The sequence below is a fragment of the Aplidium turbinatum genome, chromosome 5 (assembly GCF_918807975.1).
Source record: "Aplidium turbinatum chromosome 5, kaAplTurb1.1, whole genome shotgun sequence".
Taxonomy (NCBI): Eukaryota; Metazoa; Chordata; class Ascidiacea; order Aplousobranchia; family Polyclinidae; genus Aplidium; species Aplidium turbinatum.
This window is the reverse complement of record NC_137476.1, coordinates 32,619,679-32,691,398: the sequence shown is the minus strand read 5'-3', so window position 1 is coordinate 32,691,398 and position 71,720 is coordinate 32,619,679. Positions and strand designations below refer to the sequence as shown.

The 71,720-nt window shown below is 36.2% G+C and overlaps 5 protein-coding genes across 5 annotated transcripts in view; all 5 read right to left on the bottom strand.

Moving 5' to 3' along the window:
- LOC145771146 (microfibril-associated glycoprotein 4-like) overlaps positions 1-2,241 on the bottom strand; it is a 14,401-nt gene extending 12,160 nt beyond the window's left edge. The window contains exons 1-3 of the mRNA XM_082582884.1: positions 2,061-2,241; positions 1,220-1,366; positions 369-505 (exon numbers count right to left, since the gene is read on the bottom strand). Of these exons, the coding sequence (XP_082439010.1) occupies positions 369-505; positions 1,220-1,366; positions 2,061-2,241 (465 nt within the window). The remainder of the gene's footprint in view (positions 1-368; positions 506-1,219; positions 1,367-2,060) is intronic.
- Positions 2,242-15,983: 13,742 nt separating this feature from the next.
- On the bottom strand, positions 15,984-23,027 carry LOC145771145 (ficolin-2-like). The gene is made up of 7 exons (XM_082582883.1): positions 22,874-23,027; positions 22,255-22,356; positions 21,446-21,567; positions 21,043-21,139; positions 20,416-20,512; positions 19,887-19,954; positions 15,984-16,681 (listed from the first exon to the last, which is right to left on the bottom strand). The coding sequence occupies exons 1-7, from the start codon at positions 23,025-23,027 to the stop codon at positions 16,452-16,454; spliced, it is 870 nt and encodes a 289-aa protein (XP_082439009.1). The 3' UTR covers positions 15,984-16,451.
- A 3,034-nt stretch (positions 23,028-26,061) lies between these two features.
- On the bottom strand, positions 26,062-44,385 carry LOC145770617 (ficolin-2-like). The gene is made up of 7 exons (XM_082582308.1): positions 44,246-44,385; positions 36,287-36,412; positions 35,338-35,480; positions 33,477-33,573; positions 31,652-31,748; positions 28,174-28,241; positions 26,062-27,363 (listed from the first exon to the last, which is right to left on the bottom strand). Exons 2-7 carry the CDS (start codon positions 36,399-36,401, stop codon positions 27,116-27,118), a joined length of 768 nt encoding a protein of 255 aa, XP_082438434.1. The 5' UTR covers positions 36,402-36,412; positions 44,246-44,385; the 3' UTR covers positions 26,062-27,115.
- Positions 44,386-44,683: 298 nt separating this feature from the next.
- Positions 44,684-49,779, bottom strand: LOC145770618 (uncharacterized). The gene is made up of 2 exons (XM_082582309.1): positions 49,360-49,779; positions 44,684-44,808 (listed from the first exon to the last, which is right to left on the bottom strand). The coding sequence occupies exons 1-2, from the start codon at positions 49,616-49,618 to the stop codon at positions 44,684-44,686; spliced, it is 384 nt and encodes a 127-aa protein (XP_082438435.1). The 5' UTR covers positions 49,619-49,779.
- A 15,413-nt stretch (positions 49,780-65,192) lies between these two features.
- Positions 65,193-71,720, bottom strand: part of LOC145771144 (microfibril-associated glycoprotein 4-like) — a 10,925-nt gene continuing 4,397 nt past the window's right edge. The window contains exon 6 of the mRNA XM_082582881.1: positions 65,193-65,679. Coding sequence (XP_082439007.1) covers positions 65,432-65,679 — 248 coding nt within the window. The 3' untranslated portion in view covers positions 65,193-65,431. The remainder of the gene's footprint in view (positions 65,680-71,720) is intronic.

Genomic DNA, 71,720 nt, shown 5'->3' with positions numbered 1-71,720 from the left:
CTAGACGCAATACATCACAATGTACACATGTCGCACCTAAAAAAAGAACCTTTTACTGCCCCATTGTATTTGAAACAAATAGTGGATTAATAAAAAAAAAGTGAATGGAGAAATTGAAGATTAAGGAAACAAACTTATTGTATAAGATAATTTTGGAATTATTCATCAAGAATGGGATGCAAAACTTTAGCCATTGCCTCTAACCCAAAGTCTATCTCATGCGATCCTAGATGCCTAGATCAAAATTTAGCTTCGTACTCTTATTGTAGACCATACAAAAGTTACTGAACATGAAATACGCGTCTGAAATATAACACAAAGAAAGTAAAATCGAAGAAAAGATGAAATTGGGTTAATGATTGACTTACCAACCAGCTTCCTTCATCAGATTGTAAATCGCAGTACACATCTAAAAACTTTCCTTTCACTAAAATTGTGTAGACTCCATTAGCGGTGTGTCCTTGCTTGGCTACATCATTGCAGTCATGTCTTTGAAAGGAAGTCGCTTTCAATTAAAAACAACATAATTAAACTCATAAATAATAATTAAGTTTTGAGCAAACAACATGTTTGAACTAACTTGAGTTAACCATGTAGTTAACTTGTTTTGCCTTTAACTTATATTCATTTTGCAAAACCAAGATTAGGGAAGTGGTAATAGGGGATGTCCGGTGACCCTGATATTTCTTCGGTTAAATATGACCTGGAATGGTCACCGTGTTTCAATGGCACAAGTTGAATTTTCAAAATGAATAGAAAATGAGGCACCACAGTGCAAATCGTATGTCGAATCTGTGTGTTCTACTTGCTTGCTATTGCATGATTCTAAGTTTTAAGTTTCAAGATCAAATTAGTGTCGGAAAAATATTTTCGTGTAAGGATTGAAACTTTTAACACATCTGTAGTATACATGGTGTATAGAGGCTTTTTATCTTTACGAACAAAATATGTAACAAACTCAAATGACGGTTCTTTTATACCTTTTCTTTCTTTTGTGTTGATAATGCCATTTACAAGAAAAATTTGCTCTTATTACCATGTACCAGTCAACTGACCGTTGTGGTAATTCTGGGAATCTAGGTATATTTATTACTTTTGCGAATTTTTTAATATAAAGCGATTACCTTGATTGAGCTCGTAGTTCATATATAAGGATTAGACAAAATACCAGCTGAATGCGGTCGTTTATAGAAAATATTGCTAAAAGAAAATGCCCTACCGGTTAATTGACTGGTATGATAGTTGTTAAAAAAAACTGCATAATTTTCTACTTTCCCCTCCAGTGCAAGTAACTTGTTTTGCAACCTCTCCAACTCAGCGCTGGTGTCATCAGCTTGTCCTCTTTCACCCTTCATACCTTGGTCACCTGCATTAGAAAAAAGTTTAATTTGTCACAAGTGAAGTGACAGATCCAGTCCCTATGCAACATAATGAGCAATTTATGATGGATTCTCAATATACAATGCTTTGCAGAGCAACAAATTTCTTGTACAATGTACATGCCGTGCTGATAGTAGGCCTACCGATGCGTGTACATAGGCTACTTGTATTTAACGCTGCTTTGATTGGGTATCTTTTTCAACTTGTAAACCCTGGTCATTTATAAGCAAAAATAGGTAAAAAAAGGATATTTGAACAAACAGAAAAACTGGTCATAATGGATCAGACCACAAAACCTGAGCATGAAGCAACTTTGTCTCCTATTTTACATTTTAGTTGAAATACGAATAGGCTAGCTCAAACAATCTCTAAAAGAATAAATTTTGAAGGATCTCCTGAGAATCTGGATGCGTTTATGTACTTCATAAAAATTTCAAGGCAGAAACTTACCAAGCAGCTCAATCTTTTCATTAAATCAGCGTCTACAGACGTTAAACCAATGTAAAAAGAACTGATTTGCCGGCTTCAAATAGATGTCATGAATATGGTCCGAGTTATGAAGCCAGGCCAAGTTAAATGCCCCATTTTATATCTATTAAGATGCACCAATGCATGCACTTGTCAAGAAATAACAAACTTATATCTTAGTAAGCTTACTCAAAGGAAGAGAATAAACTTACCTTTCAAGCCTGGTAAGCCCATTGGACCTTTCTTGCCAGGGGGCCCGGACAATACCCTTTCATCTCCACAACTGTCGTCCGGTCCAACTCCGCAGGAACAAGTCACTTCTCGCGTAGCCTTGACAACCAGCCAACAAACGGTCAAGATGTTCACGGTGATGAACAATTTTGTTATTTTCATTTTTTTTGGAAATCCAATGGCAGTGAAAAGAATGTTGGTGCAATTATTAAAACAAATCTATTTATCTTTTTAACAATAACGATAGCTACAGAAGAATATTAATTATATCATTATAAAAAACACATTACAAACGAAGCAATTAGAAAAAGAATTATAGTACAAGATAGATGGGCAAACGACAATTCTTTTTATCTTTTTTAACAATAACAATAGCTACAGAACAATATTAAAAATATCATATATTATAAAAGCACATTGTAAAAGAAGCAATTAGGAAAAGAAATGCCTAGATGGGCTAACGACTTAACAAAACAAACCATCAAATTTGCGGGATATATTTTGAAAGGATCGGCAGGACAGCCACATCAATTGGTTATTGAAGGTATGGTGGAAGAAAAGAAGTACAGGGGAAGGAGACGAACATGGAGAGATGACGTAATACAGTGGGATGATTTGTCAAGCATGGGAATAATAAAAAGAGTAGCAGAAGAGTGTGACTTGTGGAAAAAAATGACAGCCAACCTACGGATCGGAGACGGCACGTGATGATGAATAGCTTTGCTTTGAACCCTTTGTAATAAGTAAAGACCCTATGCCGCAGATAGAAAAGAAGATCAGAAGTGCTGAAATTTGGTTCATACGGTGAATGCTGGGAATTAACTGCATGGATAAGATCTCTAACGAAGAAGTGTGGAGACACTCTGGCTGTATTCCTGGCGTTCTCATCACAACTTTCAAAAAAAGGCAAATGACAGTTATCGGGCATGCCTATCGCCAACGCAAAATTCAACATTCAGCAATGATGGGGCAAATTCCTGGTCAGAGGCACTGGGGGCGTCCACGTTTGAAAATCCTCAAAAATCTTTCAACATGGACATGGACAAACCAAGATTTTGTAAACTCAATCAGAACTATAGACAATCGATCGTTCTGGAGACTCACGGTAGCCAACGCATTATTCAGGCATGGCCGAAGATGATGATGATGAGCCTATTGCTATAGCAGCTAGGCCTGTTCGACAGTTATCGAATCATTGTGTACAAAGAAATTAGATGCCTTTTTGATTTGAATTATATTTTGTAAAAACTATGCCGCTTATATGCAAAATTACATTTTATGCCATACTTGACACATCGATAATTCTTAGTCTTTCCAACCCGAAGTCCCATATTTCTATGAATGTTAATTTTGGGGCTTCCTTTGATGTAGAACACACAAAGAAGGCATGTGATAAAAGTGTAACTAATACTAAATTTGAAGGCCACTCGACGTTTTTCAAACCATTCAGAACGACTGTAGTAGACGAAAATATTTTAAATGTCACATCAACCCCACTTTGAAAATTAATTTTAATATTGCTGATATTTTTTAATATCACTTGTCGCAGACTAATGGTTTTTATAATATAATTACACATTCCAATGCACATATGTAATATTTTACATTCTCTGGCATTACATTCTCTGCTTTTTGCTGTAATGAAGTTTTGCCAAGACTAAAATTTTGCCAAGTTGCCACTCATATTTTGTCGAGGTTTTTTTCCTATTCGATGTACTTTAATCACAGCTATAACTGAAAACTTTCAACTGAAATTCAAAGCCCTGGGCGATTGATTTGGAACTACATCGCACAATCAATCCAATGCGTCATGTCATCAAAAATTTTCTGACCGCTTCACTCCATCGTTCTTGGTGCGTAGTTTTAATTTTTCAAGGGCGTCACACAATGATTCCGCTTCGTATCTAAACTCAATTGCATAATAAAGCGCTCACAGTTATTGTCATCCCCTGACATGTGCATGAGAACTCATCATTGCAAAACTGTAGCAATGCTTATGGTTTAACACTTTGATCCTCAAAGGGAGGCCAGATCTGCCCCCCTCACATTTTTTTTAATTTCTTGAAGCACAGTAACGCCATGCACTTGGTTTTTCTTGACTTTTCCTAAAATTGCAATGCGGATCTGATGATGTAAAGTTGATAGCAAAAGGTGTGTAGTTTGCTTGTAAATTCAAGATTTTGGTGAATTTTTGCTGATTTTGGCCGACGTTTGGCAAAGCATGAAATCGATTTCTTTTCGCTTACAAACGATAAGCTCATAATTGCTTCGTGAATCAACATGCGCAAGCAGAGAGACTATCGCGGAGTTATGCATTGTTTTGTTTGACCTAAATTTGTCCCGAGCTGATGGCTGGAGCAGTTCAGTCAGAAAATCACTTCTTCTTTATGTTGATTCAACGTCTCCAGACTACCAATATAGGTAGTCTTGAGAAACCAATATGAAACAGAAACAATTTTCTTATTGGGTTGGTTCCAAGGATTAGGTGCTCACTGCCTACCTACAATCCCTCCTCGGTCTGCCTGAATCATACTTGCAATTGTTTCTTGTTGTTTTTTGATTTATTGAGCGCGAGTTGGGATAAAAACTTGATTTTGTATAAACTTACAATGGCTTTAACACGACAACTTAAATCCGTGGTACACATTCATTTCTCTAGCTTGCTTTTTTCGATAATGAAATGAAACTCAACACAATGGCAAATACTCTCCAGAAACCACGGCTCCCGGCACGCGGCAAATGCGACAATCAGAAATTAAACGTCTTGGTCAGAAGGCGGGCCACGTCACGTATAACAGTGAAAGAACGCAAATTCAACGTTGCTTAATTCAACCAGCCAAGTTACAAATTCATCACAATTTCAATTCTAATCAAGAGGGCAATCGACCCGCCGGAACATTGCGGCCCCTAATTATGGCACATAATTAAATAAAGGTTGAAGTAGAAGGGTCGATTCCCGACATGCAATACACAGAAAGTATGTACATTAAAACTACACAAAAACGGTGATTATCTTTTGATAGCAGTGCAAGGCACTTGGACACCCTGGCCACAATGGCCTGGCGAATACTTACACGATTAACGATTAATATCTACGTTAGCTTCATGAGACACACATAGTAGCAAACAACTCAGACGCACTACACAGTACCTAACTAGCTACTTATAATGACGCAAATTACTGAGATTGCTTGCGAATACTTACACGGTTAGCATTTACATCATTTGCATGAAACACACAATAGCAAACAAATCAAATGCATTACACAGTAGGCCTAACTAACTAGCTACTTATAACGAGGCCGATGACTGAGATTGCTGTAGAGCATACGTTACTAAGACATGTTGTTGAGTTACGCATATTGGAGTCCTGCGGATGACACATAGAAATACGCAGGTTAATAACAGATTTGCGTGGTACATATCTACAATACACTACAAATTTAAATGAAAGGCAAGGGTGGTACAGATGCCTCGACGACACCAGCTAACAACAGACCAGGGCGTGGCCGGGTCCTGAACGCAGTCAAGCATTCCCCACAGGAGCAACGCACGATATATCCCTTAGGACCAGGTCCACTTTGACCTCACCCGATGCCTCATCCACCACTGAGACTGCCACCCTGACGCGCCTGACAATCGGTTTTCCTTTTCTAATTTGGGGGATGATCTCATGGACTCTCCCCAGACGGTACCTTCCTCTCTTAGTTATATCTTCTGGAGAACCAACCACCACTAATTGGCCAGGCTGTAGGTTTTCCACCAAACTGGCCCACTTTTTTCTACCCTGCAGGGAAGGTAAATAGAAAGAGATCCATTTTTCCCAGAAACTGTGAGATAGAGCCAGGTTATACCTATATTCTCTCCGTAACTCATCTCGGTCATGAGGATTTCCTACTGATGAAAATGGGCTCAAGAATGGGTTAAGGAGGGCGGCTGGGGTGATAACAGTAGAATCCTTAAGGTCATCACAAACAAGGACTAAAGGTCTTTCGTTGACTATTCTTGTGGCACTACCAGTAAATGTAAGAAGTTCAACAAAGTTGGGTTTCCGTGATGAGTTCCCAATAACGTGGGAAAAGGCAATTTTGAATTGCTTGACCATTGCTTCCCAGGCCCCTCCCTGGGCCGGGGCATACGGAAGGTTGGAGAGAGGCACTTAATGAAGAATGAATCTGACTCGGTTTGCCACACACAACCTAGAGTTTTTGCTACTGGTAAGTCTGTGTCGTCTTTTTCGAGGTCGACATCGCGAAAGGAGGAAGCCAGCATCTCTTTTTTAAAGTCCGACAAAACATCCAACGCCCCTTTGTTGGCACTCCATTTCACCAAACTAAAGCCTCGGCTATCGAACAAGTCAATGGCTTGTTTAGCAATCTCACTGACCTCATCAAGGCTATTTCCAGAGAATATCAGATCGTCCATATACATATTTTTTCGAATGGTACTCAGGGTCAGGTCACTGGCTCCAGTGGGGTTTTGTTCAATCATTTTTTGAATAGCTAAGCAGGCGATGTATGGACTGCTTTTAATTCCCCAAGGGTGTACACAAAATCTAAACGGAATTACTTTGCCCTTTTCGATATCATTATTCTCAAACCACAGCAAACGGAACAAGTCGCGTTGTTCCATTGGTAATTGAATCTGGAAGAAGCACTTGGTTAGGTCTGCCATTAGGCCAAACTTTCCCAATCTAAAGCGAGCCAGAACTTGTGTTAAAGGGTTTAATATGTCTGGGCCCGACAAAATCACATCATTAACACACCTACCCTTAAACTCAGATTTGCCGTCATATACCACTCGCTTTTTTGCTTGGGATGTCACAAAATATGGTAAGTACCACACACATGCTGATGAGTCATCGTCTTTTACGGGCTCAATGTACTCACTGGACTGCATTTCAGTCATCGTTTCTACTAAGAATATTCGAACATCAGATTGCTTTAAAGCCTTTCGTCGTAAGCTCAGAACACGGTCAAAAGCCAAAGAGTGGTTATCCGGTAATTCAAAGTCGGTTTTTAAAGGTACGGGCATTTCAAATCTCCCATCTTCAACTTTCCTTTGCGTCTCAACAAATTTTTGTGCTATGACATCATTGCGGGACAGTTCTATCGTTTCATCTGTTAGGGTTAAATCCTTTATTACATGTTTTAAACGACTGATTTCAATCTCCTGCGCATCAAAACTGTCAAGACTAAGTGACTCCTCAGCGACGTTACCATTAATGGCAACACGACGTACTTTAGAATCACCAGAGATCATAGAACCTCGACCTCCACTAGCCAGCCAGCCCAGTGGGGTTAAAATAGCATGGGGCTCTTCCCGAGTCATGCCAACACGTTCTTCTAATACTCGCATCAAGTAAGCATGGTCATTCCCGATTAGAATATCGACCGACATTTTGTTAGGTAACGAAATCAATTCAACATTATCGAAATGTGAAAACCTATTTAAGTCTTGATGCTGCGGCAATGTTTCGACATGGTCACTCCAAGGTGCATTTACCACTGCTTCCACATCACCATACAGTTCGTCAATAACTAAGGATTGGATATTAAATTTAACCAGATCAGAGTGTATTTCTTGTTTGCCTGCTAGAGTGTCCATGCGGAAGGATACATTATCCGTGGCTTTTAGATACAATTCTTTAGCCAATCGGCTTGAAACAAATGTGAGCTGAGAGCCTGGGTCGTGTTGACAGTAAACCAGAGTGGTCTCTCCATTAGATGGGTTTATGACCCGCGCAGCCGTGACACAATTAAACACTGCCCTCTTATGAGCGATGCTTACGCTACGATTAGTGACGGCAGGTGCCGTTCTAAGATCATTGCCATTGCCCGATGTTCCTTGAGGATTCACATAGGCGTCGTGCAGTAGATAATAGTGCTTAAATCGGAAATGTTCGCCGCAGCGCCTACAATTACATGATTGGGTGCAGTTTTTTGCTTCGTGTCCTAGACGTAGGCAGTTTAGACAACGGCCAGTCGTGGCGATGACATCTCGGCGTCGCGACGGCGTCAAGTTTAGGAACTCAGGACAATTGGGTAGTCTGTGACGCTCTTGCTTATTCCTACTCTCACAATAGATACAAAGTATGTCCTTCCTCGTACCCTCAAAAGAGCGGCTACCAAACGTTTCTTCTCGGCTCCCAGAACTAAAGCCAGACCCGCGACTGCTACCTTGGGTGACATTTCTGACAGGCTGTGCTGAGGTTTGACGAATACGCATAATGTGATTATCACTTGCCGACCGTTTTGTATCTTTTCTAGCAACGACTTCCTCCATTAAGCGTATGGCGAAGTCCGTAGAGCGACACGTCTCTTCGCAATTTACGAAATCCATTAGGCTTTGGAAGCTTGGTTCCTCGGTGCTACCATATTGCTCTTTCAGATAGTACAAAAAGTCTTTCTTCGCATATCCAGGTAATCGACCTGCTAAGTCTAGTACAAAACGTCCTTCTAGCTGATGACGCTGGTTATACGCTCTAGCGAAGAGGGTACACTGAGCCAGCTCGTCTTTGAATTCCTTTATTGAGGATGATGACATCCCAGATAATTTATTGCCATGCCGTATCCGCCGAATCTCCGGCTCCGCGAGAAATCCGCCTCTAACACCAAAGCGCTGGGACAAGCGATCCAGCGACATATCGATCCTTTCCTTTTCGCTCCAACCAGAAGTATCCGATGCTAAGTTTGAGATGGTTTGCGCGGCGCTACGTACGCAGGCTGCCTGTAGCAAAGTCAGCCGATTTCCCTCAAATGGGCAACTCTCCATTAGTGATTCAATACGGTTTTTAAAAAATATAAATGGCATGTTGTTGCCGTCATAGTTGATCAATGCGGCCCTGTCATAGAAAGTGCGACAATTATGATATTTATAGAACCAGTTTTGTTGATCCTCACCACCTCTGTTTGCATTAAGCCCTGGCGGGGATGTCATAACATGTCTAGTTTCACGGCCATCATCTTTAACTAGTGGTGAATTACATCTCTCACCTTTAAGATCTTTCCTTACAGTTAAGGGGCATGTTTGTGACGGTTTCACAACCTTCTCTCTATAAAAATCACGTTGATAATCATAATGAGGTTCTCTTTCAGCGGCCCCATGGGTCCCCCCGGGCGGTTTTGCCAAAAAATTATCTTTAGTCCACGTTCTATACTTGTTTGTGAGGGCGTTTCCTGGAAAGAGCTTTCTTAGGGGAGTTTCTCTATGTGGCGGTTCCATTAAATTCTCCTGTTTAGCCTGGCTCTGTTTAGGTTGGGCATCTATGCTAGCGGCCCCATGAATGTCATGGGATCTCCCAGGCGGATTGATAATGTCAGCGTCCCACCTCTGGACCTTTTCTATCGCTGTAGGGATGTAGTTGGTGACTCCGAGACTACTGGCCGTAGGCCGTCGTTGCCCGCGCTCCGATCCACATTGTGAAAACAAGTCAAGCTTACTTTGCCTTGCTCTCAGTTCGGCTGCCTTGATCTGCATTTCAATTTCGGCTCTGGCTTCGGCTTCCTCTGCTTCGGCTTTGGCTCTGGCTTCCTCTGCTTTGGCTTTGGCTTCCTCTGCTTTGGCTTTTGCTCTGGCTTCCTCTGCTTTGGCTTTGTTCACCCGCATCTGTTTTTCCCACCGCAACTTCTCCATTTCGAGCCGGATTTCAATCTCTTCTTCTTTTGAACGGCGCGAGCGACTACTCGAGGCACTGGTGGTTGATTTTCCTTTCATTGTACCTAATTTTGTATCTACCTTGGAGATTTGCTTCTGTCTTATAGTACGTCTCAATTCCTCAATCTCTGACCTGACCTGTTCTGTAGCTTCAGATATCATAGTGCTATCCTTTAGTTTATTCGCAAGTTCTAACAGTTCTCCAAAGTTGCCCTCTAACTCCGCCATATCAACCAAGGCCCGCTCTAGCAACGCTTCATCATGTACCATGGGGAGACCTCTCCTTAATTCTCCAACCCCCTGCAGCACCTCTCTTTTTTTGTGTCTGACGTCCCTGAGCACAGCTTCTGCACTGGAATCAGCATGGGTAAGGCTGCCATGAACCCCCTGAGGATACACCTGCCCAACGCCCGGGTGTTCCGCCGCACCACCCCCAGACGCAGCGCCCCCTGTCCCACTGCCAACGGGAAGCGTACGAGACACCGGATGGCCACCGTCACCTTCCATTTATCAATTTAAGAAATTACACTACTGTATACTACAGCCTACACACAGTAATATCGACACACGTAACGTAATGGACAGCGTAACCAACATTAATTAGTAACTTACCGCTCTCTGAGTTACGGTGGAGCAAGCCTTTTGACAAACAATACAGTATTTTACACAAGTTATTATACACAATTAGGCTCCGGTACAATAGAGTTCCAGTTTACAACACAATTAAAGTACGGTTATATTAAAGTCCTTTCGTTGCAGGGATGTGCTGACCACCCCTTCAGAAGTCTTCCTTGGTTGAAATTTAAATTTGTTAGTCTTTAAGTTAGTCCTTTAGTTCTTGTTCTTTCAATTCTGTCAATTTTGTTAGTTCTTTTAATTCTTTTATTTCGTTATTTAGATACTTTATAGTTCTTTACTTCAGTTGTCCAAAAATCAGGTTTTTATTTTTGGTTACATGAGTAGGTGCTCACTGCCTACCTACAATCCCTCCTCGGTCTGCCTGAATCATACTTGCAATTGTTTCTTGTTGTTTTTTGATTTATTGAGCGCGAGTTGGGATAAAAACTTGATTTTGTATAAACTTACAATGGCTTTAACACGACAACTTAAATCCGTGGTACACATTCATTTCTCTAGCTTGCTTTTTTCGATAATGAAATGAAACTCAACACAATGGCAAATACTCTCCAGAAACCACGGCTCCCGGCACGCGGCAAATGCGACAATCAGAAATTAAACGTCTTGGTCAGAAGGCGGGCCACGTCACGTATAACAGTGAAAGAACGCAAATTCAACGTTGCTTAATTCAACCAGCCAAGTTACAAATTCATCACAATTTCAATTCTAATCAAGAGGGCAATCGACCCGCCGGAACATGGGTGAACAATAGATCATTTTACTCCTTTTCCACAGCATTCCATTGAAAAATCGCACAAAGCCCAAGCATTTCTTGTGCTATAATATACTAGCCAGTGAGCACGCAGTTGTTCATAAAACAAATACGCTCTATCTTTTATTTTTAGCGATTCGAGAAATAGTAATCCACCACCAAATCGCGGAGTTTTCCATAATTGTTTTGTTTGACCTAAATTTGTCCCGAGCTGATGGCTAGAGCAGTCCAGTCAGAAAATCACTTTTTCCTTATATTGATTCAACGTCTCAAGACGTGAAACCAATATAAAACAAAAACGATTTTCTTATTGGGTGGACAATAAACCATTTTACTCCTTTTTCCCAGCATTGCATCGAAAAATCGCACAATGCCCAAACATTTCTTGTGCTATAATATACCAGCCAGTGAGCACGCAGTTGTTCATCAAAAAGAATATGTTCTATCTTTTATTTTTAGCGATTCGAGAAATAGTTATCCACCGCCAAATGATACCATTCAAATTATTGAAAACAGTAGAAGTTCGATCCGACAAGTATCCATTGCTGATACAATACGTTACTGTACGAAGGACATGCAAAACCAATAGGCTATAAATCAAAATTCTATGAAATGACCAAAAATTGCCGTAAATGTGTCTGATTAGATTTGAAGGCTTTATGTAGGTATAAAAACTTCCACAAACGTGTTCTTTATTCATGTATTAGTAGATCTATTACGCAAATTGTTGTCTTTGATAGAGTTTTTTTGTGCTGTCGTTGCAGAGAGCCTTGTGTCATATCATTTTATTCGAAATAACATTTTCATACCGTACCAGCAGTGTTTGCAAAATATAAAATGTAGTCTTCTTTCGAACAAAGAAATGGGTGAAGACCAACTTTCAGTTGTTCACTGTTCATGCTTGCGTAAAAAAAAACATTTAGAACATGAGAAAATTTATCATGAAACTGCAATCAGTGTAGCCTAATTAGCAATATATAGTAGGCTATTGGTTTATATAAATTCAAGGTTGATACTTTGCACTGTGTTTTTTAGATGGTAGACAGATAACCAAACTCGATGATCATTTACTTTTTGTCATTGTTTTGTTCATCACATCTTCACCACTGGATATAGCTATGAATGGCTTTTGATATGAAATTATATAGGCTATTTTTTATCAACCTTTATTTTATGTTTATTTTTTTGTATTTTTATGATCTCATGGCATTGACTTTCCTACACAATTCCTACAATTTATTGAAAAATACATTCACATTACGTAAATGATGTAAACACAATGTGATAGCTTCTTTACTCCACATGTCAGATTGCTAATATTGCCATAAAGATTCAATTACATTTTATGTGTGCAGGATATATTTGAATAATAAAAAACTCGCTCTTTTCGTTTTCATAATCTCGCGATCTTTGCTAAATCGCATTGAAAAAAAGGTTTCACATTATTACGTGATGTGCTGTACAAGTTTGGTTTTCTACATAGCTAATATCATAGACAATGGATAGACAACAAAATAGGCTAATTGGGATTGATTAGTGTTTTTCAACCCAATTAGGCTACTTTGTTGTCTATCAATTTTCTATGATTGTAAGCCAAAACCACATAAACAAAAAAGTTAATGGTTTAGGTACTATTGCTAAGGGATGCTTGGTTCCATAGTATATAGAAATTATGACTTTCGGAAAGCATTGGCTTTTGAAAAACAAATGCAATTTTTGTTTCAATTTGATACTGAAAACAATATAAATCATTGAATATCAGGGCGATATAATTAGTCATTTTTGCATTGCACAACAATGTAAACCGTCATCGTTTACTGAAAATTTCAGTCATTGTTTACATTGTAACATAATGTAACAATGCCAGATTGTCCAACCACTAAAATATCTATGGTTTCTTGCATCGAAGATTTCAGAAGTAAAGCACGATGCATGCACGATGTAAGATTCGCTCGCAAAGCTATCTAATATGATACGCTGGCACACACACTCCGCATTGCGTTGGAGCGGGCTCATTGTTTTGCAGCGCTTTACGTAAAATTGGATTAGCACGGTAATTAAAAGGCGGCAACATAAAGTAAAATAATCGTTTTTGGGTATCTTTGCAAAAAATGAAATATTAAGTTAAGCATACAAAATGTCAGAATATTAATATTTCAAACTTATAGACAAGTGATTTTGCTACACATTAGTAAAAATTCTGTTCAAAAAGAACCAGCAGATCACACGTAACAGCTGGTTGAATTTGGTCCAAAAACGGCCCCCCTTTGAGCAGTTAAATTGCAAAAAAAGGTTGAAAAGCAAAGGGTTAACAATCACATTGCGCAACTCTAAATTCCTTTCGTCGCGCAACCAATAAAGACTAGAGACACAAAAAAAAAAAAAAATGACTAAAATTCCTGTCGCTGAGTTCGTCGCAAGTCCAACAAAATTTTTCCAAAACATTGAAACGAAAAAAATTTATAAACCACTGACCTAGATTGTGTCACAATAGCTTGAATCTCCTACGAAAAAAATTAATTATGACAGAATAATGCACATTGAGTAATCTGAAAGTTTGCGCAAATTGTATTATTTTAACTCCTGTCAAGCGTGGACGTCCACGTTTCAACGTGAGTTTCTCGCGTACCATCTGAAAGACCTTCTCGTACCACTAGTGGTACGCGTCCCACAGTTTGGGAACCACTGCTCTAAACACTAAAATAAGAATTTTACATGTCTACGTTTGATCAGTTCTGCTATATGGCTGTGAATCCTACACCCTATGCCGCAGATAGAAAAGAAGATCAGAAGTGCTGAAATTTGGTTCATACGGTGAATGCTGGGAATTAACTGCATGGATAAGATCTCTAACGAAGAAGTGTGGAGACACTCTGGCTGTATTCCTGGCGTTCTTATCACAACTTTCAAAAAAAGGCAAATGACAGTTATCGGGCATGCCTATCGCCAACGCAAAATTCAACATTCAGCAATGATGGGGCAAATTCCTGGTCAGAGGCACTGGGGGCGTCCACGTTTGAAAATCCTCAAAAATCTTTCAACATGGACATGGACAAACCAAGATTTTGTAAACTCAATCAGAACTATAGACAATCGATCGTTCTGGAGACTCACGGTAGCCAACGCATTATTCAGGCATGGCCGAAGATGATGATGATGAGCCTACTGCTATAGCAGCTAGGCCTGTTCGACAGTTATCGAATCATTGTGTACAAAGAAATTAGATGCCTTTTTGATTTGAATTATATTTTGTAAAAACTATGCCGCTTATATGCAAAATTACATTTTATGCCATACTTGACACATCGATAATTCTTAGTCTTTCCAACCCGAAGTCCCATATTTCTATGAATGTTAATTTCGGGGCTTCCTTTGATGTAGAACACACAAAGAAGGCATGTGATAAAAGTGTAACTAATACTGTGAAGGCCACTCGACGTTTTTGAGACCATTCAGAACGACTGTAGTAGACAAATATATTTTAAATGTCACATCAACCACACTTTGAAAATTAATTTTAATATTGCTGATATTTTTTAATATCACTTGTCGCAGACTAATGGTTTTTATAATATAATTACACATTCCAATGCACATATGTAATATTTTACATTCTCTGGCAGGAATTTTCTGTCAATCAAACACTTTAGCTGTGTTGCTCAACAGCACACCCTGGGAGTTGCACAACAGCTGCTTGAGTTTGATGTTTCATCGTTTGAAGAGTTGTGTTTTACTGAGCTCCAAGGACAAACAATAATCCTTGAGGCCAATGCGTTTTTGCAATGAGATATAGATTTATATACTGTACATCACAATAAAACTTCTTTTTTTCACACAACTTAATGCTCCTCTTTATATCTTTTAATTTCTCGTATAAACCTAACTAATAGCCTACATCAAGACATTTTTGTGAACTTTTTTGAAATAATTTGAAAATTAAATGAAAAAAGACCAATGAGCAATGTGAATTAAAGGAATACTAAAGGAAAAACCTGACTTGGCGATTTTACCTGTACTTGTGTCAGAGCTTTCAAAACGAAAATGGGCCTGAGCAGCGAAGCGTGCGACTGTACAGTCTACGTAACAAAAGACGAGCAATCGGCTGATCACGCAACAGTTGTTATTGCCGGCGATTTAACTGTAGGCTATGTATGTATGTACATCAAAACATCAGATTTCAACGTCAAAACATCAGACAGTTTGCTCAAAACCTCAGATCTGATGTTAAAACATCAGATGTTGTAACGTGGCTTTTGTCATTGCTGTCTTTTATGACGTATTCTGGAGCTGTGTTTGCACTTTTTGGTCATTTTGAAAAAAAAATGAAAATAAATGAAATATTGGACTTTGGGCCTTGCCAGCGCCATTGAAAACAAATTTTTTTCGGTAATTGTTTTTGAAATGTGTTCTTGAATGTTCAGTTTTCGCATTTTAATGCTTAATTCCCGTTTGAAAATTTCATATAGTATGCCTTTAAATATTTTATTTGTTTTTTAACTACAGATTGGTTTCTTTTGCAGAGATGCCACAAGAATAATTCCATTTTTTATGCAGATGTTTCTTACGCTCACAATATCTTCTGTCGACATTTTCCAGGTTTCATTTATATCTAAAAACAAAGCTAAACTGCGATGTGTATGGTTTGAACTACAGTGCGGAACATATCACGATCATAATGTATTTCTGCCAATTTATACGCACACGTTTCCCGGGAGATATAATTTAATATGTTTATTCTGAATATGTTTACATGCGAAAGTTACTACTGGCTTGATAGCTTTACAATGTTAGTTTGAGTAATTTTAATCGTTTAGTTTTTCGATAATCGTTGGAACACTGGCCCTTTGATCATAGAGCAAGCAAAAGAAGCACGTGATAAAAGAGTAACTAATATTAAAGTTTTAAAATTACTTTATGATGAAAGAATGTGAGAAGTCACATCAATCTCACACTGAAGACCAACTTTAGTGATGTGTTTTTATTATCACTTGTCACAGACTAATGATTTCATACACTAATAACTGTGTGGCAAAAGTTCTATAATATACTTTGTTTTATCAGTTTGGTGTAATGCTTTCTGCTTTTTTACTCGTGTATATTTTGTAAATACAGGTTTTTGTGATTAAAAAACCGAAGTACCAAAACCCTCGAAAGTACATAAAAACATGGAAGCTTTGTTTTCAAATATATACAGAAGAGATAGGCTTCAAATGTTGACAGCAATATGTTTCTAACCAAATCTGCAATAAAACCAAATTTATGTCGAATTTTTTGTGTGTGAATTTACAGAAGTTTTTTTTGTTGAAGCATCAACTTAACTGGATCTTCATTTTGACTTTTTCATCGAATAGCTGCCTCCCTTCCAAGCATACCAATGGATTCCGTTACGACCACTCGTACGCCCTCCATGGATGTATTCTCCATTCAAGTTTGAATCTAAGCAAGATTGAAACCACCACGCACCAGGATAATTCACAGCACAATTGCTCCCCCACGCGTCATTATCATTGTCTTTTGTGGTGAACTGTCGATTATTGTGGCTTACCAATGAATCACCTTCAATGATCAGAATAAAAATAGTTTAAAATCAAAAGGAATTTATTTTTAATTTTTATCATATAATCACTAAATAAAAATTCATTTTTATTTCATCAAATAGCCGCTTTGTTCCAATTATATCGATAGAATCTTTTCCAAACACTCGTACGTCCTCCATCGACGTATTTTCCATTTGAGTTTGATTGAAAGCAAGACTCAAACCACGACGCTTCATGATGCTCCACAGCAGAATTGCTCGCCCAACAGGAATTTTGATTATTATTTTGACCTTCATCGAATGACCTTTAGTTTTAGGAATTAAACTCATTTGAAATCAAAATTAATTTAGCCCGAATACACAGAGTGACCAATTGCTGTTAATTTCTTGATGAGTTGGAATACTTGACAAAATGTATGCACGATACTGACAAGTCCAGCCTCATGAGCGAAATACGGGTCTATAGCTGTCAATGTTTGCTGCAATTGCCTGCCGAGAAAGATGCAGAAATAAAATTTGAAAGTGTTTGAAGTATAATAGGAAATCGGTGAAATTAAGACACAGTGATGACATCTAGTCTGACAACTGATAGGGAGTTTATTATATCGACGACAAAAGATTCCGAAATAAAGTGTCAGAATACAATAACAACACCATAAACTGTTGTTTGAAGAGTATCAGTATTTTATTAATACTTTGAGGAATGAGCTTAATGGCATATCTATTTCAAAAACGATATGCTGCAGTTGTTAATAAATGTGTTTAACGCAGCAAACATAACCAATGATATAAACAGCACAAACAAGCAAGAAAAGTTATATCCTACTTAAAGTTTCATGAACAATTGTCGGAAGCAAACTTGTTCAAATAGAATATTTTTGATTGAATGTATTTATTGAATACGTTTGCTTCTGACAGTATTTTTCTTTTGATTATTACATAGATATAAACGTAAAACTATGAAAACTATTAATACTACAAAAAGTGCTCAATGCCAAGCAAAAAGGCAAAGCAGAGCGAATTAAATCAAATATATTACTATCTGAAGCCTTTACAAATTGTTTCACCTAACGGATCATCAGAAGGTCTTATTCAAAATAAGACCTTCTGATGATCCGTTAGGTGAAACAATTTGTAAAGGCTTCAGATAGTAATAACTATATTTGATTTAGATATAAACGTATGTACCTTAGCAAAATATTTTTTAAATTTTTATCTTTTTTTATAAAGTAAGTTTACAAATATTATTGCAAGATAAATTAAATAAAATCGCTTTAGAATTTTTTTGCTTAAGATGAGATTTAAAGTAGTTTTTAACGGATAACATTTGGACAACCACTGCTTTAAAATGGCATTTTTGCTTGAAATTTGAAAAGACATCTGGCAACACTTTGTCTTAACACACCAACTTCTTGGCAGACGTAGCTTGGTTAGAAATCCTGTTCTTCTGAATCCCTGGTATGTACACATATTTATTCTACAACAGTATGAAAAGCTATAACTAAATCAAAGTATTTTTAATATTATTATTATATCGTGTTTTAAAAGTATTTACTACGTTGTTTTTTTTTAATTGTTTGTTTTGGGTACTAATTTTTTTTGAGATATTGTTGATTTGGTTAGAGTTAGACCAAAACAGATCAGTCAAAGACTAAATAGCTGTAAAATACTAACCATTTTTCTCAACAAGTTAAATAGATTGAATTATTCAAAACAAGCAAACATCAGCTTACTAAAGTTTAAATTAGGAACTTTAAATTTAAGCGTAGTACAACATACCCTGGTACGTACAGGATAAAACAATAGTGACTAGTTGGCTTAGAATAATGAATGCTGTCATTATGGAGAACGGATTTGTCTTGTACGTTTACATTTCATGATTCAACACTATTTTAACAAATTTGCTTCACTTTTTATTTGTAAATATAACTTTGTTTGATAAAGGACTAACAAACTGACCCGTTTTATCTGCACTGGGAAAATCAATCATTTAATTTTTTTTGAAAATGTTACTCTAACACCTGTTTGAAATACAATTCATATTTTTTCAGTTATCTCGTTAAAGGAAAATTTACCAGAGCTTTCAATTCAAAAAACTTTAATCATTTTCACCTTTCGTAAAGATATAGACAGTCATACCAAACTGCAGTGGCGTACCTAGGTATGGCAGGCATGGCTCGAGCCTCGAGCCATGGGCGCCAAATTGATAGGGGCGCAAAAATCTGTTGGTAAAAATTAAAATTTGTGACTTACTTCAAAATCTAATTTGCGCCCATTACAATACAAATATCAAAAAGGAATCTCTCTTTTACTGTAGCCATTGCTAAACAACGGAATTGTGAGGTTGCAAAAGCAACATTGTGCCTCTCCTGGCACATTTTGCGTTCAGTCTGCAACAATTGGAACTTTAGGAAAGTCGCTAAGTAGCGATTAGTTGAAGCTTAAAAGTAGAACCAGAACTTATTTATTCATTTTTATAAGAATTTACAAATCTAATCTGTTGTATGACTTCGATTTGGCCTGACAAGATAAACTTGGCTTGACCTGATAAAAGCCCAGACGGACATTATTACATCATAGATCAGACAACTTCAAACAACATTTATATTACATTGATTGTTTTTTAGAAAACAAGAAGGTGACTGACAACATAAAAGTAATCTGCTTTGGGTTTTGTATGCGCTGTTTATTATTCGGCCTAAAAACACTTATTTAACACTGCACAATTCTGGTTTATCACTGCACAAAATGGTTATCACTCCGCCTTAGAATTAGGTATAGTAGAGATTCACAATTTACTTGATCATATACATATGCAATTTTGAAAACATCGTGAATTTAAATACAATTAAGCACAAGGAAAATCAATAAAATGTAACCTTGTGTAGGATCGTTACTCCTTTAATTTTGACATTTTTAACAGCTTTCGTTTTACATTGATTCATTTATCAATTTGTCTTTTTTAACTTTTCCGAAGTTTCAAAAATGAGACTTCCAAAAGTTCCAATATAACTTATTCATGCAGCTGCAACAGCATCATTAAAATCATAGAGTAACCAACCACCAGTGATCATAACGATAAATAGTTCCAAACCACGTTTCAAACCTTTGTGCTATGCTTTCATTGGGTCTGAGAACAACAATTGTATTGTTTTCGGTTGATGAATGTTTCATTCTTCATCAAGCAAAAGTTGTACACTTACACTCAAATGAAGAGCAACTCACCTGCAGTTCCACTATAACTTCCAATATTCAACCGATAGTTTGTGCTTGCGTCCCCCACAGTTATAGTGCTGAAAAAGTAAGAAAAGTTTCACAGTATAATTCTACTATCATAAATTTAACTATGCAATAATAAAATTTAGTTTTGTTTGGAATCGCAAATTATACATTCCAAGTTCTTCGACATTACCATACCAGATGTAATGGCCTACGAGAAACATCAACAATTCTAAACGAGTTCAAGTGATGTGTGTCACATAACTACATTTTGGGTTTTTACGTTTCAAAGGATACTAGCATTTCATCAAATGTAGTTATTCGATAGAATAACGAACTGAAACATTTTGTGAAACAAATATTCCATTTAAAGTTATACAGAATAGCTGCCAACATTGTAATATTTAAAACTAGGTTTTTGACAAGTAAACTGACTTGAAACAGTCATAAACATAAACTAGTGATGGTTGTCACATGTGGACCAAATGCAACAGAGGTTGGCTATATAAGATAATTAAAAAAATCAAATATTCACCTATATTCAGCATAAGCAGTGTTTCCTTCCCAGTCTTCAAGATCAATGCGAAGTTTGTATGAACCAGAACTGGTGATAGCATGAAGATTATCCAAACCTAATGAAAGAACAAAGCAAGAAAAAAGATGCGCTGTAGATTTATTTATCTTTAATGCTGAAATTTAGACTTAAAGTAAACCGTTTCTAGAAAGTCTGTATGTATCCCCATGTATTTACACACTTCATTATCTGAGACCTAATTTAATGCTTGAGTGGGTATGCAAGTTTGAGAATTGTGATGTTAAATCATTTTTTTTGACGTTGTCATTATCATGATCATTGAATAATTGGAAAATGACTAAATAAGTGGAAATTATTAATCAATCTGGACTACTCCGTGTACAATGTAAGTCAATTAGTGGATTAGTGCTTCAAGTACTGCAATTTGTCGTTTTCTACATTAGAAGTTTTAGTCCAGAATTTGTGTGAACTTGGTTGAGAATTGTTCTTTGACACATTTTGCTTCATTAAGATGTAATACAATATTTGTTGAGTACAATTTCAATTGGTGAAGTTCAAATTTATAACTTGAATAATTGAAAAAGTAAAGACAAAAGTTTTAGCATCTTAACCTCACTTTTTCCTTACCAAGCCAAAACTCTCCATACTTGTTTCCAAATCCTGCTTGATATGTCAACCAATCCAAGTAAAAGTTTACTTTTCCAGAATTTCGTCTTTGAAACACCTAAGATAAGCAGATTAATTTTTGTACTTTATTAACAAGATGTTTATGCTAGCTTATGCATACATGAAAATGTTTTTTTAAACCCAATATCAATCGACTAAAAATTGATGAATAATTTCAAAGAAGCGTTGCCAAAATATGCAAACAACGGTTATGCGTATGATAAATATGTCTCAAATTTGCAGTCTTGAAAAGTAATTTTTGAATTGGTGAGCCGACAAATGATATATTAGTCTTATTCGAACTTATGTTCCCTTCATCTTCACAAATAGCCTGAACATTAACTAACGTTGATAATTCCCTTACCAGATAACTCCCCTCTCCAGATTCCAAATCGCAGTACACTTCAATAAACTTTCCTCTTGTCAAAATCGTATAAACTCCATTGGTTGTATGACCTTGCTTAGCAACATCATTACAGTCTTTTTCTAAAATTATTTTTTTTAAATAATTAAACCCAGAAAATAAATCAGTTATTGCAAAATACGGTTTTGCGGTTATTTAAAACAGCAATAATAGCCCCAATGTTATATGTGCTCAGGTCCGGATTTAGGGGGGGGGGGGGGGCAGAGAGGGCAGGTGCCCCGGGCCCCCCGACTTTTGAAGAGCCTCCCTACGTGGAAAAAAATTGATTTTGTGTTGTTTTTTCTTCCTTTCAGCCTTTGAAGTTTCTGAAAAATGCTGTGCAGTGCTGAATTGATGGTACTGTAGACGCAGAGGTGGTTTTTCGCGCCGTAGGCGAGAAAAAGTTTTTTGCAGGGAGCCCCCCGATCTAAAAGTGCTCTGGGCCCCCCATCAGCTAAATCCGCCCTGTATGTGCTTACATTTTAAAAAAATACTTGAGGGATTACAAGGGTTTTATTTTGTAAATTGTAGCTTACAAAAATTAATATTCAAAGCAAGTAGCATCATAAGTTTAGTATTATTATTACTTTCAATATTTATCATGAAGATGAATCAAATGTTTTGAGAAAAAATTTTGAGAAAAATTCTTAAAAAATTCGTAAGAAATCAATGGAAAAAAATTTCCCCAAAGAGAGATATGTGAAATATAAGATGCGATATTAAAGTGGGATAAAATATAAATGTTTTGAAAATTTTTAAACAAAGCGTACTTTCAAACTTGTTTTCCAGTGCTTGTAGTTTATTCTGAAGCCTCTCTAAGGCAGCTTTGGTGTCATCAGCTTGTCCTTTTTCACCTTTCAAACCTCGGTCACCTGCAAAGAAATGGAAGCTTGCAGATAGATTGTTCATATCCATATAAAAGTTGAGTGTACGCATCAGATCATATTATGTCCTGAGTATTGTGATGGGATTTTTGACGTCATAAAAACTGATCAATAGCGCGAAAACCAACAACGTAATGAGAACGTTGTCGCTAATACCTATGAAAGAAGCTTCATTCTGTTGCTGGTTAAAATGAGTACAAAATATGTACAAATGAAAGCGCATTCATGATATTTATTGTTGAGCACATGCGTTTGCAAGTCAGATTAAATTCAATTGAAATATAAAACATAACAAATTAAATTTAGCTTATTCACAAAAATGTGAATTTAAAGCATACAGCAGAACTTCAAACTGAAAATTGACTAGAACAAGAGAGGAGAAACATATATACATGTGGGTACATGACGTTTTAAGTTACGTGTTGAACAACGTTATCGTGATTTGTACCAAAAACAAAAAATCATTAAGTCCCCTCAGTTGGTTAAATAAAAACAGAATACAAACCTTTACTTCCTTGCAAACCCGTTGCACCCCTCTTGCCAGAGGGGCCAGGTAAACCCCTTTCACTGACGTCATCACCATCTGGACCAACCCCACAAGAACACGTCACTTCGCGAGAAGTGACAGCGATCGGCCACAAAATGGCAAAGACGCTCATCACGAATAAAATTACTACTTTGCTCATCTTTCTTTTAGATTGTTGCAATAACAAAAATACTCAATTTTTCAAGCTGCTATATCTGATTTGAAATGAAAGTAATGAAACATTGCAAATACTTTACTTGATATAAACTCGCTGATATCAGTCTTGATATTTCCAAGATGAAATAAAATAAGGCTGAGTATATTCAACACAGTTTGCTAAAAGCAACGTAGGCTATTTCTTGCATACTTACAAGCATTGTATAACATAGTTTTTCTAATCAAGAATAAACTAACATCTTTACCAGAAATTAATTAAATTTATAAACAAAGAGATCTGGGTTTGTGACCTTATAGTTACTGAATAAGTTACTGTGAGCACTATTATTCATATACGTTATATTGCCGTCTTTTCAATGTAAATCGCGTGGGTTTGTGTGCATTTTATAAAATAATTTAAGTAAAGTTTCCTGTTTGCTTCCTTGAGACCTCATATTTCAGAGCTATGAGTATTCAACAAACAGGAAATTTTCCCACACCAATTATGCCTCATTGTACTAAACTTTTACAATACCTGTTTGTGCATGTTAAATTGAAAATGGCCGCACTTGCGTTAAGAGTTACTATGACTTCTTGTCTGTTGCAGCAATACTGTTATTTATGTTACAAATATGTTACAGCAAAATACAGGCGTTTAACTATCTAGTGGCGATGCAGCTGCTGTCATCAGAATATATTCTCTTTCGTTTATGATGAGTAGTACTTGTTAACTTCTTTATTTCCACACAACAAAACAAAAGTAAACACAAAATTTAACCTTCATGTTACGTGGAAGTGCATTGACGATGCACTGATGGTGTAGTAGTTTGTCGTGTGCCTTGTTGAAAAACGTGTTTTGTTAAAAACAAGGCATGCGATTTTGATGTAGCATAAGTTAAACTATCGCAAAGCATTGCAAAGGATTGTAAGTGTTGCAAGTGATTACTAGTTGCAAGGCCTGTTGATGGTTCAGCTTATTTTTTGAAACAAAAGAGCTTACTATTTTTTCCTAAATGTCCGCTGAACAATTTCATTCTTATTGTCATTGCATGTGCTTTCGGCTTCTGTTACAAAACGAACACGTCTCAAGATGACATACATTGAGGCACATGTGCATTTCTACAGTATATTGACTGCTATGTCGCTTCATTGAAATATAGGCGTATCATGCTATGCTTGGACTATATGAAAAAGATAAAAGAAAATCGAGTATCATTAACCAGGCATGAAGTAAAATAAATGTTATTTCATCAACTAAGTAGATGGAATAACGCTGACAACACTTCAACAATTTCAATTTTTTTTGCTTTTAATTGTTATTTGTTTAAATTGGATCGTTATTTTAAAATACATCAGACTTGAATTTTGTAATATCTGCACTAGTAGTATAAATTCGAAATGTTTGTAAGCATATTTTGCACAGGATATGTTGAAACACGTTGTAAAAACGTTGCATTCCTGTAATGTAATTACGACGAGGATGTGATGGTTTAAATTGATGTCTTGTAGAAGGAAACGATTCAAACTTTGATCTGTTTTGTTCAGTTACATCACTTCCAAATGAAGACACAAAGATGTGACTTTGCATGGAACAGGAAAGCCTCCCACGCGTAAAGTATTTCATGAGATATCATTGTGGTTCTTTTACGAAATCAAAAGACAATCAGAAGCTTTTGTTTGTAATAAATAATATCACTTCCAAACACAAAAGCACTAGCTTATTCTGAGTTTGGATTAAACAAAAAAATGAAAAGAAAAGCAGAGAATCACTTTGAAAAGTCCACCACTCAACCATGAAAACGTGATAGAACAAACCTTCCAACAAATGAATTGCAAAACTTCGGAGATGAGGAACGCGTCTCAACTTATCACAAAATTGTTTTGCGTTAAGAACAAAACTTTTTATGATCAAGCTGTTACCTTGGCAAATCTTTCGTTATAGTTAATATTAAACCTTTTATCGGAGGCGTAGTTTCAGCTTGCAGGCATAGTTTTTTTTTTTAACACTAGTACAACGTAGAGTGTCAGTTTGACACCCTTCTCTTTGACAATTAAATTCGAATTCATTGAAAACCGATTGCAGTATGGCTTGTTTGGTGTGCAAAAAGTGCAGTTGTTGTATTGTTTCCTGCAAACGACGGATGGCATCGACACCTTATAGTACAATGAACTTAGAAATCCCTTCACTGTTATGAATAGCTAATGTTTTTGTGATATAACAATCTAGAATTCTTAGTCTATGATTGATACAGTAAGTTATTATCAAAGTAAATTATTATCAAAAACTAATTGTTTGAAAAAAGTTAGTCTTGATTTTATGATTTTCTATCTTCTTTATTCCATTCAGAGATTGGTTTCATGTAAGACACGCCTTCTGTATGACAATACAATCATCTTCCTGGTGAAAAATTGGCAATTGTAATGATTTTCGTTGCAAAGTGTAGATGTGGTTGCAGACAAGATATACATAAAACATGTTTTGACTAATGCAGCTTTTGTTCACTGCATCTGGAGATGATGTGGTTTGACTGAGCAGTGTAGTTTTTCTTTTGTGTACTGGCTAAAGGCTAGAACATGGCACAAAAAGACTAAAGCAAAAATAATTTTAGAAAGTGGAATTTTATTTGCTATGGTTTTGAAATTGAAAAAAAAGAAGAAAAGATTACAATCACTTGGGTCAAAGAATTTTTATCATGAAATGGATGGAAGCTTAGAAACGCAGCCTCGGGGTATGCGCTTGAGCAACGCATGTTAAGGACTGCTCTCCATTCAGCGGCACCTAATGGATAGAATAATAAAATAATTTCACTCTGTCAATCTCGGTAACCGGCCCTGCGTCAAAAGCCTCTACAAATATGCGAAACTACCAGGAATAACCTATCAAGACTTCGTCAGTCCGAAGATAAAGATTCAAAACCAAACCAACCAAACGTATACCGAAAGAGAAATTAACTACCCAAATATTGAGAAACAAATCCAGCTGTCATCGGAATGTATTCATTTTATTTGTATGTAATTTATAATAAGTAGGCTAGTAGTTATAAAGCATAAGTTTTGAAATTCTAAACTTCCAAACACAAATTAAAAAAATGCTCTAGGCCGATTCGTGGAATTACATTTACGATGTAATCCTTGTGAAACAAAGTGCGCCTTTCTTGTTTAAAATGAGCAAAACGATTACAAGCTGTTTCGTGTAACCAATTTCTTTCCCACCAAAATCACTACCGGAGTCTTATAGTCCAACAACAATGATTTGAATGTTTTATTAGTATTTCTTAAAACATGGATGGTCCAAAAGTGACCCTTGAAGGAAATGCGTTGACACTATAAACTCTTAAAATGTAAATAAACATTTCTAACATCTCTTTCCATCATCAGCAAAGAATAAATTCTCTGACATTCTCTCAGAAAAAATGTTTAAAACATACAGACATTCCAGTAATTTGCATTAATGTCTTGTTCTAACTAGAGCTGTTAGTAGTATACTTGATGATTATGCTTCAATCGGTTTTATTCATCGGCGTAAGGGTCACAAATGCACAAGGGTTATAAAGTTAGATCGATACATCCGACTTTGACAACATAATTGTTCTTATCTTGTATTAATACTTTTTTTAATGTTGGAGAACACCAGTACAGTTACTCTAGGATAGCTACTGCTGGTGTTCAGTTACTAAGATTGCAAAGATGCGATGACTACAGAATGCAGTCAATCGTGCTGTTAAATGTTATTCAAATAAAGAAATTTTGGAGTGGAACAATTGAATAAAAAAGAAACGAATTTTAAGGTTGAGGACATGGGTCAACGCTCACACCAGTTTCCACATCACTACATCTACTCGTTGAAGAAAAGCAAAGGTGAACAAAATTGTGAAGCTACGTAATAATATGGACACTTCCTTGATCTATAGAGACAAAATATGGGCTACATATACAATACATGGTTGTTATATTTCTAACTTAGCAAACGCTTAGAGCAAATTTTAATTCGTATTGTCTTTGGCTTTTGCAATCGTGTCAAAAGTTGTAAGATTTTTCTTAATATTGTATTCTTATTACAAAACATCAGATTTGTTGGATTTTCATTTTGGTCATTTTCATCGAATAGTTAAAGCCTTTCCAAGTCTTCCAATGGATATTTTTCACAGAGCTTTTACTCCCTCCATCGACATGTGGTCCATTTAAATTCGAATGAGAACAAGACCTAAACCACCACGCCCCACTACGATTCACGGCACAATTCCCTCCATTGCGGTCATTATCGTTGTCTTTTGTGGTGAATGGCCGATTATTATGGTACGTTAACGAATCACCTTCAACGATAAGAATAAAAATAGTTTGAAATCAAAAGGAATCCAACAAGAATACACAAAGTGATCAATTGCTAGAATAGCTACTAGTTTTTGGGTTTAAAAGCAGGCTAAAAAAATACAGCTAGGCCTGAGAATGTTTAAAATAACGTAATATAAATGTCCTATTGACTTTTCTGATTTGCATTACATCATGATTACATATAAAAAACTGTTAAGAAAAGTATGAAAGACAAGTAGAAAGCCGTGTTGTTCTATGAGATTGTGGAATTATGGAAATTGCTATTGGTTTTATAAGATTAAAGAAGTTTGTTATTTGCCAATGCGGTTTTCTAAATTTAAATTGGCGCAATTCAAGAACAAACTTTTTGCAACATTAATTATTAATTTTTTGTTCTTTTTTCAACGGTAATGGTTTATCTACGATGTTAATACATAATTGTGAATCATTTGCTTGGGCTGGCGATGGTCCACAATGAGGTTTTCTTGAGCCATGAGTGGGTACAACTTAATTGCTAATGCGAAAGTATTCCCTTGACCCTCCTGTCAACACTACTGACAATACTAATTTGGGACATCCTCTGTTTACCAATTGACTATATTGAACCCAACATTCTAGATTTTTTAATTATTAAATCATTTGCTTGTATAATGAGAGTGATCAAACAGAAAAAAGTGAAAGCTTTTTAACTACCTTAAAAATAATAGGAATAATAATCATAACAATAATGATAATTACTGGTCAGTAACAACAAAAACAATAATGATAATAACAACAATAATAATTCAAAAAACAATTTATAATAATCATACCCGCTGTTCCAGTATAATTTCCGATGTTCAACTGATAGTTTGTGCTGGCGTCTCCAACGTTTATAGTGCTAAGAAATGTTTAAAGAATTAAATCAGAAAAAGGATACCAGAAAATTTATGCGATAACAGAAGTTGTTTGGTTTGAGAATTGTAAGATTCAACAGCTTTGAAATAATGTGAAGTTACCTAACTGATTGAAAACTTTAAATCGATGAACTCTTTTAAAGATATGAATGGAACAAAGCCTATGTGATGATACATGGCCACCTAAAGATACGGCCTGATTTGTCACATTTTGCAGAAATTTCCAGGTTTTTCTAATTTTGGGCGAATGTTTAAATAAATTTTTCTAAAAATTAGATTTTTACGCTTTCTTTATTCTTTTCCCCAGATGACACAATAGGTTTTAACATCCTCACATGTTAAAAAACAAAGAAAATTTGATTTCGAAGATTTTAGTCAGACTGTTAATTTTCAATAACAGTCTGATTTAGCTTACTTCAACTTACTTTCAACTTATTTCAACTTACTTTCAACTTACTTTCAACTTACTGTTTCTCATTTGCTACTGCTTTACCAAGGCAACAAAAAAGTTTTATGTCATTAGGAAACCGCAAAAAGTAAAAACATCTCAAAAAATATCAGTCAAGCACTAGCAGTAGCTGTAATCAAAATCTGAAAAATGTGACAAATCAGGCCGCATATCCAGGTGGCCATGGATGATACTATTTTACAAAACGTGCCAACATCTTTGCAAACAATAAGCCACTGCAATGCAATCCAAAACGAATCCAGATAGACAATTTTTGGCGAGGACAATGCTTTCCAACAAAACAAAAAATTCATATCATATAATCCAAACATTTCATACAATTTTAATCTTATTTTGGCCACTTTGTGCATACGTTATATTTGATTGCAACCATCAAATCAAAATTTGTATAGCAATTGAAGTTAAAAGTTTTGATTCAACATTGAAGTTGATTTTAAAGGGATACTAAAGGAAAAACCTGACTTGGCGATTTTCCACGTTCTTTGTGTTTAACATGCTACCATAAAAAGATTTTCAATAAAATTTTGCCCCATTGCGGTCTGATCAGCATTCCACGCGTACTTTTGTCAGAACTTTCAAAACCAGAATGGGCCTGAGCAGCGAAGCGTACGACTGTACAGTCTACGTAATGAAAGACGAGCAATCAGCTGATCACGCAACAGTTGTTACTGCCGGCGATTTAACTGTAGGCTATGTGTGCATGTACATCAAAACATCAGATTTCAATGTCAAAACATCAGACAGTTTGCTCAAAACCTCAGATCTGATGTTAAAACATCAGATGTTGTAACGTGGCTTTTGTTATTGCTGTCTTTTGTGACGTATTCTCGAGCTGTGTTTGCACTTATTGGTCATTTTGAAAAAAAATGAAAATAAATGAAACATTGGACTTTGAGCCTTGCCAGCGCCATTGAAAACAAATTATTTTTGAAATGTATTCTTGAATGTTCAGTTTACTCATTTTAATGCTTAATTCCCGTTTGAAATTTTCATTTAGTAGGCCTTTAAATCCAATTTTTGACAATGGCGTACGGTAAGAGTATTAATGCAATAATTTATGGTTGAAGAAGTTGTGAAGGGAAGGTATATACACGGTGGCCGGTCGATTGGTCGACAGACATTTGGTCGACAGGACGTTTGGTCGACAAACATTTGGTCGACAGACATTTGGTCGACAGGACATTTGGTCGACAGGACATTTGGTCGACAAGACATTTGGTCGACAAGACATTTGGTCGACAAGACATTTGGTCGACAGACATTCGGTCGACAAGACATTTGGTCGACAGAACATTTGTTTAGGTTAGGGTTAGGGTTGGGGTTAAGGTTAGGGTTAGTTAACCCTAACCCTAAAATGAATTGTTCTATCGACCAAATGTCCTGTCGACCAAATGTCTTGTCGACCAAATGTCCTGTCGACCAAATGTCTGTCGACCAAACGTCCTGTCGACCAAATGTCTGTCGACCAAATGTCTTGTCGACCAAATGTCCTGTCGACCAAATTTCCTGTCGACCAAATGTCTGTCGACCAATTGACCGGGTACCATATACACATACACAGTTTAACCGTATTCGGACCAAGCTATTTTTGGCAGCTAATGGCCTGACGTGTGGACTTATTCCAGACACACTTTCATTTTCTAACAACTTTTGACATAAAAATGTTACGAGGTTGCTTTTTTCGCAAAGTTAGAGCAAAATTATTGACAAACTGGTTAAAATTTTAAGTAGACACACATACTCTACCAGTTTTTTTGATATTGCTTTTTTGCTAAAAGTAGTCAATTTTTTAAAAATTTGTCAGATGTCTCCGCCATAATCTTCTTGAAATCGCCAATCTCTTCGTTAAAGGTACGCACAGTCCAGTCATACTTTCTTGACATGACATACTTTCTTCCGACAACTGCTGACGCAAAATCCAGCGGTGGAGTTAATCCATCTTAATCCCTCTTCAATTTCACGTTGATTAATGTTTTACTAGTTTTGCAGACAATTTTGGGAGTAGGGTGTCAAAAACTGCTGATAACTAAAAAAATATACTACACAAAAATTTCATTTTACTACTAAACCAAAGATGAATAATTTTTATGAAAAGTCATAAAACTTCAGCTAATTTGAGCCAGTAGCTTTTATGTCATCGATGAAAGTTTTATGAATGGACGGAACCTGTCCAACCGTCAGTCCGAATAGGGTTAAACAGAGTGAAACATCATTACCATAATATAATGGATTTTTGAGCAAACATTGCAATTATTCTGCTTATTATTTTTCACAATGACTTTGCAACACAGTGAATGCAAATTTTTCATTGTGTCTTGTTCATTTTCATGTAGCAGAAAAAGTTTTGAAGTTCTGTTAAAGGTAACTCGCACTTTTCAGTATGACAAAATTCTTCAAAACATTTTTGTCGTGGCCCAAAATTTACTTGATTAGTATTTTTAAATGACGTTTGCGGCCCACCAGTAATCTAGCCTTGCTTTTAATTTTATAATTATCTTGTAATCAAAATCTTCGTTCCCATGATTTAAAAACCACTTTCATAATATTCAAGCCACTATCTACTTCATATCTCTATTACCACCGCAGTAGGTTCAGTTCAGTTTGTTTTCATTTCTGACAACCAGGTAAATTTAATTATTAAATTCGAAATAAAAAATAGGTCTTCTGCAGTTTGTCCGTTTTGATAAGCACATTATAGCTACCTCAAGTGCTGTTAATTTGAAACACGCCTGCGGTGTGTCTTATATGCTGCTTAATGATCACATTGCATTATCGTTGAACGAGCAAAGTAAGCAAGCACAACCTGAAACAAATTACTTTTCTGGATCCGCTACTGACTGCAACATTTAAAAAATCAACTGCGTGCGTTGCTAGTTTTGAAACAAAACTACACGTTGTTATATAAGTTATGTAAAAAATGCTCGCCTGTACTCAGCATAAGCAGTATTGCCTTCCCAGTCTTCAAGATCAATGCGAAGTTTGTATGAACCAGAACTGGTAATGCCATGAAGATTGTCTAAGCCTGAAAAACGTAAAATTCAACAAAAATATAAAAAAATGCAAGCCTCATCTATGCAGTGTTGCCAAATAGAGTTTTCTGTTTTCATTTCGAAAAAGACTTAAACGGTGTTGAGGCTGACAGGGAAATTGCACTTTAATTGATGGAAATCTAAAGTTTAGGAAAGATAAGCGCATAAAAAACGCCTGTCCTAGAAAAACATGACAACATATGGGAGGCAAAACCAAAAAAGATGATTTTGCAATTTATAAAAAAAAAAACTTCACAAAGTCAAGAAAGAACTTTTGTTTGAAGTAAAAGTTTTGTAGCATGAAACATTTCTCGAGCAAATTTTTTTTAGCGATGAGAATACTTTTCATTTTTCAATGAAATAAAACAGGCACAGTGAGAAAACCTGAGGGCCAGAGTTGGATCCATTACACAGTTTTAGTTCAATTACATTACAATTACATTGATCTGAAATTTTCAAATTACAATTACTTCCTAATGTAATAAATTACACATTTTAATTGCAAAAACTAAATGTTTCAATATTTATATTCATCCATAATTTTATACAGTTTAATTTTATGAAAGACTAATAGAATTGCATTTGATAAAGAATAGTTTGCAATGTAGATGTTCCTTTTGGACCCCAACTGGCAGCTCAACCAAAGTACTGATATCATGGTTCAATTTACCGAAGTACTTGTGATTTGGACAAATATTTGTTTTAAATTACAATTACACAAAAACAAAAGTTTCAACTACATTTATAATTACAGCTGCGTGAAAATGAGTAATTGATTACAATCGATCCAGCTCTGGTCAGAAGACCCTCATGTGACTACAGAACTTTATAAAATTTTCGAGTTATGGGGAATGAGAGAAAATTGAAGAATTACTGTAATTGACATTTCTTCTAAAAAAACAGTTATTTTTTCAATTTGTAAACCGAGTAGGCCTATGCGTCACAAAATGTTTAAAGTTCAACTAACTATCATTAGGCTATTCAACATAATAATGTACCATTAATCACATCAGTTTCTTTTTTTCGGTTATGTAAAGGATGCCATGCATGGAACATAGCGTACATAAAGAACATCATCAATTTCAGACAAAAGATGACCATTGTCATTGCCATCCGTGATAAGGCTGGTTCACAGCAAACATAACAAGAAATCGGGCACCTTGTTAGTGTGCTTCTTGCAACTAAGTTTGTCCAAAGTTTTTTTTTTAAATTGAAAAACCTTTAATCAACATTATTTAAAACTAATTCATAATTATTCATCAATTGTTTTTGTAATATACTTTTCAAAGTATAAAAAGGCTTTTTTTTATAAAGATTACATTGGTTTTAATTGGTTAGCGGCAACCTGAAATGAGTACGCGTTGTGTAATAAAAATGCCGTTGAAGAAATTTCTAAATGGTTATGCCCTACTGATTTTTCATTTATACAGTACAGTAATCCTTGATCAAAGTTGAAAGTTTAATTGACCAGAAAATGTATAGTTTAATTGACCAGAATATACAAATGCTGCAATGTATAGCAAGAGTATTGGTGTTTGACGAATATGCTTATCAAAGCTTGCTTTATGTTTCATGAAATGTAAACACATTTTTTCTTATCAAATGATTGCTGCGTAATGCTACCATATAGTTTTCTTACAATGCAAGCTGGGCCTATCACGTAAGTTGGTAAATCACAACTTGAAACTAACGTATAGCTGTGTCATATATTTGTGACATACCCAACCAGAATTCACCACTTTTGTTTCCAAACCCAGCTTGATATTCAGACCAACTCAAATAAAAATCAACTTCTCCTGAGTTCCTTCTTTGAAACACCTGGAATAGTGGAAATATAAACGCTTGCAAACTAAATAAAACATTAAATTATTAAAGCATACAAAGAAATAAAAACATAAAGTAAACGTTTTTGTCAAAACTCTGTGCTTTTGTCAGAAAAAAATGACTAGTATACAGTAGTAGTAGTGTAGTAGTCCAGTTTTAATCCGGTGATGTCCCCGTTACCGAGGGTGGCCGGATTCACCTCCAAGTGCCGCAATCGTCTTCACACCCAGTATACACATGAAGAAAAAACAATGAGAAATTAGATTTTATTTTGATGCAATCGATAACATTTCTGAATTAAAATAGCATACCTCAAACTTAGACACAAGGTTAGCAAGTAGAAGTTACACAATTCCTCAAGGAAAAGAATACAAATGAGGTTTGAAGGACAAGCAAAAAAATGGCAGAGTTTATTTAGGACAATGATGGCAAAAAAGACAGAGTGTAAATAAATCATTCCTTGTTAAGCGAAGGTTTATTACGCTTGGGTGGGAAAACGAGATTTAACCCTTTGAAAGTTGGGGGGGGGGGCTGTCAATTCAACTTTTTGTATCAACAGTTGTATCTCTAAAACAACTGAGGCTGCGACTACGAGATTTCTTGACTTTTCCTAACTTTTATTCACCTCTATTGAGCTGAAATTTTGAGCGAATAAAGGTTATAAATTGAGAGATATAAGGCATTTCTCAGTACATCCTCTGAAATATTTCATATTCTATTGTTTAAAATTTTCCCACCAGCTGGATGAAAGTAATTAATTTGGCTCTCCTAACTGTTTCACAGTGTGAAGGGAATTGGCTGTATGTAAAATTATGTAAAAAAAATTAATCACAACATTGCAATGCATGTTCTACATTACTCTACCAAAAAATAATGTGTAAACTCACCCTACAATTACAATCATAAGTCACCTCAACATTTCAACGTATATGAGCAATTCTAAAATTTACATAGTTCTAATTTTCGGATATGCTCAGCGTGAATAATTTTACAAAGTGAATCCCAAATTTTGAAACCGTGCCTTAAAACATAACAGAGATATCACTCCTAAAGCATAAGAAGAATCGACAGCCCCCCCCCCCAACTGAGCAATACTCCAGGAGCCCAACCTTCTAAGGGTTAAACATTATCATTTGAAAGTCAAACCTGCTTCTAAAAATATGATTGAGCCATTGAAACAATATTGTGGCACTTTGGATCAATTTAAAATAATACCCAAACCTAACGCATTTCAATACATTCATAGTGTACATACACGTTTCAACAAAGACATAAAACCTTACCTACCGCATTATGTTTGACATAATTATTGGATTATCATACTGTATTAATGACTTATTAAAAAAACTTCTATGATGAACTCATTTAAAAATTATTTATCAAATATCCCATGTAAAAAAACAACCTTTTGCGGTTTGGTTTATTAATAACATTTAACCTCTCATGCGATCCTAAATATAACGTTATCTCCATACCCTTCTAATATTTTAATATATAAATATGCAAAAGCTTTGGTAAAGAGTTTGCATTTTTGAACCATAGACAAGCAAAACAAAGTAACCTTTGCGGGTTTAACATAATGTATTACATACAAAACAAAATATATAATGTTTTATATTTTGTTTTGTATGTAATACATTATGTTAAACCCGCAAAGGTTGCTTTGTTTTACTTGTCTATGGTTCAAAAATATGCAAAAGCTACTGATCATGTAATAAAGTTGAAAAAGTAAAGCAAACAAGTCAAAGTTCAACTTACCAACCAATTACCATCATTAGATTCTAAATTGCAATATACATCCACAATTTTTTTTTCTTTTACTATAATTGGATAAATTCCGTCGGTTGTGTGTCCTTTTTTGGCAACATCATCGCAGTTACTTCTATGCAGCAAATTGATTTCTGTGAAACATACCACACTCAACAAGAAACAAAACTATTTATATTACAGAATGGGTTATGAGAATTCACTTAGGGTAAGTTTGTTACACTTAACCCTATCTTTGTACGAGCTGTTGTAGCATATTATTCTAGAACATTTCCTTCTGTGAAATATTTCACTACTAGGGTGGGGCGTCCTCATACAAACCCGTGTCGCTACAGATAGGTTAATCATAATCTTCTCGTGAATTTCTTTCACAGCCAAAAAAATTGATAAAATCATGCACATAATGTTATTATTTGTCTTAAAAGACAGTTAATGATGCTTTTTTGACCCATGCATCACTAAGTGTGTAATGTGTATCGGTTGGAAGTGATTTAATATTTTGTCTCGTAAATTAAAAAATCACTCCACCCCTTCATCGTTAGTATTTTGTAATATCAACATATTAACATTAAAATTGTAGTCAAGAAGCTTTTTCAAGTATTTTTCCATTTCTAGTAAAAGTGATAAGCTTTTTAAACTTCTACAGTACATTTAGTAAAACTAAAATATTCACCAAGCATCAGTTTTTAAAGCGTTTTATTGTTCAATTTGCATCAATAAGTGCGATTTGTGATTAATCAAATACCATGACAGATCTTGAAACCAATGTTGTAATTTAAAGATGAATTGATATCGTATTTTGCTTTATACCCCAAAGGTGAAAGTCAATTGTACAGAAAATCTTTTTCTAAATGTTTTGTTGATTAACCACGTCACTATGAATACGGAACGCAAAAAAAAAACAACATAACACGATATAAACATGATATTTTTAGCAAACCTGCGTAACTTTCCAACTTCTGCTCCAGGGCAGACAATTTGTTTTGTAGTCGCTTTAGCCTAGCACTGGTTTTATCAGCTTGTTCTTTATCAGTTTGTCCTTTTTCACCTTTCATACCTTGGTCACCTAACACAGTGACATAATGAAAATGATATCAGATTTAAACAACAAATAACGACACAAATATTATGACTCTTGGCCACAAAACCTCAGCATGTGACAGCTTTGTCTACTCTTCTCCAATTAAAGTGGAATAGCATACATGATCTTAGAACAAACGAAGTTTCGATGTTTAACTAAGAATTTGAATAAGTTTACAAATTAGTCAAATTTAAAAAAGAATAGGCACCAATTAAAAATAACAGCACTGTGTTTTGCCATCATCAGGTAGTTAGGAGGACTGCTTTGTAGGTTTATTGTCTACCAATCCTAGATCAAAAATTTTCAACAAATGAAGCGGAAAGATTTAACTTGCTATTACTTGCTATTTCCCATTCATGGCTCATGAGAGAACAAAAATCATCAGTTCACAATAACAAGTCATGTTTTGGTGATGGATGGTGATGGGTGATCACATTACTTAGGTTTGGGAAGAACGAGGCAAAATTTTCTGGAAATGTTCATTTTGGCAATTGCTTATTTCATACTGCCTTTATGCAGTCGACAATCATTAGAGCCAAACAATCTCTTTCATCTCAAGTTGTATGCTCATTCAAACTACAAGCAACGTGGACTGAACGTGCTACTCGCTCAAGTTCCGATGCTGACAAATAAACCTTTCTGCGGTATACTGAGAGAATCGCAAGAGGATAATTAAATTAGTCAAATACCAACCGATTCGTAATTTTATCCGCAAAGCCAACGCCCGTTCCAATTGGCCGTTTCTTATCTAGACGAGTTTGATGCGCATTAACCATTTTGTTGCGGGAAGTATCGTTAACAGAGAGAGTGGTCCTGGAGGGTAGCTTTGGATTCGACACCGGGATAATTTTGGTGCCGATAAACGTTCCAGGGTTCCGAGAACTTAAAGAAGACAAGACGTATTTTTAGGTATAGTGTATTTTTTTAGAAGTGTCTTCAATTAAGGTTTAAGGATCTCATTGGTACGCGGCCCAAATTATACTCTCAACTGCCTTTCTTACTTTTTTATTCGAGTTTTTGCTTTCAACCAGGCACTAATAAAGATTGGAATTTTTCTTTTCAAATGTGGTACTGAAACATATGCTACCACAGTCCATCTCGTTAACGACTATATCATTTTCAATTTATTAAACAGAGCAAAAAGTCTGAGGGTCTTCGATAATGATGAAACTAGCATAGTTTTGTCCTTTTCTAGTAGCGTTTCAGTATAGTGCGAAAAATATTGTCAACATGAAATGGTGAAAAAGCAGATTTTCGCCGCAGAAGTTCAAAGGAAACGAAAGCGAATAAACTTTGCAAAAATGTTAGCAACCCGGTTTGCTATTTTTTAACCTTAAAGACCTACGTGAGTCTATAAAGTCCTGAATAAAAAATCGCAAGCACGCACCTTTCGCCTGGTTCCTTGGCTAAAATATTATTTCTAGTTGTGTTTAAACGTACCAGTTTTAAAGTATTTAATTTTGCTTTGTTTTTCATGATATTTGAAAGAAAAGCAGAAGTTTGCTCTGTTTAGGTACTTTAAAACAGATTTATTGAAAACTGTGAGGAGCATTATACTGTGAGTGCTTATGTGACCATTCGTGAACAGCTAGATTCTTGTTACGTTTTGCTTTAGCTTTTCTCCATATACCTTTAACCCTTTGAAGGTTGGGGGGGGGGGCTGTCAATTCAACTTTTTTGTATCAACAGTTGTATCTCTAAAACCACTGAGGCTGCGACTACGAGATTTCTTGACCTTTCCTAACTTTTACTCACCTCTATTGAGCTGAAATTTTGAGCGAATAAAGGTTATAAATTGAGAGATATAAGGCATTTCTCAGCACATCTTCTAAAATATTTCATATTCTATGGTTCAAAATTTTCCCACCAGCTGGATAAAAGCAATTAATTTGGCCCATGTCTCATTAATCAAATGATTTAAATTGAGATTATGTAAAAAAAATTTAATCACAACATTGCAATGCATGTTTTTCATTACTCTATCAAAAAATACCAAATAATTCAAACGTCATAAGCCACATCAACATTTCAACGTATATAAGCAGTTCTAAAATTTACACAGTTTTAATTTTCGGATATGCTCTGCGTGAATAGTTTTACAAAGTGAATCCCAAATTTTGAAACCGTGCCTTAAAAAATAACAGAGATATCACTCCTAAAGCAAAAGAATAATCGACAGCCCCCCCCCCCCCCAAACTGAGCAAGACTCCAGGAGCCCAGCCACCTAAGGGTTAAATAAATGCACAAATATGAAATGAATTGTTACTAAACTTTATCTTGTGCCTGTTGTAAGTTATCTGTTGTCAGTAGGGGCATGAGACCAGAGGGGGGGGGTACCCAAAAAATAGTATATCCAATTTTATTTTGATAGATATACTAAATCTAGGCTGTATACCAAATTTTAGGTCAAAATATTGAAAAACCATTCATTAGGGGCAAAAAATGTGATTTTTGACCCCAGCGAGGGAATTTTTTTCATAAAAATTAATTTTGGATATAAAATCTGACACAGTTGAGGGAATCAGTTGATTTAAAAGTGTATTCCTACTCATTTTTCAGCAATGAATCCATTTTTGGTGGTTAAAATCATCTATCTCATGTAGAAAGTGGCCAAAACTTGAATTTTCTTCCAAAAATACTGAAAAAATACCCCTCGAAAAAAAAATTATTGTAAAAAATTTTCTTGCTGTGCCCCCCACATCCCAATTCCAGTATTTTAAGCCCTCGTGTGGGATGGTCAGAATAAATGCAAACATTTTGGTGCAAGCAAAAGTGAAAAAGCTCTTGAAATGGCCAAATGGTGCCATTTATGGTATTATATACATGCGAGAATTTGAAAATTTGCTTCATTACATAGTACATAATTAACTCACATAATATATATGTACACAGTATATTGAGCACAAGGATAGACTATAGTCAGTGTTGTGTCCCAGGGGTGAATGTTCTTCCCCAATGCATGTGGAAATTCAAAGGTTTGTATTTGACTCTTTCTTTGTTTGTTTATTATATTGGTGGGGGGAGATTGAGAGATTAGCAGGGGATTATATCAGGTGTTTTGAGAAGAATATTCACCTCTAATGTGTCCCAATATTTCTATGTTGCCATAATGATTGTTTATGCATATCAGAATTATGTTCATATTTACTGATATTTAGATCAGCAATTGTGCATGATATTGATACACTTAGAAGGTAGGTTTTGCTTTGTTGAATAGAGCTTCGATTTCTTTGGTATTTTTCAAACATAATTTGTTTGTTCTACCAAAGTCCCACTTTCCTGTAATAATAAGCCTTTTTCCATTTTCATTTGTAAGGATCTGTTCTACATCAACTTTGTCATCAACTGGTTTTTCTGCATGTACCCAGTAAACATTCTTTTCAGAGTCCTTTCTTACAAGATGTTCAATACTATAATCTTTGGCTGAAAGCATCTCCTTGAAGTATCCAATATACCAAACTACAGTATCTCGTTCCACCATAATGTAGCGCAAAGTTCATTGGCCTCAAAAAGAGAAATAGGAGCAGGTTGGTTTGAGATTATTGCCAATGCGTCTTCATTGGTAGGCAATGCTACATGAGCAGATGATATTGCTGTGCCATAGGAACCGCCTAACAGTATGCATAAATTTTCCACCTTTTCTTCAATTGAGATTCTACTTTGGCGGTATAATTCTGGATTAGATGTGCTCGTTCATGAGGATAAGTGTGAATAAAGAATGCTAGTGCAGTGCATACAATTGATTTAGTATTGTCTGGATGTTGTTGGAGCACAGCTAACAACTCATCTTTGGTTGTGCATGGACCATTCCAGCTCTTGCATGAAGTGAGAAAAAACAAAAGCACACTGATCACATCACAAAACTTCTCACTTCCTGCAAGAGCTGGAATGGTCCATGCACAACCAAAGATGAGTTGTTGGCTGTGCTCCAACAACATCCAGACAATACTAAATCAATTGTATGCACTGCACTAGCATTCTTTATTCACACTCATCCTCATGAACGAGCACATCTAATCCAGAATTATACCGCCAAAGTAGAATCTCAATTGAAGAAAAGGTGGAAAATTTATGCATACTGTTAGGCGGTTCCTATGGCACAGCAATAATATCTGCTCATGTAGCATTGCCTACCAATGAAGACGCATTGGCAATAATCTCGAACCAACCTGCTCCTATTTCTCTTTTTGAGGCCAATGAACTTTGCGCTACATTATGGTGGAACGAGATACTGTAGTTTGGTATATTGGATACTTCAAGGAGATGCTTTCAGCCAAAGATTATAGTATTGAACATCTTGTAAGAAAGGACTCTGAAAAGAATGTTTACTGGGTACATGCAGAAAAACCAGTTGATGACAAAGTTGATGTAGAACAGATCCTTACAAATGAAAATGGAAAAAGGCTTATTATTACAGGAAAGTGGGACTTTGGTAGAACAAACAAATTATGTTTGAAAAATACCAAAGAAATCGAAGCTCTATTCAACAAAGCAAAACCTACCTTCTAAGTGTATCAATATCATGCACAATTGCTGATCTAAATATCAGTAAATATGAACATAATTCTGATATGCATAAACAATCATTATGGCAACATAGAAATATTGGGACACATTAGAGGTGAATATTCTTCTCAAAACACCTGATATAATCCCCTGCTAATCTCTCAATCTCCCCCCACCAATATAATAAACAAACAAAGAAAGAGTCAAATACAAACCTTTGAATTTCCACATGCATTGGGGAAGAACATTCACCCCTGGGACACAACACTGACTATAGTCTATCCTTGTGCTCAATATACTGTGTACATATATATTATGTGAGTTAATTATGTACTATGTAATGAAGCAAATTTTCAAATTCTCGCATGTATATAATACCATAAATGGCACCATTTGGCCATTTCAAGAGCTTTTTCACTTTTTCTTGCACCAAAATGTTTGCATTTATTCTGACCATCCCACACGAGGGCTTAAAATACTGGAATTGGGATGTGGGGGGCACAGCAAGAAAATTTTTTACAATAATTTTTTTTTCGAGGGGTATTTTTTCAGTATTTTTGGAAGAAAATTCAAGTTTTGGCCATTTTCTACATGAGATAGATGATTTTAACCACCAAAAATGGATTCATTGCTGAAAAATGAGTAGGAATACACTTTTAAATCAACTGATTCCCTCAACTGTGTCAGATTTTATATCCAAAATTAATTTTTATGAAAAAAATTCCCTCGCTGGGGTCAAAAATCACATTTTTTGCCCCTAATGAATGGTTTTTCAATATTTTGACCTAAAATTTGGTATACAGCCTAGATTTAGTATATCTATCAAAATAAAATTGGATATACTATTTTTTGGGTACCCCCCCCTCTGGTCTCACGCCCCTATTGTCAGTATTTTTAGTTTTGTTAGATAGTTTGTTTCCCAAAAGTTACATACTACAACCTCCCATTCGCTGTTCACGTGATCGATTATAATAAGGTTTGATCGCAAAAATCTGCATAAGAATTTGCAACTTTCATTGGTAAGAGTGATTGGTAAAGCACCAAAGTGTTTAAAAGGGTTTAGGCTCAGTCTTATTCATATATTTGAGCCATCTTTGATGCCTTTGTGTATATCAGCAAAACGTGTTTGCTAATCACCAAGAACGTGAACACACATACAAGCTTTATATGATTTTATGTGTTTTATTTTTGCTGTATGTAACGTGTGTTGTAGTTGTTCAAGTACGGCAGGCATGTAAGTTTGTCTTTAGGAAAGAAATGTCAATCCAGCCAAGAATTCAGTCCATTGAACCTTTGCAGATGTTGGAAATAAATATAAAATTAAAACCGCAGATAAACCTTTTAATTGGAAGCTAAAGCAAGCGCTTCATTTGTCTTTATCAAATTACACAACTGCATGTGCTTATCAAGAAATGACCACCTGATAACCTAGTTAACATTGCAGTAATACTGGTCAAGGTCAAGATAATTACATTTGTTATTAACATTGTTGCTCACTACACCCTCCGCATGGCACTGAGGTTTCACTTATAGGCTACATGTGCTTTTGATGTATTGTATTGTAGTGACTTTGAAATTTATTTAATCTATGCTATAGCTTACTGAGCAGATAGCCCTCTGTGGTTTCTATCAACGCCCTTGTGCTTTGTTGCAATTTAGCGTTTCTGAGGATAGCTGGCCACTGCGCAGGCTCAAAAATACTTTTATTTTACCAAGTCCAGCAGAGCAAATAGATTAAGGTTTGTTTTTACGATTCATTCCTTAGCCATTAGTGCTTTGATTAGCATTTTCACCAGAGCTTTTAAAAAACAAAAAATGGGGTAGGCAATTTAACGTATTAGAGAACAACTGCACGCCCAGTCAGGCCGGTGCTAGAGAGCAACCCAATTACAGATCCAAAAAATGCAAGGCCTGGAAATTCTAAAGTAAATATAAGACAAAGTCCAAATTGTCATGTTACAAATCGCGATTTCGGGTACTGAACTATCTTCAGTGCAACTCTACAATCAGCATAACAAAATTTACAGCACTTCAGTTAATACAGTAGTTCAGTAGTTAACCGCAAGGTTGTTCGGTGTTGCCATACCTTTCTATTGGTATATTTTAATTTGTATGTAATTGTGTTCATTTTTCTCGACTCGTATTGGAAAGGCAAATAAATAAAAATCTCTCACTCTCTCTCTCTCAGTTTAGAAATAAAATTGTTTTGCGGTTGCTAATAGATACAAATACATTTAGTCTCCGACTTGAGAAGAACGTTTGGAATAGTTGAGTTTTATATTCAAGAATTAAAACGGATACCAATTATGTTTTGTGTACAGAACTTTTTCTTTCTGCTTTCTTGCGTATAACTGTAAGATAATTTATATCAATTATATGTAAAAACATTCTGTGTTAATGAACAGACAATGTAAATATTGCCACCACCATAAGCCGTAACGAACAAAACTAAATATAATGACGTTTATTCGGCCGTGAAAAGTGAATGAGAATTTGAAAGTAGACTACTTCAGTTTTAAAACTTCGACCATGCAATATTGTGTAGCTACTAAGCAATCAATTCAAAATATTAGATATCTTTATTTGATACTGAAGATGAAAAAAAAGAAAACTTGCAAAAGATGAAGAGACTATGCGCATCAGAGAGAATATGGAAATTGTGGGATTGAAAGATTATGTGAACAATAGAGTATTGTGGATATCGAAAATTTGCAAATCAAGATGAGATGTTTTATTCAAGCAATACACTGATATTGTTATATATATAGGCCTACGCTGAGCTGGGTTGTGGAATATCTATAGAGTTTGTCGCTAAATATTTTGTCTCATTTGACGCATTGGGCGTCTTGTTAAAACTAGATAAAGAACCCAGATGCATTCTGAATCACTTGCTTTTCTCCACTTGTTATCACTAACTCATACGAAAAATTTGTTTATTTTCATACACATCACTCAGCAAGCCCACTAACCTTGTACTATACATCAGCGTTTCGTAACGTTTTCTGACTGTAGCACCTCTATTAACAGATCTGGACAGTGTGACACCCAACCTTTGTGATGTTAATAATTATTCTAGTTGATATGCAACTACCACAATAAGCCATTTGTTGCTTTTATGAAGCTGATTTATGGTGGAAATGTGGCTATGCTGCCACGGTTTTGTCACTTCTCAGCACCTTCCCAGTCGATTCCAGCACCCGTAGAGGTGCCAGTACTCCCAGTTGAAAAGCGCTGCTATAGCAATACCAGCAATCTACCCACATTAAACTAAAAGTGCCGTGCTCAAGCAACTCTTTTCAGGAATAAACTTACCAACCAGTTTTTTTCATCCGACTCAAAATCACAGTACACTTCGATGAATTGTGTCTTGACGAAGATGGTGTAGATCCCATTTTTAACATGTCCTTGCTTTGCAACATCATTGCAGTCATTTTGCTGAAGTGGATTCTTTTCTAAAGTAAGATAAATAAAATAAACAATTAAAAATATTCAAATCGGAAAAAGCTAGTGAGTCTTTGTTAGTTATTCTTTCAGTATATGACCAGAACAAAAACGTTTCAAGCGTTTGAAAATAGTTTGAAACAGCTAGCTCAAATACAAGCACCACTTCATTGTTCATGAATGATTGTTTAAATGGAATGTATACTATACTGTTTAGTTTGTGTATTTTTCAAACTGAAGTCGCTTAGTTAGTATAAATTTATGACCGCAGAATTCGCTTAGAAAGTGTTAATGCAAAATTTATTATAACTATTCATTCAAACTTTCAAAAATTGTCATTCTGTTTTCCAGTTCGAGAAATTTGTTCCGCAGCCTCTCTACTTCAGCACTGGTTTCTTCAGCTTGTCCCTTTTCACCTTTCATACCTTGATCACCTATGTCAAAGCAATCGTTTCATTGTCTCTTCAACAACACATCCTTAAAATTACAGTATTATATATTTACCATAAAACAACGTTGAATTTGTAAACGTTTGTGATTTATTGATCGTATCCAATCGAGCTGCTTGAATATAACTACAGAAAACATGACAGCACCAAAACGAGATCACTGTCCTTTCAAACAAAGCTGTTGAAGTGAGATAAATCAAACTAGTTCAATCAAATACCAAATTTTTAACATTAATAACAAAAGCAAGCCAATACTTATGTATATGTGCCCTATTCCATCAAGTAGCTAGATTTTGTTTCAAATAGAAAAACATTGATACCAAGCTATCTAGAACTTTATAGCATCAGTTGCGTCAAAGTACATTGATCTTCGACTTCAAACCATTTTAGGTAAACAGTGCTTTTGGTGTCATGTTTGTAGTTTGCTTGTGACGCTCATTGGAATTAAAAAGCAAAAAACTTGTTACAGGTCTCAATTCTTAATCGTTATAAAATCATAAAACGACTTGTTTTGCCTAAACCAGATGTGTCCAACCTGTGGCCCGCGGGAAGGTTTTGAGTGGCCCGCTGTATTTTTCGAAATTTATCAAGTTAATCGCCTACGTAGTTTATGGCGAACTTACATTCCGAGAAATTGGCATTTATTGTTTGCTTTCTTTGTCTATTACTCTATAATAGTCTCTTGTGCAGGGATGCACAACGGTTCAAGTTAATTTTATTGCATCACAATGCACATTGTTACGTCCACATCCTTTCCGCATAATCGTACTCATGATTCAAGAATCATTCAGTCACTAATATTTTTTGCTTCATTGAGGTACATGTGGTATTAGACTCACGCAAAACGCATGTAGCAGTGAAATATCCTACACTCTGCAGTGATATAAAAAATATGTTTCTGAAGAAAAATATCAGAGGATTTACAGATTGGAAGTTTTCGTGACCTCATTATTCGGCAGCACTTACTTATACGCAGTGCTGTGTTAAGGGGGGGGCCCAAGGAGGCCCCGGCCCCCGGGCCCACCATCTCAAGGGGCCCACAAATAATAGACTTTCGCGCTTCAGTAAAGTTTTTTTGAGTTGCTAAAGTTTACTGCATGTAGGCTACTTGTCAATTAGGATGATTTAGGTCTACTTAAACTAAAGCATCTCAAATTTGAGCCCTTACTACACTGAAACATCTCTAAAAACACCATTACTATCTTAAAAAAAAGTTAAAATGCGATAAAGTTAGTATCATGATCTGCAGAAGTGTATTTAGCCTAACATATAACAGGTGGGATGCAATTGAATATGCGAATCCAAGAAGGGCCCAATTGCCACAAAGTGTTTTTGCACACCCATTTTAATTATTTTGGTTATTTACTTTTGTGGTGAAACTTCGATTATGATTACATGCTTAAGCATACTGATAAGAAGCATCATACGTAAAAAGTTCACTTGGTGAAGATTCTGTGCAGAAACAATGGAGAAATTGAAGTGTAATTGCTGTAGTTGGGCCCATTTCAAAATCAATAGAAATATTGATAGGGTATTTTTTATGTGTTTACTGATATGTTTGAAAAATTTGGCCATTTTTTTAAAGTATCATTTAGAAGAAATTGTAAAGCACAAATAGTGAAATGAAAAAAAACTGGAGGCCCCTTTGTGAATTCGCATGTTCAATTTGTTTTCATCGAAAGAAATCGGAAAGCACAAAAAGTGAAATGAAAAAAGTGGAGTTGGGCCCTTTGTGAATTCACATATAGTCTATATATATTCAATTTATTGTCATCAATAAAAGTGTTTTGTTTTTAAAAATTGTGAGGTGTAGGCAAAATAACATTTCTGATAGTTTAATTATCATTTCATTTTTAACGTTTACAATACTGTAATTTTAAATATCTTTGACGAGTGATGTCGCGAGCAGGAAAACCTGTCCGCTGCCGCACTGCACATGTCTCCCCGTACACTGCTCCTGCACCACAAAAAATAAGAGTGCACTTGCACAAGTGCAGAGCAAATGCAAGGGAATTTATTAAATGAAAGCAAATTTTGGAAAAAATTTAAGGCCTATTTAGGAGATTGAGTAACTTGCAGCACTTATTATCTACCTTTGATAGCTCATCTCAGTTGCCTTTTATTGAATGCTGTGGGTACTTTTAGCAGAAACCTTCTTCTATATTTACTTTTTTTCAAACATATGCACATGAAATTGCTCTTATCTCAAATACCTTATAAACCTGGCATATCACATGTTGTACGGTGGCCTACTGAAATTGCTTTGATCCAAAACAAATATCATTCTTATCACAAGTGACTTGTGTATTCTTGCTACTAACCAAAGCTACCATACCCTAAAAACTTTAATTAACTTGAATGCCTGCATAAAAGAATGAAAGCTTTGCCTTGGAATGAAATAATGTTGAATAAAAATAATTGATCCTCAAAACACTTCAATGTGTTTGTGTTTACACATTACAATCACAATGTTTTTAGTGTTTACCTTGGTTGACAGAACAAGTAGTGTTGCCAAATAAGCCATAAAAATGGTGAAAAACAATAATGTTACCAGATTCAAACAGTATCATAATGTTACCTAGATTCAAACAAACATTCAAACAAGTTCAAACAGTTAAAATTCCGCTCGGTACAGTGGTATTTACGCGCCGTGACCATACTATATTTCCAGTATTTTTTTTATTAGAAATTTTTAACACTTTTGGCTTTCATTCCGAGCAAAGATGTAGCTAAGAAATGGTAGACCTGTGTTTGTGTTTACTTACATTTGTGTTGTTTTCTAAACTGGTGAGAAATTTTATTGAAGTGAACCACATTTCCATATCGGTGCAGTAAAAATATACACAATACTATAGGTCTGCTTGACGATGGGGGCCCAAAATTATTCTGGCCCAGGGCCCACAAAGGGTTTAACACAGCACTGCTTATACGAGGAAGTTTTTTCGCAGATGAACCATGTCAAATCCACTGTGAGATCACTAATTTTTGACAGCCATATGGAAAAATCGCTTCGCATTACTACATCGTGCATCTCACCTAATATTGCCAAACTTGTTAGAGAAAAACAGTGCCAAACTTCATATTGAAATGTTGACGTGTAGTAAAAAATTTGTTGATTTTACTATATCTTGATAACCTATGTCAATTGTTCTTATAATTGTAAAAACGATAATGCACATTTTTAAAATTAGCATTTTGATGTGAGGGCTTTAATTAGAAACTATAAGACAGCCGTTTCTAAGATTCCAAATTAGTATGGGAGACCGGGGCAATATGAACCACAAATATTTGGGATGCTCTCATTTGCACCCTAATTGATGTAGAGTTATGAAATTTTCAGGTTGCATAGTCTTTAACATTATCTATAACATATCACAAGCACAATTCACTAACTTCTCCAAAATTTGAATTATTACAGTTTTTCATGAAAAAATGGCCTGGGGTATTACGAACCTTGCCGGGGCATTATGCACCAATATAAACAACTTTCCATAAAATGCTTCAAAGCAGTGATTATCAACCCGGAAATTAGTAGAGTGGGGTTAAGAAGATTTTTAGGAACTTTTTGCCTTTCAGGTCTGACTATTTGCATTATTTGAATAGGAAAAGCTGAAGTTGAGGTTCCAATGCAGTCAGCAAGTCTTCACTTGCATAGTAATCTACACAACTGGTCTCCTAACAGCAATGGTTGTGTGGTTTGCATGCAAAAACTTAGCAATGAATTCAGACAAAAAACTCATGACCAACCACTGGTAAAGAAAGCTAGCACACAAAATTTATTTTTACATTTTTCAAAGACATGCAGATTATGAAATCACAACAGTTCACTTAGTCACATAGGTTAATGTTCGGTTTACTTAATCAGTTAACTTCATGTTCAGTGTTGATGTGGCATTCAAATCGGATTGAGCCAAATGTTCTGGTTGTCTGCTCTGTGTAAGTGGGATAAGGGAGAACCTGCTTGATTTGGCTAGTTTCTACATATTTCACATCACCAGATGGGGGCTTTTTGAAAGTGAATTTTCACTTTTGCGGTAGAAACCATCTGGTTCATAATACTCCGGCTAGAGTGTTCTTATTCAAGCTATTGCCTTACAAAACGAAATCAACATAAAGCTTAAAATCAGTTTGCCTCAGTATTTTATACATATAACCTATCCCTGAATAAAAATCTAGATTTCTAGAGTCCCTGTACTAAGCATGCCAGGCGTACCAAAATGGAAAACTGAATTTACTTTTGACCTCTAAAACTACATTTTTCCAGTTCTACTGAGAACAAAGAAGTACTGACCAAAAGTGATGGTACCAAAAAAAGCATGGTGATCTTGTGACTAAAATATGCAAATGAGATCTTAGGATTTCCGATAGTTTTCCAGAAAATGGCCTGGTTCATAATACCCCGTGGTTCGTAATACCCCGGTCTCCCCTAGTAAACACTCAAGTGGCCCGCGCAACCATTCGTTAACCGCATCTGGCTCTTTGGCCAAAAAGGTTTGACACTGCTGGCATAAACGAAAGAAATAACATGAAGCATACCTTTCAAACCCATTAGATCCTTCTTGCCTGGGGGTCCGGGTAATCCTCTTTCCGCATTGGAGCTATCATCTGGTCTAACTCCACAGGAACAAGTAACTTCAGGCGTGGCCTCGACAACTTGCCAACAAATAACCAAAACAACCACGACCAAGAACACTTTTATTATCTTCATCATTTTTGGAGATCCAGTAGAAATATTGGTGCTCTTCCACAAGACGCCTTGTTGGTCAACCAGACAAAATGATGACGTAACACACATTGGAATGGACTATTATGAAGAAGGAAGTGCGGGGTGGAAATGCAATGAAACACACCAGAAGGAAATTGTCTCCCATTTATTGATTTGTTGTTCAATTTAAAGAAATTTGCAATCGTTGAAAAGCACAAGCATAGATCTAACTAACTAAGTTAATACCAAGTCCTAAAATATTACTAGCTTTATCTGGTGGCCACTTAAACTTGACCAAATTCAAACCATTATCAAAAGTTTATTTGCAATGATAAACACATTAAACGACAACCAATTAAAAGAACATGTGACTGTTTATTGAAGTGCTAACTTTCATTTTTATATCTTATTTAATACATGAGCAATCGTTGTTCGAAGACAGCCCTCCAACGAAGCTTTTGCCCAATGCATTTCAATGGCAAATCGATCGTCTTCCAGTTCACGCCCTGCGTGATCACTAGGGTGTTGCAGGCGCCCCTCAAAAAACTAAACTTCATCAAACTCACTTCTACTTTTTTTTATATGTGCCTTTTGGTAAAAAAACACATTGTGTGCAATTTCAACAAGATTGGTTGAAAATTGAACTAGCAGATTTAATTTGATTTTTTCAATGCTTAATTTCACTATTTTCAAGAAAAAATGTCAACTCACCGCCTGTAAATGAAAAAAAATGGTGTTATTTTTATATGGTTGTTTCTCAATGGTGAAAATGTTTATTAATTGACACTTGTATTTGGTTGTATCATATCCATACTTTAAAAATTTTGATAAAATTACTGCCTATGTCACTGGTTTTGAATTTTTTTGCAAATAAATTATAGATATCTTTGAACACTCATCTTCTATAATTAAGTGTATTTTTGGATAATTGTTAACTCAAAATTGATTGGTCACAACACATCCATGCCAACCAACAATCCAACATGCAATGACTTCCTTGTATTTTCTACAACTTGAAGAATGTTCTGGTAGCGTTCTTCAAGCTGAGCAGATGGAAGGAAATCATGTGCCAACTTGACCCCCGCTCTGCAGAATCATTAAGAACATGGAAGTGATCAACTTTGTTTTTTGCTTCTGCATATGAGTGTTCATGACCCCAATCATTAGGGATGGGCAATTCAGAATAATTCACTATTCTAGAATTATTCCGGAATACTAAACCGAATCCAGAATCGAATCCAGAATACTGAATCCTATTAACTTCCAGGCTCCAGCAACACAAAAAGTAAAAAATTTCAGACACAAAAGCTACACAATCAAAGTAAATGTTTGTTGCAATGCAACACATTAAGGCATTCTAAATGACTTCCAGCCAAATGGGAGCAGTGTTGCCAGATGATGGAAGCCGCTTGGCAACAAAAAGTAACTAAAATTTCATCAGATATTTAAAACACCCTAAACAAGCCCGTAGCCAGCTGAGGGCCAGGGAGAGCATCGCCCCCGCCCGGAAAAAATTCCGCCCCCCCCTGGCAAAATCCCAACATTCTCGAGCAACATCATCGAGCAACAGCAATTATAATGATTTTGCCCAAAAAAAATTGTCGGCCCCCCCCTAAAAAAAATTCCCCCCCCCTTGCTCTGCGGTCTGGCTACGGCCCTGACCCTAAATAAAGCAATTTCGCTTAAATACAAATAGTTTTTAAGACTTAAGACACTGCCATCATCCATATGCAGAGCTCTTGCAAAACGTTTTCTATACGAGCAGGGATTATTTGCTAAAAAGTTTAAAAAAATTGAAAAAACTTTCTTGAAAAAAATTGAGTAGGAAAAATTTCACCAGATTTCACCAAAAAGTTATCTGGTTCCAAAGTCAAAAAGCTTGGCAAGAAAGACCTCTAAATTTCACCAGAATTTTTTAATTTGATATTCTATTTTCCCATCTGGCAACGCTGAACGGGAGCGCAGCTTAGCTTCCGTCAAGCCGCAGTCGAAAAGAATCGCTCGAAAGATGCTGAGGTGTTTCAGAGCCAACTCCTTTAGCAAGGGGCATCTGCTCAATGTTGTTACGCCCACCAGTCAAACTATCGCAGAGTCGCATACGCACGTGGATTGAAAAAAAGCATTGCACGATTGTGCATATTGTAAACAAAGCGTGAAGAAAATTGCGCGCTTAGTTTCTTTGGTTGCTCATGCGAGCGAGTGACGTAGAGTTGCATGAGCCGTGCGCGCACAACGCGTGCACAATGTTTTTGAAAGTGCGGAACTGCGGATGGTGTCAGTGCATAGAAAAAAGGGAGTAAACCACACTTTTTTCCAGTTCACTGTCTCCAGCTGACAGGTCGCACAAGACTTATGTATATCTTTAAAACCGAATCTTATTACCCGGTTTTATTGCCGTTTTGGATTCGGATAGTTTAGGATCCGAATCCTTCTGGATTCGGTATTCTGAATTGCCCATCCCTACCAATCATCCACTGATTTGCTAAGAAAAGATGAATCGATCTTCATCAGTTGAAAGAAGTTCCATGAATCGGGATCTATGAAGCTGCAAAGCATTTCATCATTTGCACATTGTGTAAGATCAGGAAAAAACGGTTTACCAAATCCAACTCCAAATCTTTTCTTGAAAATACCATCACCTTTTGGCTGCTACATTAATGCCTGAGCAATGGTTGTCTTTCACTGTTGGACACAACAGAACTAAAGAGAGATAGTGGAACCATTTCTTCTGTCAGGTACCAGAGGTGTTTTAACAATGCCTTCCTTGCACTTTCTGCCACCAAAGAATCTGTCAGTGTATTGTGACAATGTTTTTTAAAAAATTGAGATCATTTGAAGGAGCAGCTCTTCTGAAAGGATATGTAAGCCACCAGGGAACATTATATATACATAGCAAATTGAACAAATCTTTTCAGCTTCTTCAGCTGATCCTGCCTCAAAACTACATAAGGCTTTTGCAATTTGAGTAGGCTACCTCATTTTTCAGAAGAACAATTTTAACAGAATAGATAAGCTTGCTCATCCAGCGGGCTCGGTGCAGTGCTCCTGGTGGTTGCAATGTAACACCAACTGAAGAAGTAGTTCCCATATTACAAGTCACATAAATTTATAAGTTCTAGATAATCATTTCTTAAGAACTTGGTTGAATCAGGATATTGCTTCATCTGATTAAAGAGTAGAGATAATTCTTCTCAACTGTCTTTCCGCTTCTTTTCATTTTCCTTTGTTTCTGAACTGCATTTCTCGATAGCTTCCTTTTTACTTTTTGTTGAAGTAGCCTACTTGATCGCTTCCACCCAATGTCGCTTCCCTCGTCATTTGCATGCTCCTTAAAAATTCTCTAGCCTATCTTCTATCGGAATACGTTCCATTGCATCTCGAGGCCAGAAGGGAAAGGTCAGTTGTAGCTTGTCTTTAAATGATTTGATCCTTGTAGATTGCTTGCTTTCATTCTTTTTGTAGTAGTCCAGCTGAATTTTGAGAACCCCATTCATTTCATCGTAAAATTTCACTATTTTCTGAGCCATTTTTACTGAGTGTAGTGTGGGAATGTTAGCTTTTTTATAGAATATTAGAACATCACTTGTTGTCTGATTAGCTGCTTGTGTTATTAGCTGTTATTGGCTCATTAGCTGTTTGTGTTAACAATTCTCTTTTATATAACTGTCTTTATTGAAGTTTCTTCCTCCATCTCTTCTAGGAAAGACAGAAAGCTAAGAATAACTTGCCGATATGCGGGAAGTTTGCTCCCCTTGATTTTTTGCTCACCTTTAGTAGGAGATATAGACAGAAGGAAATGCATTTTTTCTAATTTTTGTGATCCACTGGCCATAATAGTAGATTATAATTATAACACACAGTGTCTACACTACAGTACTAGATTAAATAATGTAAACCTTCACAAAAATTATAACATAAGCATTTGTTGACACCACTGCAGTGTGCTACCTAGTTAGGCCTAAAACATAGAAAACGAGCCAAAGTCACAGACCTTAAAATAATGCAATGTTTCAAACTTAATGAAATACCATAGTATAAATACGGATCATTCAAAAATGGAGTTAGCGTATCATGCATTGTAAAACATTTCATGACTTGTGACATAAGAAAGGTGCTGTTAAGATTGTTACAGTAGTGTATTACCAAAATTAGACTTACCAGAAAATTAACGCACTAGCTAATGCCCACAATGGTGGGAATATGGCACTTTTGTACTAGTAAAATTCATTTGCAATCTGCTCACTCAGTTTTTCTGCAATCTCAATAAAACTCCACAAAGTATCCTAATATGCCAAAAGGAATACCAAAAAAAAAGTAGAGCTGTTTTTGACCACTTGAGGGCGCCTGCAACACCCTAGTGATCACGACAATTAATTGTCTCCCATTTATTCATTTCTTGCTCAATTTCAAAGATTTGCTATCGTTGAAAAGCACAAGCATAGATCTAACCGACTAAGTTAATACCAAGTCCCAAAATACTACTAGCTCCATCTGGTGGCCACCTAAACTTGACCAAATTCAAACCATTATCAAAAGTTTATTTGCAATGATAAAAACATTAAACGACAACCAATTAAAAGAACATGTTACTGTTTATTGAAGTGCTAACTTTCATTTATATATCTTATTCAATATGCGCGCAATCGTTGTTCGAAGACAGCCCCCCAACGAAGCTTTTGCCCAATGCATTTCAATGGCGAATCGATCGTCTTCCAGTTTACGCCCTGCCTGATCACGATTCTTCTTCTTGCGTTTGAGATCACGATAATTAATTGTTTCCCATTTATTCAATGCTTGCTCAATTTCAACAGATTTGCGATCGTTGAAAAGCACAAGCATAGATCTAACCAACTAAGTTAATACCAAGTCCCAAAATATTACTAGCTCCATCTGGTGGCCACCTAAACTTGACCAAATTCAAACCATTATCAAAAGTTTATTTGCAATGATAAAAACATTAAACGACAACCAATTAAATGATTGCTTGCGCAGTCCCATTGCTCATTTAACCACCAGTTTGTGTTTAGCTTGTCTGAAGACATATTACAGTACAATGTGTACTTTTCTGTTGTGATAGCATCAGACCCAACCATATGGCTTAAGCTGTCATGCCAGGTCCCACTTAATACAACGTATTCATAGTGTAGAAACTTTTAACAACAGTTAACCCATTAAAGTTACTTTGGGATAAGAAAAAACAATCAACTGACCTCGCCACTAAACTGCACAGCTCCTTTTCAAAAAGCACGATGGCTCATGTCAAAAGAATTATGCATCCACTAAAAATAAATTTACCAATTTAACATGTTTTTGTTATTTCTATTTGGAAATCGTTGCAGCAAGCATTTTACGCTGAAATTTATTTAAAGTTGCTTTCGTATTTTTTTAGATCTTGGATATCGCCACCAAACGGTCAACCATCACCATCATTATGTTTCGGCCACAGGGGTTCATACGAACCACATTGAAAACCTGTGGCTGAATTGTAAACGGAAATTTAAAAGAATGGGTGGCACCACAAGGCACATGATACCTGGGTATCTTGATGAATTTATGTGGCGACATCAGTTTCCACGGCGATGACATTTTCCGGAAGTTCTCCGCGCCATAAGGGAGTCCTACCCCTTACTGTAGCCGCCACATCGTCCATTTGCCAAAAAAACAGCCCTTTTCAGGGCTACCTAATGATAAAAAACAGTTGCTGCCAGGGGCGCCGGAACGATTTTTGACTGGGGGGGGCAAGATTATGAAAAAAGGGCACTTTTGTTTACTAAAAGGCCAATTTTTTTTCAAGTTTTAAGATAAGACATAGCGATAATGACCATATCAGCTCACTATGTATTGAGTAATGATAGCCTACAAGTGTCCGGTATACAAAGAAGGGCATCATGCTATTTTATAATGATGTAACCTACTGTCAAGCCTTAAAGCAGCCTGCGGCCATGGCCGCTAAGTAGTGCTTGAATGAACCGCCGGTGCTACCTCCTCAATCGGCCAAGTTTGGCCGCCGGTCTCTCCTAGCCAATTATTTAATTTCGCAATACAATGATCGTGGATTAACTGTCGAAAAGATGCAGTATCAAAGAGTGACGCAAAGTTAGATCAGCGCGTCATAATCGCCACTGTTGCATTGTGTGGGGAATATTTGTTATTGATGGAATATCCATCTGCGATCGCCAGCGCTGTAAGTCTTGTTTGTAATTCCCGACGTTTATTTTAACAAAGTCTTAATCCGAATTGCTAATTTACATCGGCTGGCAATATTGTCGTTTTTATGTCGATTCAATGTTGTCGGACATTGAACCGTTGTTAAAAAGGAGAACAAAGTTAGTTGACATCAATGGGAAAACATTTTTTGATCATATTTTGCAAAAATTATGCTTCTTTTAGTAATGTACATCATTGAAATAGCTAAAACCTCAATTGCTAAGGCAACAGGATCAGATGTCAGTAGATTTAACAGAAAAAATATTTCGCACTTGCTAGTGCATCGTCAGTTCTGATAAAGGGCAGTTAAAGCCTACAAGTAATGTTTTAATCATTGAAATACTTATTTTATTACCTTGCCGTCATCGTCAACACATGTCGAACGTTGTTTTTCGTTGCTAAAAAAAATTCTAGGGGAGTAGCGAACTTTTATAAAATCAGCCACATTGGAGACACTCGTGCGAGTGTCGTTTGAATAGTAGGCTACTGGATTACAATCCCGATAAAGCAGTTATTGCGTGGTGCAGCGATTCTATTGTAGGACGTCGCCCAGGCCCAGACTTCAACAACGCTAAGTGATCATTTTAGCATTGTTGCAAGTTTAATTTTATTTACTTGTGCTATCGTTATTTTTATTTTGTATTTTGGCCTCCAAGCACGCAGATTTGGCCGCCGAGAAGGAGCTCCCGTTAGGCCACGATGGCTGTCGAAAAAAAAACGAGTTTTAAGGCCTGTAGGTACTGTGTTGCAAAATTTTGTGCCGTAAATATTATTTTGAGGCAAAAATGAAAGATTATAATTAGGCTAAAAGCGAATAGCAGAAACTGTTATATTGCAAAATGTGCAGTAGCTAACATGACTTTAAAAGGGCACCATTGCCCCGCCCGTCCCCCCGCTTCCGGCGCCCCTGGTTGCTGCCCACATACTTTGTGATATTTATTCTATAACAAACAAACTAGGCTAACAAAAGTGCAATGTTAGATGAAACAAAATAATTTTTTTACTTACGTTTGTAACGTGATTTTTGTGTGTCAACGTTTAAGGTTTGGACCTATGAATCATTTTGTTTACACACACGGATGCCTTTAGGAAAAAGACTTCGTGTGGTATTGAAAGAACACGAGAATGCAAGCCCAAGTCATTTCATTACGGTTTCGTTACTTACCTTTGATCCATATTTAAGCCTAGGTTTATTAGGCTTAGCCTAAGTGTTGTGAAAAAATTTCTTGGCTAAGCATTGAACAAAACATAAGTATCCGCACCCACTGTCTCGCTGGTTGTTGTTGCTTTTTATTATTTGCAGAGGTTTCTCCATCCAAATAGGAACAATTTTCTGGCTCCTGCACTTAGAGCTGACATCACTTGCTTCCTCAACCGAGCTTTTCCAGTTGATGTCGACTGCGGGCCGAGTGACAACAATTCTTCCACGACCTCCCAAAGGATCAAAGTGCTACACCGCTCTAGAGCACACATCGCTTTCCTATTGATCAGTGTTTGTTACATTACTTGATTCGGAAAAGCCATTACACCACAAATTAAGCTATTTGTGTGCCTGATCCTAATCCTTTCTATGACTTTAGCATTTTTTTCTATATAAATGGGAGACAATTAATTATCGCGATCACGCAATGTGAATCCAGAAAGACGATCGATTCGTCATTGAAATGCATTGTGCAAAAGCTTCGTTGGGAGGCTGTCTTCGAACAACGATTGCTCATATATTAAATAAGGTATAAAAATGAAAGTTAGCACTTCAATAACCAGTAACATGTTCTTTTAATTGGTTGTCGTTTAATGTTTTTATCATTGCAAATAAACTTTTGATAATGGTTTGAATTTGATCAAGTTTAGGTGGCCACCAGATGGAGCTAGTAATATTTTTGGGACTTGGTATTAATTTAGTTGGTTAGATCTATGCTTGTGCTTTTCAACGATAGCAAATCTGTTGAAATTGAGCAAGAAATGAATAAATGGGAGACAATTAATTATCGTGAACATGCAGGGCGTGAACTGGAAAACGATCGATTCGCCATTGAAATGCATTGTGCAAAAGCTTCGTTGGAGGGCTGTCTTCGAACAACGATTGCTCGTATACTAAATGAGGTATAAAAATGAAAGTTAGCACTTCAATAACCAGTAACATGTTCTTTTAATTGGTTGTCGTTTAATGTTTTTATCATTGCAAATAAACTTTTGATAATGGTTTGAATTTGGTCAAGTTTAGGTGGCCACCAGATGGAGCTAGTAGTATTTTGGGACTTGGTATTAATTTAGTTGGTTAGATCTATGCTTGTGCTTTTCAACGATAGCAAATCTGTTGAAATTGAGCAAGAAATGAATAAATGGGAGACAATTAATTGTCGTGATCACGCAGGGCGTGAACTGGAAGACGATCGATTCGCCATTGAAATGCATTGGGCAAAAGCTTCGTCAGGGGGCTGTCTTCGAACAACGATTGCGCGCATATTGAATAAGATATAAAAATGAAAGTTAGCACTTCAATAACCAGTAACATGTTCTTTTAATTGGTTGTCGTTTAATGTTTTTATCATTGCAAATAAACTTTTGATAATGGTTTGAATTTGGTCAAGTTTAAGTGGCCACCAGATGTAGGTAGTAGTATTTTGGGACTTGGTATTAACTTAGTTGGTTAGACCTATGCTTGTGCTTTTCAACGATAGCAAATCTGTTAAAATTGAGCAAGAAATGAATAAATGAGAGACAATTAATTATCGTGATCTCAAACGCAAGAAGAAGAATCGTGATCAGGCAGGGCGTGAACTGGAAGACGATCGATTCGCCATTGAAATGCATTGGGCAAAAGCTTCGTTGGGGGGCTGTCTTCGAACAACGATTGCGCGCATATTGAATAAGATATAAAAATGAAAGTTAGCACTTCAATAAACAGTAACATGTTCTTTTAATTGGTTGTCGTTTAATGTTTTTATCATTGCAAATAAACTTTTGATAATGGTTTAAATTTGGTCAAATATAAGTGGCCACCAGATGGAGCTAGTAATATTTTGGGACTTGGTAATAACTTAGTTGGTTAGATCTATGCTTGTGCTTTTCAACCATAGCAAATCTGTTGAAATTGAGCAAGAAATGAATAAATGGGAGACAATTAATTATCGTGATCTCAAACGCAAGAAGAAGAATCGTGATCAGGCAGGGCGTGAACTGGAAGACGATCGATTCGCCATTGAAATGCATTGGGCAAAAGCTTCGTTGGGGGGCTGTCTTCGAACAACGATTGCGCGCATATTGAATAAGATATAAAAATGAAAGTTAGCACTTCAACAAACAGTAACATGTTCTTTTAATTGGTTGTCGTTTAATGTTTTTATCACTGCAAATAAACTTTTGATAATGGTTTGAATTTGATCAAGTTTAAGTGGCCACCAGATAGAGCTAGTAGTATTTTGGGACTTGGTATTAACTTAGTTGGTTAGATCTATATGCTTGTGCTTTTCAACGATAGCAAATCTGTTGAAATTGAGCAAGAAATGAATAAATGGGAGACAATTAATTATCGTGCACATGCAGGGCGTGAACTGGAAGACGATTGATTCGCCATTGAAATGCATTGGGCAAAAGCTTCGTTGGGGGGCGGTCTTCGAACAACGATTGCGCGCATATTGAATAAGATATAAAAATGAAAGTTAGCACTTCAATAAACAGTAACATGTTCTTTTAATTGGTTGTCGTTTAATGTGTTTATCATTGCAAATAAACTTTTGATAATGGTTTGAATTTGGTCAAGTTTAGGTGGCCACCAGATGGAGCTAGTAGTATTTTGGGACTTGGTATTAACTTAGTTAATTAGATCTATGCTTGTGCTTTTCAACGATTGCAAATTTCTTTAAATTGAACAACAAATCAATATATGGGAGACAATTTCCTTCTGGTGTGTTTCATTGCATTTCCACCCCGCACTTCCTCCTTCATAATAGTCCATTCCAATGTGTGTGACGTCATCATTTTGTCTGGTTGACCAACAGGGCGTCTTGTGGAAGAGCACCGAAATATTAAGAACGACGTACAATTTAATAAAACAGCTTTTTATACTAATTAACAATAATAGTAATAATAGCTTATTTCGCAAATGTAAATGCAAACGGCCTGTTTTAACCTGATGCTGCGGGTTCACTGTGGCTGTAACCAGGGCTGCTGTGGAGTCGGGTGAAAAATATACGACTCCAACTCCTCGGTTTGCAATAGTGTTGTGCGGATATTGAAATTTGATAATCCAATCCAATCCGAAATTTTTTAGAAATATCCGAATCCAATCCTGATCCAAAAATAATAGGAAAAGCAATATCCAATCCAGATCCGAATATCCGAAAACTAGCATTATACTTATAGCAGACATAGGCTATGTTACACTAACATTTTTTTCTTACCCTGTCCCTACCATCCTTGTCTCAATGGCAGCATAATGAATTTATACTGATATTAAAGTAGCACTCAGCTTACCAGTAATCAATCTGAAACACAACAATAAACGACAATAACAAAACAAAGAAAATAGCAGTGTAAGCATGCACAGTTGCACACACTTATCAAAAGCATACTGTTTTTGAATAAAATGATACAAATTATGTCATTATAAGATCAGTGTATAATAAATTGTCACTAATCACATGCTCACTTCCATGAACCATACAGAAATGTAAGTCGTTCAGAAAACTATTCTTCCTCAGACCTAAACAAAGAGTTGAGTACAAGTAAAGCATTAACATTTAAGTTATTTTGGCAGCCGATTGTAGCATCGAATAGACAGCGATAGACACGTGTTTCGCCCATGAGGCTGGGCTCATCAGTATCGCACCGTATTCTTGCCACTTGAGTAATCGACCGCCGCTTTACCAGTCAGTTTAACTCTTATCTTTGTGGAAAGAAAGAGCCAACAAAACCAGCAGGTGCCAGGGGTAGGTCAATGTGAAGAAAGGCGTTCTTCCCGGCTATCAGCACAAGGCTGATTACTCACTAGCAGGAATACGGTGCGATACTGATGAGCCCAGCCTCATGGGCGAAACACGTGTCTATCGCTGTCTATTCGATGCTACAATCGGCTGCCAAAATAACTTAAACGTTTAATTGGAGGTCTCAATGGCTGGCGTGGAAGCTACACCGTTCTGGTTAGCGAAGCGTCACTGCAGCTCGCTGTGCTAGTGAGTAATCAGCCTTGTGCTGATAGCCGGGAAGAACGCCTTTCTTCACAAAGCATTAACAGTTGATAATGTGAATAAAATCTAAAATGTCAAGTCAAAAGCATAATAGTAGCCTATACTGCACAGAAACAGGAGATCTACTATGGCAAACTTTTTAGCTTCTGCTGGGCACCGGCCAGCACTTTCTAGTACCGAGGTAGGCTACTTTCATCAACCTCTTAGCGTGGCGTGCCTGCCTTTGCTTAGTTGCCGGTTTACCTCTGCTGCTTTGACTGCGACAGACTGCGAGTGGCGAGTCCCGTACATCGGTCTCAGACTAGTGCTGCCAGATCTAAGGAGGCTAGCTTCCCTGAAACGTAGAACAGCAACTACATGGAATTTATGTCATTCAATTTATTAAAACGTAACTAAACAAAGTTAAACAGATTCGGATTCGGATAATCCGGCTCCGGATCCAGCTTGGAAAAAATTGAATCCAATCCAATCCGGATCCGAAAAATTTCTTCAAATCCGGCAGGATCAGACTCCAAAAATCCGGATCCTGAACAACACTGGTTTGCAACGGGCCGACTCAGACTTCAGTGTTGCCAGATTTCAGAGGGTTGCCAGATTTTTCGAAATATATATTCCTTTTCATTTTTTTAAAGAATTGATTTCATTAAATTTGTAGTTAAAGTTTAAAACGGCGACTTTTACAAAACTAACCAACACTTCTATTTTTGAGTAAAGGTTTGGAGCACAATACAGAAAACAAAAAACAATAAGATACTTTGAAAAACATTATTGCAAACCGTTTTTTTTAACGACTCTGGTTACACCAAAATCTTACCGTCTTCGGACACGCTAAAATCTAGTCATAATAGTTTTTTGCTTTGCGCATAACATGAACGAAATATTTGACACGAACTGGATTGTAGCAATGATTCTAATCTATTTATTTATGTTATTAATCTCTTCAGTGTTTTGGTCTAATTAGTTTTCCCTTGAGCCCATTTTTTTGTCATGTTGAAAAACCACCCACAATTACTTTTGTTACAAAAAGCTATATTAACATTTTTACTGCTTAGAACATTTCTCAGAATTAAGCTATATGCGTTTTTGCAATGATAATATCAAGGTTTCATAGCTCATAGAAACTTCTATTTTTGCAGCTTGCCACAACATGGTGTTCTATTGCGCAAAGAACAACGTAAATAACATCGGAATATTAAATGTTTTTTTTGGTAGCAAAAAAACTTGTAAAATATATGTTTTGTAGTCCTATTGCTATTTTCAACAAAAACCGTTTGATTCTTGAATTGAAGACTTGAGTGGAAAAATTACGTATGTCCAAAATACGACTTTTGAGATAAAGGAAATTAAAGTTCTTTTATCGTTGTTTAACTCTTTTATTCTATGTAAACACTAGCGCTTGTTGTAACAAAAATCATTTTTTTAAATTAAGTTTTGTCCGAGGACAGGCACTGACCATCAAACAACATGTTGTTGTTGATAACTTAATTTCCACAAAATATGACTTAAGTAGTTCTACAACTTTGGTATTCAATTCAATCTGCACACAGATTTGTTTTAAATTATTCTCAAATTGGCAAATATATATTTGGCATCACTAGATATAGCAGGTTTCAACCTGCTAATATCCATGCTCAATTATGGCAACTCAGATTTGTATCGGAGAGGTTTTGGAAGCAGAAGATTAGGTAGAAAATAAAATTAAACAAAGCATTTTTTCCTTCAATAAATTACTTCTATTTGACTATTCCATGTCAGTCCATCCCTCTATACTATAGAGTCTATAGTTACATCGTATTCGATGATGAGTTACAGAAATCTCATTGGTTTAATGAAAGGTAATTTCATAATCATACCCGAGAACCAACAGGACTCAACATCAATAAAACTGTTTGATTCTTCATGGCTACTTTTGCAAATATCTGATGATACAAGTTTCTAGATCTTTGATAATACATATTCAGTTGTAACATTAACAAAAAATGTTTTGAATCAATAGATATAATTGCAGGTTATCCCTTCAAAGGTAAGGAACTGGCAACCTTATTCTCGCTAGTGTTAAAAGCTTGGTATGATAAGAACCTTACCTTTTCATTTCCTGAGGCTTCGTAGCTGAGTGTGAGACTACCTTTACCTTAATTACACATTACCCCTTGCAAAAAAACGAAACACAGATCCACCAATTATTATAAACTTTCTTAAATGGCCTTCATTCACAAAGCTTAACGAAAGCTATGGCATCCCTGTTGAACATAAAAGAGGCAGTGAAGATATACGTCAAAGTAACTTAAAATCTCATAAACACCCAATGGTATCTACAGCACCAGCATGGGTTATTTGCATAAATATTTTATATCTTTTTCAGCTGCAAAGCGTGCAAATAAACATTGCCATTAATCTAGATTTGCTTAATTACCAACAATAACCATGAATTAGAAAAACCATAAAAGTTCCAGTATTTTCCTCGGCCAAACTGCACTTTTCGCCTGCCATGTGTTGCTCAACAACACACCTTGGGAGTTGAATAACCGTTGCTTGAGTTCGACGTTTCATCGTTTGAAGGGTTGTGCTTTACTGAGCTCCGAGGACTTGAAAAAAAATTTTCAAATTTTTTTTCAAATTTTTTTTATTGGAAATTTATCGTAGATTCCGAATTTGCAGTCAGTTTTTACCTATTTTCCCTCATTAGGCTTCAAACGGAAAGTTTTCTGAACGCACCTCAGTTTAAATGTGAATAAAAACTTGCATTTTTGTGAAAATGTTAGTTGCAACATGTTTTGTATTTTCCTTTACAAAATCTAATAATGAATAAGCTAAATAGCGCCACCTTTTCAAAAAGTTAACCAAGTTTATTGAGAATACAATAGTTGTTGTGAATGGACATAGAAGAAAAAAAGTCACATTTAAAGTCACAGGCATAAATTTACCTAATTCTATTTTTCAAAGGCGATTTACTCAAAATCATGTTTTTGTGCACTAAAAATGTTTCTTCTAGAAAACTACTCGTCAGGGTTGGATAAAATTTTTAACAAATGTACAGTAGGCCCTTACGGACATAATGAATGAGTTTTATTTCAATATTCAGAGTAATTAATATTTTATTACCAAATCCTGAAGTCAAACTTGCTCTCGATGCATAGCAATTATGAAATTTGATATATTTTAAAAAATAAAAGAGTTAAAAAAATCCCCTCTATCAATTTGTGGCTGCTAGGATACCCTACTAGATCACCATGCAGTTTGAAGTCCTTACCTCTAGCCATTTTCGAGTTTTTAGGGGTGCAATGGAGACAATCGGTTGATTTTATGTACAAATTCAAAATGGTATAAACCCTTAATGGATTGCCCCAGCCTAACAAAGTAAATATTTTTGGATTGCTTGTTTCCTCCTTTTTCCAGCAATATATGGTTTGTTGGGGTTTGTGGGTGAACTTTAGTGTGTAGATTGTTATTTATGACAAGTACGAAAAATGCGATTCTAAGTAGAACTGCCTCCTTAATATACTATACATCAAAATAAAACTTATTTTTTTCGCACAACCTATTGCTCCTTTCTATCTTCTGACTTCTCGTATAAACCTAACTAATAGCCTACATCTATACACCAGGACATCTTTTGTGAACTTTTTTTGGAAAGATCTGAAAATTAAGTGAAAAACGACCAATGTGCAATGTGAATTAAATATTTTATTTGTTCTTTTTACTACAGATTGGTTTCTTTTGCAGAGATGCCACAAAAACAATTCTATTTTTATGCAGATGTTTCTCACGCTCACAATATCTTCTGTCGAGATGTTCTTGATTTTATTTATATCTAACAACAAAGCTAAACTGCAATGTGTATGGCTTGAACTAAAATACTGAACATATCACGATCATAATGTATTTCTGCCAATTTATACACGTACGTTTTTTGGGAGATATAATTTAATATTCTTCTTCAGAATATGTTTGCATGCGAAAGTGATTGCTGGCTTGACAGTTTTACAATGTTAGTTTGAATAATTTTAATTGTTTAGTTTTTTTGATGATCGTTGTAACACGGCTCTTTGATCACAGAGCAAGCGAAGGAAGCATGTGATAAAAGAGTAACTACTATTAAAGATGTAGAATTACTTTGTAATGAACGAATATGATAAGTCCAATGAACCTCACACGGAAGATCAATCTTTTATGTTTGTGATGTGCTTTATTATCACTTGTCACAAACTAATGATTGTGTGGCAAAAGCTCTATAATAAACTTTGTTTTATCAGTTTGTTGCGATACTTTCTGCTGTTTTAATCGCGTAATATATTTTATAAATGCAGTTTTCTGTGATTAAAAAAACGAAGTACCAAAATCGTCGAAGTACATAAAAACATGGAAGCTTTGTTTTGAAATATATACAGAAAAGGTAGGCTACAAATGTTGACAGCAATATGTTTATAACTAAATCAACAATAAAAGCAGATTCATGTCGTATCTTTTGTTTGTGAATTTACTGAAAATGAAGTTTTTTATTGAAGCATCAAATCAATTGGATCTTCATTTCTGTCTTTTTTATCGAATAGTTGCCTCCCTTCCAATGACGCCAATTGATTCCTCGATGACCACTCGTAAGCCCTCCATCGATGTATTCTCCATTCAAGTTTGAAAATATGCAACTATTATACCACCACCCACCAGGATAAATCACTGCACAGTTGCTTCCATTGCTGTCATTATCGTTGTCTTTTGTGCTGAATGGCCGATTATTGTGGTAGGTCAATGAATCACCTTCAGTGATAAGAATAAAAATAGTTTAAAATCGAAAAGAAATTATTTTTAATTTTTATTAATTAATTATTAAATAAGAATTAATTTTTATTTCATCAAATATCTGCTTCCCTTCCAATGATGCCAATGGATTCTTCTCCCACTACTCGTACGCCCTCCATTGACGCATTTTCTATTTAAGTTTGAATAAAAGCAAGACTCAAACCACAACGTTTCATGATACTCCACACTCAGAGTTGCTCGCCCACACAGAAATTGTCGATTATTATTTTGGACGTTCATTGAGATACCTTTGATTGTACGAATTAAAATAGTTTGAAATCAGAATGAATTTAGCTTGAACACACTAACGAGGGGTCACCAACTGGCGGCCCGCGGGCTGCATGCTGTTATGTGCGGCCCGCGGGAGGTATCAGCGTACAAGTATAACCAAAAATACTTTCTTGAGGACGAGCATGAAGGCAAAAATACTTTCCGGGAAACATATTTTCGTTTTGCATACGATTCCACCGACCGACCAATTAGATAGTAGATTGCGAGCAAACATTTTCACGAATGAAGATTTCGAATCGAAACTCCGATCAAGGTTGACGGACAAACATTTGCATTCTATTTTGAGAATGTCTGTCACAAATTTCAATGTAAACATTGATGTTCTTTGCAAAAACGTTCAGTAACAAAATCTCGACAAAATTGTCTGTGAGCATAGGGTTGTTTATTTTAAGTTTGTAAATGTCATGAAACATTAGTGTGCGTTTCACCGTTATTGTGTTTCACGAGCAGTGTTCCCTTCATGCAAGTTTTTGTTGGAAAAGTAGGTCGGTGTGCCAACTCAATTTATAATAAATTGGCAAAATATTATACATAAATTTAAAGACTTTTTCTGGTTGTATTATGAAAATATTTAGCTTATTACTGCAAAATGTTGTTAATCAACAAATCTTGCCATGCTGATAAGCACCGCAATTGACAGTTGTCTAATAATCAAAGAAAGTCGGTTTTATAGACTCTCACAAAAAGCATGAAAAACCAACTCATTGCTTTTTCAGAGAGAACGCTGTTCATGAGTTACGATGGAAACGCTTTTTTGGTGATTTCTACAAGCGTTTGTTTTATGGTGCCTGGGTTACTTTCTTCCTGTTATTGGAGCCTATTTTTCGCTGATATGTTCGCAGGTCTCTATTGTTGCCTGTATTGCGATGTGTGGAACGTTTCCTTGTTTACTGAAACTGTTAACCACTTCCCATCGGTATTAGCGCGCCGCGATCGTGACGCGGTAACGGCATTTTTTTCTTTTTTTTTTCTCGCGTTTCTGCATTTTGTACTGTCTTGCATAAAAGCAAACATTGCCATTGATTGACATTTAATTTTACATCGAAATAAAAGAAAACTTGGTAAAATGAAAGCAGCAGTGGTGTCTTATATGAAAGCAAATATTGTCAGTGATTGACATTTGATTTTACATCGAAATAAAAGAACACTTTGAAAAATGAAAACAGCATTGGTGTCTTGTATAAAAGCAAATATTGTCAGTGATTGACATTTGATTTTACATCGAAATAAAAGAACACTTTGAAAAGTAAAAGTAGCAGTGGTGTCTTGTATAAAAGCAAACATTGGCATTCAATTTTACATCGAAATAAAAGAACAGTTTGAGAAAATAAAGAAAACTTCGAAAACGAAATCAATAATTGATTTTGGTGTGGTAGTTTTTGAAGCATGGTACAGGGCAAAGCGGTACATCGCACTTGTCACATCGAAACCTCACTTCTCTTCTCTGACCATTTTTTGCGCATACAATACACCGTTTATAATTTTTATTAGACTGTGTAGGCGGGTTGAACTCCAAAAAATGTCCATCTTTAGCTCTGAGACGGTCAGGGGTGGGAAAAGATCGTTTTCGGCCAGCTCTTGGATACTCTGCAATTTCTGCTGATTCCAGCATCTCACGAGCTAGCATGACTTTGAAGTTAGGCAAAGTCAATCGTCGGTGCTCTTGATGGAGCTTTTTGAATAGCAGAAATGAATTCACCAATGCTATGTCCACCATGTAAAAAAACAACTTCTTGTACCACTTTGTGTGCTTTCTTACAGAGCGGCAGGTTGCTGAAAGCTGATCTGAACGATCAACTCCCCCCATCCATTGATTGTAAGAAATCACACAAGTGGGTTTTACGATGGGATCTCCATTGATGCTGGTTTTACCTGTTGGACATAGCTCTGATGAATGCCATGTAGAGAGCATTTTGACGTCCTTTTTGTCCTTCCACACCATTGCCATCACACCATTTGCCGTCTTGAACACGTGCTCCCCTCTTTTTAATTTTTTTCCCGGAAGATTGGTTGGCATGTGCTTCCGGTTCAGCCGAACTGTACCAACTGTGTGGGTTTTGTTTTGCAGCAATGTGCAAAATAACTGTGGACTGCTGTACCAGTTGTCGATATAAAGGTAATAACCTTTTCCAAGTAAATCATGGCATAAATCCATGATCACTTTTGTACTTGCTGGTACAGCACTGTCTCGATCCTGGCCACTGTATAATTTGAAGTTCCAGGTGTATCCACACATACCCCCACTTGATTCACACAGTCGGTACAGTTTTAGTCCAAACCGTGCCCTCTTTGAAGGATTGTATTGCTTGAACTTTAGCCTTCCATGAAACTTCAGCATAGATTCATCCACAGAGATGTGCTTCTGTGGACAATAAACTTCCTGAAAGTTATGGAGAAATTCATCCAGCAGAGGTCTTATTTTGAAGAGACGATCGGTTCCAGCATCAAGATCATTGTTGTGGAAATGGAGGTTTCGCATGATCTTGATGAACCTATCCCTCGGCATGGTTTTCTTGAATAATGGCACATCGAGCATGCCATTCGTGCTCCAGTACATCTGCATTTCTGGCAGACTCACCACTCCCATCATGATTGAAGTAGCTAAAAAAACTTTCAGCTCTTCTGCTGTGGTGGCGTAGAAAGGCGTGTCATGTCGTCGTGAACTGGTGGCTTCAGGATGCTGTGTGGCATACAAATTCGTCTCTCTTTCAATGTTTCCAAGCGTTTCGGAAGTCACAAAACGTTGAAAAATGTCCAGGGGCGAGGTTGTTTCATCTAGGTCCACTAGAATGCCACTAGTGCCCACAAAAGGAAAACTTTGGGGATCAAGCTCATTTTGGGTCCAATTCCAAGTCAAATTTTGTGCCACACTCTGACTTGGTGACCTGGAAGGAGTTTGATCTTCATCAGTTTGATCCTCATCACTTTCGCTGTCGCTTGAGTTCAGGGAGAATGTGTCGATTAAATCTTCCAATTCAGCAACATCTCCATCTTCGGAACCGGACTCACCAGACGATGCAGAGCCAAGAATTTGTTGAAGACCAACTTCAGCATCAACCGTAGACAATCTTCTCGCAGCCATTTTTCAAATCAATAACGTATTATGTAAAGCTTATATATATCACTGAAAGACAAGAAACAAAAACACATAAAATACAAAGCTTGTCATCTGAAATGTTCTTTGAATGTCTGTACCGGTACTAAAACTGCAAATATCTGCCTGAAAAATCGCAAGCATTACGAAAAGATCAGTGGAAAAATACTTCCGTTTTACAACAAAAGAAAATTCGCGTTGCCACCTCTTACAGCTAAAGCAACCACTGGAATACCTTCAATTCGCTCATGCTGAAACAGAAAAACAAACCGAACTGAACTGGAATGAACAGTAGCTCAGAAAGCTTGCGTCATAGGCAACTTTCTGACAAACAAAATTCCGCTATAGCATTGATTTATTACAGCTAAAACCATTGCCTGAAGATAATAGAACCAATAGGTGATTCCCCTTTCAGCTGCTAGCAATGAGCTAGCAATGAGCGTCGATAAGCGCTATCCGATGTCAAACCACGAAAAATTTGCGTCATTTGACGTTCCCCGTAAGATTGGCACGGAAAAATCACGCGTCATTTGACGCTATCCGCATGGAAGTGAAGATATCTTTTGCGAAGCGAAGTGACAACACCACTCTTGCTTGACGATGAATATTCTGATGAAACAGCTTGCCTCTCTATAAGTGCGCAAAACAAGTGGCCGTGTTTATTAGGCATTGCTAAAGAAGTCAAAGGTGTTGTTAAAGGAGTTTGGCCTGGCAGTAGCGTTGTTCGACTAATATTGTTGTTGCGGTATTCTAAGATAAGTATGAACAACATGTAACGCTGGATACTGGATTCGAAATGCTTATTTTTTAGCATAAGAGTCAGCCTACCTAAAATTTTATTAGTGCGGCCTGCCACAGCTCTTCTTAGTGCCAAAGTGGCCAGCATTCAAAAAAGGTTGGTGACCCCTGCACTAAGCGATGAATTGTTGGCTGAAAGGTACCCCGGCTTAGAGGCAAACCAATTATTTGCTCTTTAATTAAAAATGTTTCTATTGACAGTCAACACTAGTAAAGATAAAATTCACATTTATTCAGTTAGCTTGTGGAAGGAAACTTTACCACAGTTGTTTAACGGCAACGCCGAAAACATAATTTTTTTTTAACTTTTTGAAAAGATATACACCATACTGTAATACAAAAATAGCCTATGACCAGTTTTGCCTCTCACTACCCTAGATACCTTAGTTCAGGGATGGCGAACCTTTTTTAGTGCATGGGTCACAAAAGAGACCTTAATCCTTGAAAAAGCAAAAGTGGGTCATACATTTAATTACATGTTAATGCGAAACTTGCTGCTGCATCTTCTCTGCAGGTCTTATTATCCTTGGTTGGTAATCCGTAGTTTTTAGCTTCACTCATGCAGCACACATATCTGAGCTGAGACGATTCCGTGTGCTTGATTGTATAAAATTCATGTGCGAAAATAAAGATTCGCACAAATATGAAGAACCAAACAACGTTAACAGAGCTACCGCAAATCTTTTCATAGTTTCAAACGAATTTGGCAGGGAGTTCCACTCTGTAAGAATTATATTTTCAGCATGGTTTTCAACTGCAGGAAAGTCACAACCATCCATATCCGTTTTCATTTCAGTTTTTTGTAGGAGATGATTTAAGTCTACAAATTTTGTTTTCCAAACTGCACTTTCTTGAAAGTCTATCATTTCCATTTCCAAGTTGTAAAGACGAAGCTATTCGAAGTTTGATAATTCAAGATTTTCAAATTGAATTGCATGCGGGAAATGAATGAACTGCAATGTAGCTTTCGGAACTGGGTAAACCTTTCTGACATTACATTTTTGGCCTCTTTCGTCAGTAAAACATACTTGTTGTGTGCAGTTTGCTTTTGTTCATAAGTTAAATTGGTGCTGGTAAAGTGCTTCAACAACTGAGGAAAATATTTCAGCTGACCTTGTTCAAGGTCTACAGAAAAAATAGCGAGTTTCTTCTCAAATGCTTTAATGTGCCCAAACATGGATAATAAGCTTACAATATTTCCACAGCCTTGCAATTTAGTATTTAACTTATTGTAATGCATTGTGAAATCAGAGAAAAAATGTAGGCTAAATCATTCAACCACGTACTTTCGCTTAACTCTGGATATTTTTGATTTTTTTTCAGCTAACGGGCTAGGCTACTACGGCTTTAGTTGTGTCAGACTGCTATATGGCAATTCGGTACGGTACTAGATTAAAATAGGGTGGGGCCTTATTACAAATATTTAGTGAAACATTTATTCTTTGCTGAAATATTTGTTTAAATTTCATTATTTTAAAAAAGACAAGTGGGTCACTGAAAATCTGTGATGGGTCACTTCGTGACCCGCGGGTCAGTGGTTCGCCATTCCTGCCTTAGTTGATATTTATAGTTTACTTAGTCATAGGCCTATGCAGTTCTAAAAACATCGTCAATTTAAATAGTTACACTAAGTGATGAATTGTGTTCGTGCGGCAAATATCATTCAGCTGCACCTGGTAAACAACATTTCAACAATTGGAAAACTTCACTCTGTCAAACTCGGTAACAGGCCCTGCGTCAAAACCCTCTACAAGTATGCGAAACTACCAGAATCAAGGCTTTATCAGTCCGAGGATAAAGATTCAAGACTAAAAAA

Coding starts and splice junctions, on each gene's coding strand:
- LOC145771145 (XM_082582883.1), bottom strand. CDS start 23,027: ATGAGCGTCTTTGCCATTTTGTGGCCGATCGCTGTCACTTCTCGCGAA. Junction 22,357..22,873: donor GGGTTTGCAAGGAAGTAAAG/GTTTGTATTCTG, acceptor ATTTCTTTGCAG/GTGACCGAGGTTTGAAAGGT. Junction 20,513..21,042: donor GTATGGAGAGTTTTGGCTTG/GTAAGGAAAAAG, acceptor TTCTTTCATTAG/GTTTGGATAATCTTCATGCT.
- LOC145770617 (XM_082582308.1), bottom strand. CDS start 36,401: ATGAAAGGTGAAAAAGGACAAACTGATAAAGAACAAGCTGATAAAACC. Junction 28,242..31,651: donor ACTGCTTATGCTGAGTACAG/GCGAGCATTTTT, acceptor AACATTTCTTAG/CACTATAAACGTTGGAGACG. Junction 27,364..28,173: donor AAATTATACTGGAACAGCGG/GTATGATTATTA, acceptor TTATCGTTGAAG/GTGATTCGTTAACGTACCAT.
- LOC145770618 (XM_082582309.1), bottom strand. CDS start 49,618: ATGTGTGTTACGTCATCATTTTGTCTGGTTGACCAACAAGGCGTCTTG. Junction 44,809..49,359: donor GGATCTAATGGGTTTGAAAG/GTATGCTTCATG, acceptor GCTTTGACATAG/GTGATCAAGGTATGAAAGGT.